This window comes from Capsicum annuum, chromosome 4, assembly GCF_002878395.1.
Source record: "Capsicum annuum cultivar UCD-10X-F1 chromosome 4, UCD10Xv1.1, whole genome shotgun sequence".
In the NCBI taxonomy this organism is placed as follows: Eukaryota; Viridiplantae; Streptophyta; class Magnoliopsida; order Solanales; family Solanaceae; genus Capsicum; species Capsicum annuum.
The window spans coordinates 143,713,644-143,785,732 of record NC_061114.1 but is presented as its reverse complement, the minus strand read 5'-3'; positions in this window follow the sequence as shown (position 1 = coordinate 143,785,732).

Here is a 72,089-nt window from a genome sequence, read left to right as displayed (position 1 = left end):
TAGACATGTAATTCAACATTCAATCACTTGAAATCTCACAATCTTCAAATAATAAAAATTGGTTATGAGCCCTAATTACAAATCATGTGAATTTAACTTAAAAAGATAGTTTTAGGAAGAAGGACGAAAGGATTGTCCTTGTTCATAACCCCACATACCTTAATTGATGACCTTAGATGAGAAATCTTGAATCTTGGATTCCTATTCTGCTTTTGAAGATGAGTTCTTGACTTGGAAATTCTTAATCTTGAACTATCTTGGAGAATTGATAAGGAAAATTGGATTTCTTAGAGAGTAAGTTTGAGCTTTAGAATTTTCTTTTCAAAGAGAATTGATGAATAAGTTTGACTTGAATTCCTATTTGTGTTCTTGAATATTGTTTCTTGAAGAAGATAACTCAAATTGATGTTCTTGGGAATGTTCTTGAATGATTTTATTGAACTTCTTGGAATAGAAAGCTTAATTATTGATTGTTTTCTTCCATAGAAGGTGATGGAATGGGTGAATCTTGAAGAGAATTGACTAGGGTTTATTCTTGGGAGTAAAGTAGGATAATGGGGGCAAAATAATGCCCCAATGACGGCTATACATTGCTATATTACGACCTAGGTTGAGGTGGGAAAATACCCCATTGCCCCTCATTCATTTAGATCAAAAATTTGTAACCTGTATCCTGATTTTTCTCTTCGCCGCGATGCGGTACCATCGCGGCAGCTTACAGCCTCACAGGAAAATGGCTATAATATTTCGCTCGGGTACCGAATTAAGGCAAGATTGGTATCGTTAGAAACTAATTAAATTATCCACAATTTTATGGGTATTGAGCTGGAAGATTCTACATACATCAAAAGTTATACACTTTCAAAGTTGACCCTTGTAGAATTGGACACCATACTTTGAATAAATATAATGTTCTTAGCTCTACTTGGCTCTAAGTGACTTCTATGAATATTATTCACCTAATTAGAACTTTACATACTTAGGATTAAATTAATGACATAAGCATTTGAATTATGGATCAAGAGTACAGCAATTACATCTTCACCGCGACATGGTGAAATCACGTTAAGCTACTGGAAAAAGGTCAAGTGCAAATTTGCACACTAGCACGATCCGTTGCTGTCATGTTGCATCACTAGAAATTGACAATTGGGAATTTGGACCTCTCCAAGATGCACCAACATTATGGAGGTCCACAGGAATATGACAATTGCCATTTTGGCATCCACTGCAACGCGGTGATTGCCCTGGTGGGACATTGCATTACTAAAAATGCTCTAACTTCTTCACTAAGTGTCGAATTTTGTCAAATTTGGCATTGATGGGAAGAATTTCCCACATAATGGAAGGTCTAAATCTGAAAAATTTTGTATGAAATAAAGGTTATTCATTTTTGAAGCCCACTTTTAACATTCTAGTAACGAATTTTAAGCTAGGAAAAGCACAGGGTATTACATAAGGGAAATAATTCTACGGCTACATAGATTTTACCATAACAATTGGCTACTCAGACTTCACAATAATTATGATTTTAACCCCAATTCACAATGTTATGGGTAATCAGACCTCTCCTACAGAAACGACACTAATACACAAAAATGATAATTTTCACTTAAGAGTATCGACACTCAATCTATCATAGGGAAAGGATCATAAAAAATAACTTCCAAAAGAAAGACTAATCTAGAATTGAAAATAAAATAAAAATGACTAATCCAACAAAATCCAAATAAAATCAATCCCAACAAGGGCACACAATGTACATCACAATAATACCAAGCCCAATAAGGGCATAACAACATTTGAAAATATAATACAATAGCTCAAAATGGAACACAAATAACAAAATAAAACATTAAAATATCCAACAAAAACATAAAGTAAATCTGAAACAAGGCACCACTATCTTAATGAAATTTAGTGTACTCAGTACATAACATCAAAGCATAAAAAGTAGAGGGGCTCATTGAATCTGCATCAGTAGTTCTCATCATTGTTGTACTCCTTATCATCCATACCTTCAACATCAACATCATGATCCCTAGACCACTATGCCAAACATCATCATCCTTTACTTGCCTTTAAAAGGAGAGTGGGTCTTTAGGCTTTAGCACCTTGCAAAAACCCATCACACCCTTCTACTTCTAGGTGGAGAATTTTTTCCTCCTTTTCTCTCTCCTCTAAATCTTCTCTTTATACTCGCTCAACTTTTGATGCGACCTGTCTAAGTAAGCGTATGCCTTTTCCAACCTCAAAATATGAGCCCCTATCACTTTCTTATCTTCTAAGAACCAATCATAGTCTCTTAGGGGGACATAAGAGGTAGGCCACTTAGATGTCTCACATAGCCCTGTGGGCATTTTATACACTAACTCTTGAACCATAGTCAACTGATCAGTTAATACCTCAAATGGTCCTTTAGATGATGGCCAATATATATTAGACTTTAGCTGAGATGACTTTCGAAAATCAATCTTTCTTTTCTTACTTTTGGTGGCAGTCCCTTCCCCTCACTTCTTTAGGGGAAAGATTGGAGATGTTGGTTCAACACAATTTTCTCCCTTGAACTCTTCTATTCTAGCCCGTCTACAAAATTTAGTAATCAATAAAAAAAACATAAGAAATAGGCCATCAAGTACCTTAAATTCCCACAACTCCCCGATGAAAAAGTCACTAACATTTAACAGAATGTTAAAGACAAGAGACCATCTGTGCCCAATCATACCAAATGGATAGTAAATGTGTTGTTGTATAATGACACTCAACTACAGATAATAGATATCTAGTTCCTGGCCTTAGTTGTGAAGTCCTTAGATATGTTCCCTACCTAATTCACCTACTAAGGCATAGTTTTTCTCAGTCAAAGATTTAAAACCAATCAACTCCTTAGGGTTTAATCTATTAATGTTAATTAAGAAGGACCAGGGTTTGGCAATCGATATATTCAATTGACCACCTCAGCCCAATGTTGATTTTCTTGCCTCAAATTTGGGTCATCAGATTATTCAAATCAATGTCCTTAAGGTTTGTATAAAACTCTCTCACATAATTTTCATTTGCTTTGCATGGGTCATGGGAGAAAAATATCCACCTGATGGTCTCCAACCAAAGGTAAAATTGGGGGAGGATTTCGGGACATGATCAAGTAAAATCACTTTCTTGGGGAATATCTTATTTCTAGCTAGTTGAGACTAGAATGTATCTTGGCACTCAAAAGAGAGGAAATAATTCTAATCATACTCTCCTCCAATTTAAATTCACCATTAATTCGGTGCTCCATTCTAAGACTTTTGTTAGAAAACCTATAATCAATACACACACATGAAATTTCAAGATTAACATGTAAAAATAAAGTTATGTTATTGAGGAAATCTAAAGAATTGAATTAAGAATCAAATTTGGGCTTAAAAAATAGCTTCCAAATTTTTGCTCATACCTATAAAAAGGCCTTAGATACTGCTAGAGCAGTCTTGTTCCACTTTATTAGAATACTTTTGCAGTACTGGGATGCTTTAGCAGTCTTAGGATACTTTATCGAGTCTCGCTTTAGTGCCTAGGGTTCTCTTTTGCAGCCGTTTCATCCCTAATAATCTCAGACTCAGATTTTGAAACTTTTTCACACAAACATGTTAACACATAATTTACAACCCAAGAAACATAAACTATAACACATAATCACTTAAGAATTCATGAGTAACCAAAGAACAATTCTCAAAATTTCATTTAAGCAAATCTTCAAACACTTGGTGTGCATAGAAATTCTCCATCATTTTGAATAATTTTGCGTACTCAAGACTTCCACAATGATTTAAACACAAGATATATACTACTTGAATATTTTATAAACAAAAATTACTAGAATTAAAGCACAAGAGGTTAAAAATTTACACCCAAAGTTTCCCCTAATCTAGAAACAAAGGAGGAATTTTACCAATCAAAGGAGATAGTAAGAGGTATACCTGTAGTTTTGTGCAAGGAATCCAGATATAGATTAATTTGAAAGATTTTTAGAGTGGTTAGAATAAATTAAATTTGGAGATTTAAATATAGAAGGAGAAATAAATCCTATGCAACTTTTCACATTGCCTGGGCCCTTTTAAACTATCAGGTAGTGCTTTAGTAGTTCAAACGCTACTTTAGCATCCACTACTTTAGTAGTAGAAGGTCCGTTTTAGAGCCCTTGGCCCATTAAACAACAATCCACTTTAGCGGGTAAATGGGCCGCTTTAGCGCCCTTTTGGTTTAGCAGTATCTAAGGCTTAGTCAATTTCCTAAGCAGTTCTTATTTTGCATTTCCAGGACCTCTTTTTGAATCACACTCTATTTCAATCACCAAGTTGTATCCTACCTATTCAAATCCCTTCCAAAACTCAAAGATTTTATAAATTATCAAAAAATAAAATCCTAAAGCATACCATACATTAGAATTCAAAGAATAAATGTAAAATTTTGGAAATGATGAATTGCCTCCCATGTAGAACTTGATTTAACATCACGACATGATGTAAGCAACCTTACCATTTATGTATCAACTTAGAGGATTTGAATCATCTTAGGTTAACATCTCTTTGAGGTACTTGGGAAAAGGTTAGGAAGTGACGTGGCAAACTCTATCTCGCTAAACTTTTATCTCATAAACTTAGCATAATGTCGAAAAGTAATTGGAATGAGGTTACCTTTCTATTTTTGGATTGCATTCTTTTTGACATTCTCACCTTGAGGTAATCTAGATTCTTCACAAAGGATTTTCTTTACTTTCTCTTGCAACTCTTGTATTAGTTCTTTAGTTTCGGCATCCATCATTATTTGGTTGACAAATCACCATGAATTCTTCAATATCGAGCTTTCCATCATCTTTATTGGAGACCACTTTAACACAATCATGCACAATTATTTGTCTTTGAGAACCACATGCTTTAATTTTTGCATACAATTTAGATTTAATATTTGGGTAGCCATTCTTAATTGAACACAAACTTGAGATCACTCAACATGCAATTTGAGAGATTCATCCACCATTAGCAAAATACTATCAAGTTGACCCTCATGGACTTCAAGTTGTTTAGTTTGATGTATTAGCCATTATTGGCTCACAGTATCTCCCTTTCTAAGTTTTTTTTCATATTCAAATTCAATTACCTCATTTAAGACTCTTTCTATGGAAAAATCAATATTTTCAAAGACATCGTCATCACCATGTTAGACTTGTTCCTAGAATTTAGCCTAGACTTTTTCATATTTTTCATTCCTCTCCATTGTGTCTTTCAACATCTTCTCTATTTATTTCTTAGAGATTTAAGATTTCTCTTTGCTCTAGTTGAGCCATTTCTGTATTTTGGTAACTTTTGTTTGAGTCTTCACATATTTTTCTCTCAACTACATGTCTTGGAACCTCATCTTCAACAACTTCATTTTAAGGATTTGACATATTCATGGCATTTGAAAAATTGGTACCCTCACCCACTTCTTTTTTATTTTCACATTTCTTTCAAAATGTCACCATGGATTGATGAAAGAGGTGCGTATCCTCTTATAGTGTAATCACCCTATCTAGAATAGGTTGAACTATAGTTTCAATGCTTTTGTGTTTGGTGTGTTATTCCTACTTTGTCCTATCATGAGACCTATCAAACTCACAAGAAGAACTAGTATTTTCATTAGCATAACTAGGAGAGGAGGCATAATAATTTGGATGATTACTCTAATGTCCATCTCGAACACAACATAATGAATAATATTACTCATAATAAGATTGAGATGGTGAACATACCTCTCTACCAGGAGTATATTCACAATCTTTCCAAAAGTTAGGTCCACAACAATAAGGACATGGATTATCAAGATAGATGTGCAACCACTAAAATCTTTTTCATTCCGTTACACCATAATGAAAAGTAGACAAAAAAAAAATCTACCTGACATGAGAAATAATAAAAAAATCACAAAGACATATTCACAAGTTTGAAATCAAATCAAGTAACCTAAAATTCCAATATAACTCAATATGCCAAAATGCTACCCAAAAATTATGCTATTTTTTATAACGCTCAGATTATACTCTTGAATAGGTTATAGAAAGTCGGAAATATATTTATCCAACAACGAGTCAAGGTCTAATCCAAAGTAAACAATGTGAGTTACGATCGAGTAAGTTCGATAAAAAAAGTGAATTGCAAAATTCAAACCTAAGATACCTTTATTTTAGGGTTTTTTTCATAATAAAAGTGAAACAACTGACCAATGGGTTCCACAACATTGGACACCGAGGTATTGGACATGTGAATCAAGTCTATTAATGAGACATCATATTCAATTAACTACTTTCAACTCAATCATAGATCCAATAAATTATTCTTGGATTTAATATCATGAACTAATATTTGTGTACCATTAAGCACTTAGTCCTCACTTATTCATTCAAAAAAAATATTAGAAGAATGAAGCACAAAACCAATTTTATGCTACACTAGAATTTTGCTATGTCTAGCATCAAACTCCATAAGATGGGTCAGATGAACTAAATTGCACTAAATTAATCTTTCCCAACCTCTATTAGCTCTGTCAAGCATTATTTGATATAGATTAGCATCAACCACTCCAATATCCTCTTTTGAGATAAACTAGAGTAGGAATAATAGAACACGAGATTAATTTAGATAAATTAATTTAGATAAACAAAACATTCTCAAATCAAGAGTAATCAATTAATACGAAAGAATAAGATAAAATTAAAACCCAAACTCAATATTCAGCTGTTGAATTATGTCCAATAATAAATAATCAAATACCAAAGTTAAATTACACCCAAATAGTATAAACAAAACAAGAAAAATAAGAAAGGTTTCAGAAATTGACATTACTAAACTCAAATCTTTAATTCCAAGGGTATTTTGTCAAGAAACCTAGCCTCCAACAATGTCGATTGTGCCAAAATGTATTAGAATGACTTGGGATTGAGTATTTGATGAATTGGGATCCAAAGACATGAAATTCCATCACTACCCCTGAAAGTCTGCCTAATGACTGCAAAAATGGACCAATAGGCCGCTAAACTAATGTTGACTTTACTGATTACTAGCTAAAACGGTCAAGTTAGAGGGAAAAACATCCATTTTAATTTGATTTTCTAAATGCTAAAGAAGTAGTTTAGGTGCAAAAGTGCCTATTGGCCAACCATTATTGACTGGTAAAGCAAATAGATAGGCGCTAAAGCACCATTGACCCTGAGTTTGACCTATTGCTAAAACACCCCTCAAGCTAGTTTAGTGATACCTAAGGCCTATTTTCTGCATATTTTTTTTATCTTTTCTTTTCTAACTTATTTTTATTCCTTTTTATTAGATTCTCTTGTAAAGCTAAAAGTATATGAAATTAAGGTAATTCAAATGATGATTAGCCTCATATTATTAATTAACAATAATAAATCAAAAGATAAGATATCAATGAGTAGAAATATTGCCACTTATTAATAATGAATACCTTAGGCTATTACCTTAGTTAGAGTTGACTTAGAGTTAATTACTTACCTATTGAGTTTCTTTTCCTTGGGTAGGATAGTAACTAACCCTTCATCAATCCTCATTGACTTGGAAATGGAACCCATAAACCTTGGATAAATTTAACATCTAAATATGAAACTTAATAAACAAATGGACTGGTGATAGTTTGAAACCCTAAACTTTTGCTAGCTATTTATTGCTTATATGTATATACTTTAATTTTCATTTAAGCAGATGTATGCTCTACTACTATTATTATGAATTTTGGTATGAGTCTAGCCTTGGTTTATGGTTATGGTTGCTCTTTACAAAATCATCTATTACGATTATGGTTTACCACTTAAAAGTTTTGATTTGAATTCTACATCAGTCAATGCTTATGTTTTGGGTGCTCTGGCGTTGATTATGGTTATTACTAGGAGTTGTGGTAGTTGTTATTATTTCTAGCTTTGGATTTTTAATGGTTCTATATTGCTCATTTTTCCTCTTGTTGCTACCCACTATTATTTGTTCGAGTTTAGTGTTTCACCTCTAGTTATTATCCACTAATTATAGTTCAAAACCATTATTTATGATTCTTACCCTAGATTTTCTTTTGTTTTCACCTACTAGACCTGCATTTTGATGAAATATGTGAAATATTTCTTTTTATATAATTTGAATATTTTACCCCTCTCCACGGTTGTATTATTATATTTTTTGGGTTGGTGATGAATGGCATGGTTCCCAGTGTATTTCAATAAGAGTTATATGATATTGTAGTTTTTTGCGGCTTCGAGAGACTTATAGTTGACTTCAATCAACAATTTTTTATCCGTGCGATAAATGGCAAAATAGGTTGTGCCAGCAGATCCTAAATGTTGAGTTTAGGGTAGTAACATGGTTTGTACAATTTTATGGCTTTTAAATCTAATTTTAACCCTCGATTTAGAAAGTTGTGATTTTGGGTTTCTAGGGCTAACTTTATAAAAATGATATTTTTTCAAAAACTTGATGTCGCCATTGAGTCTAGAGTATCGATTTTGAAAGGGTAGCATAGTTCGTTTGCATTTATGAGATTTTAGAAGAATCCTAAGAGGCCCGTAGAGACTTGAAATGCACCAAGTCCCCAGCTAGAGCACCCGTAATCATGATGATCCTGCTGCAACTGCGATTGGGGCCTATATAAATATGTCATGATTGTGACACTTATTTGTAATTGTGATACCCTTGAAATGTTAGGTACTGTAATCACGACACTTGATCCGCGATCGCGAATCCTAGATATATAAATACCTGATTTTTGTGCTTTTTCATTATTTTGAGACTTAGAGTCTAGGGTTTCATGATTTTGAGCTATTTCCTCCATTTATAAGCTTGGGTAAGCTCCATAACACCCATTCAGTTCTTGTTTTAAACTTTAATCAAGTATAGAATTTGGAGATTCTATAAGACCAAAAAATTATAATTCTCAAATTATTAGTTTTCCCTAAATTTCATCCTCAAAACAACTTTGATTCTTGATTTTAAAATAGATATCAGGGATTTTTACTAGGTAAAGCTTGAAAATGGTTTTTCCTTAATTTGGACCTTATTTTTAACTTGTATTTTCTTGTGTTTTATGTTGTTGACTCCTAAAAATATGCGAAATACATTTTTGAAATTTTCTCAAACTCATTTCGGAGGTCTGTTTTGATCCTAACATGAAACTAGGGAATAAGGGTATCATTAGCTTTCTTTTGATATGTAGTTTCTACATTTCCATATTTTAGTTGATTCTGGGTATATTCATGAGGAGTAAGATTGTGGATTAAAGGCTTTAGTTCTATTTTTTTGCATTTGAGGTAGATTATGATTTAACTTATTTCAAACTGGGTTAGGTAGTTAATGTTCACACAAAATCATGTTAAGGGTGTGGGAACTAATCATGAAAAATGCTTATCTTATTGTGATGTGCTCGTGTGGGGACTATATGTGATGTATTTGGTGATTTTAGGAGATTATGTTCTATATATGACCGTGTGGGGTTGTATGTGATGTTGATATATACATGAAAATAATGGTATCTTGTAAGATAAAACTCCTATTATGGTTTCAATTGTGTATGTTGATATGTTTAAACTTTATTGGCCTATGAATCATTTTAGTTTCCATGGATGGATGGATATATTGAGCAGATATTTGGGCTCACATATTGGTATATTGATGTGTTATTGGGTATTCTCAGGGCCGGCTGGTTGTATGCGTCAATATTCTCATAGCATCATATGCATTAATTTAGTTATTTATTATATGCTTTATATACTTCTTGTTGTTGTATGTTGTACTTGATTTGTGTCTTATGTTATGTATGTATTTTGGAAATACTGAAAATACTGGAAACATTAGAATTATTTGAAACTCAAGAAATATTGGAAAATTCTGGCAACACCGGGAACATTGGATTTTATAGACCTTGTCTAAGGAATATACAGACATGAGTTATGGATATTGAGTTGTATATAGATTGACAAATACCCCATTTGTCCTATATTTTTAAACTTTAACTTAGTAGGTACATACAGAGACTGAGTGATAGTCTTGGATGCTGTACGACAACCTCGTGCAATAAATCAACATCATCATCATTCTTATTGTATTTACTTTATTATGCTTGTAATGTGATTGTATGTTCTGTTATACTCTATTTGACTTATTGCTTGTACATTATTCTTTCTTTTCTTATTTGAACTTGATGCTCTCGTATATATTGTTTTCTTTGCTTTGCTTATATGTGGTATAAATGTATAATTGTATTCCTTTTTGGTGTTTTACAGTGTTATATGTGGATATTATAGAACTATTAGTGTAAGCATTGTGGACTACCATTATAGTACATTTTTTTATTGTAGGTGTCGTGCCCTTAGTGTATATTATTTATGCTTTATTTTCTTCTTTGTTTGGTCGGTCTATGATAACTACTGAGTACAAGTTGACCGTACTCACTCCCATTGTTCCCTTTTAATATAGGCCCTAGTTTAGTACATCACACGGTAGTTGATTCATACGCCTTTTGAGTTACCAAAGGTAGCAGTTGGATTTTTATGCATCTGGAGTCCACTTCTATCTTATCGTATAGATTATGTCTTTACTAGTATTCGAAGCTAGAGTTGTTCCGATAGTATATTCATAAATATTTTATTCATGGTTTTTAGTAGTAGTTCTTACACTATGACACCAGATTTTGGGATTTGGTGTTATTGATAATGTTTTTGCCACATGTGTTATTATTGAATGGTTTATATTCATTCTAGAAGCCTTGTCTTTGGGTTATTATTATTTTTCCCCATTGTGTATCAGTTTGGATATAGTATTACTTATCAAGGTTCACCACAACAAGTGTCATCATGACCTTTAGATTTTGGGTCATGACAAATTGGTATCAAAGCGGTTGGGTTCATTGGTCTCTATAATGTAAGAATAGGATGTCTAATAGATCTCATAGATTGGTTAATAGAAATTTGTACCTATATTTAGGAGTCTATAGGATTTCTTTAGGAGATTTTCTTCATTTTGTTCCTTATTATGCAAAGTTATTTCATACCTTATGTTTAGAGTCATATTTCACTTTTTTATGCATAGGTGGTGTCGACTAGGTCTCTGGAGATTAGAGATGCAGATCCTTCATCTAAAAGCCAATTCTCAAGTCGCGGATGAGCTAGAGAAATTTTACGGGCACATAGATCTGCCTTATCTAGGAGTAGTGCTAGGGGACTTTCCCCTGAGCCTCATGTTGAGCATTTTTGTGATATAAGTCCTACTTTAGTTCCACAGAGTTCTTCTACCTCAGTCTTAGAGTAATTGTTGGTTTATTTGTTGATCCATTTGGAGGGTGCTTATTTGATTTTGTTTGGTATCCCCCAGCTCTAAATATTATGCCTCTGCATGTGCCAGAGTCTATTAATGGTGTTCCTCTTTATGTGAGTATGGATAATTTGGTCATACTTATTTCTTCTTTTGGTACTTCTTTAACTCTGAGTGTTATTCCTTTAGCACCTACATATGATTATAGTATTCAAAGTTTAGCGGTTCAACCTTTGTTTATGTTACCTCCCCAGGTGGGTTTTAGCTAGCTAGACTTGCTATGTCTCTTACTCTTCTATGAGCCATGACATATATAATAGTGTTTGAGGCATCATTTTAGAGTATAAGGCACTAGGCAAGGATGCACGGGTCTATTCCTTCAGCATCTTAGAAAGATGTCAAGTTAGTCCCTTCCCAAGACTAGTTTAGGGTTTGTTATGTATGTAATTAGAATGCCCATCTAGGCAAGGACTATCCCCCATCGTGTTTTTAGAGTTACTCTTATTCGGATATGAGAGGTAGGGATTCTTCTAGAGGTGTAATGGGCAGAGATAGTAAAGCCTATAGTGGTGGTCGTAGGGACACTTAGCCAGTTGGTGGTCATGGGCAGTGCTATGATATACCCGACTGACAAAAAATAGAGGTTTCTGATACTGTGATCATTAGTAAAATCCCTATTTATTTTAGATCTACTATTGTGCTATTTGTTCAAAGATTATTTTTCTCCTATGTGTCTGCATATTTTGCTCTAGGTTTTGATTTTATTAGTGAGCCTCTTCCCATGTCTATTCGTGTATCTACACCTATAGAAGATTCTTTGGATATAAGTGTTTGTGGCCTCTTAAGACATATTTTTAGTGGATCAAAGATCTTAAATAATCTCTCAAGCATATTTTGGAAAATTGAAGGCTAGGGTTTCAAGGGTGTTCATCTTGGGGCAAGAGGAATCAAGTCTTCTTTGGTGAATCATTAAATAACTCAAAAACCATGTATTTCACACTTGGATTAGTAAGTGTACTTGGTAGTTTTGTAATCAAATGAAAAGGGTCTTTGTTGTCAATGATGAATAATGTTTGTTCTTGCTTGACCTTGTGATTATGCATGTTATTGGTGATGACTTGCATGTGTGGATACTTTTTGTATGTTATGGGCCTTGAATAACCCTAATAATGACGAATTCCACCATGAATTTGGTCTTGATAAAGGTATGCACATAAGGTGTTTGTGAAAATATTTAAAAGAATTATCTTGTCACATGTGAATGGTGAGTTGAACTATGGTATTCGTCTAGTGAATATGAATGAGATAAGATAGTGATGTAATGTATGTGAGTACTTATTAATGGTTGTTTAAGGCATTATTGACCATGTATTTTGTCATGATGAAATTTAATGCTTGGTAAATGGTTGGTAAGAACCTTGTTAATCAGGTAATGGATTAGTTTTATGACTTTAGATGGTGTGATGGCCCAATAAGTATGAATGGTTGATAAATGGTATTGTAATGATATTGCTATCTATATAATTAGCTAAATTATGACCATGATGGTTTGATGGCAAAGAAAGGGGTTCAATTTCAAAAACATGAACTTGAAATTGTGTGTGGAACTTAAGAGTGCTATCGAAATGTTAGTGAAGAATGAATGGGTTAGTAAGGGTCTTGATGACCACCGATTGAATTGTATGATGATTTGAATTAAGACATTGGCCTAATAAGGTGGTTAATTGATAAATAATTCCATGAAGACCTTATGATCCCATATGGTGTTGATGTGTGTAAATGGTTCAAGTCCTTAAATGTTGAAATGAATTATATGGATGTTAATGCATGAACTAAAGGGAGGTTAAGAGTTCAAATGTCAACCATTGAAATGACTAGTGGTTCGAGTCCCTAGTCCAATGGCTTGTGGTTCGATTCCCTTGGCTAATAAGATGATTAGTGGTTCGAGTCTCTAGTCTAATGAATGGATTATGGTTTGAGTCCCTCGCCTAATAAAATAACTGGCGGATTGAATCCCTATTCCAATGAATGGATTGTTGTTTTAGTCCCTCGCCTAATAAAATGACTAGTGCTTTGAGTCTCTAGTACAATGAATGGCTTGTGGTTTGAGTCCCTTGCCTAATGAATTGGTTAAATTGGTTGAGTTGGTTTGAGGTTCGGATCCCCTTGACTAATGTAATGAAGAAGCTTAAGGTTCTAAAATTGGTAAGGTGGAAGGTTAAATGTTCTTCACCCCATGTCTCATCAATGAATGCTTTAGCAATAATTGTTATGACTTCTTCCATTATTTGACATGCTATCTAAATATGAGTATATGTATCTTCATATCAGCCTATACTAATGAAAATATGATTGCATATGATGGTTCACATGGATTGACCAAATACACTATTTTATACTTCTCCTTGAATTGCAGGGTAGCACCCCAACCACTAACCATCTTCGGAAGCTATGTCCCCATGCGACATAGGGACCAGAGCTTCTTCTTCTTCTACGTAGTGACCAAGTGTTCGGCGGATCGTGCATCAAAATTAAAGTTGTGAGATTTCGTTCTCTGGAAGGCATACATTTCATAGTCTTTTACTTTATATCTTAGACTTGATTTATTTTAACTTAGTGTTGGCTATTGTCTGGGGCATATCTCGACATGTTTAGGCATCGAATTCGTAGAAGGTTTTGTGGATAACTGTGGACTTGGGTATTTTGGCTAGATTGTTGACATTAATGAAATGTTTGATATTGTTAAGTATTGGCATTATCTTTAATTTCTGCTACTTGGATATTTTGTCAGAGTTCATTTGACATTTATAAATAGAATAAGTGGTTAGGGTGGGTTGATAGAGCGATCTCCAGTCCAAATTAGTCTTGAGATGCACACACGATAAGGACCAGTTTCAGGGTGTGTCAGACTGTATTTGACTTGTTAAAATAATGAGAAAGGGACCCTTAGGGTGCTTTGTGGTCATGGATTATAATTGGGGATGAAAGGAAATGATCAAAGTGCCATTAATTAAATTGCAAGAAAAATTATCTCCAATGACTACGGGTCACATCATGACTCATGGTCATAGATCACATGTCATCACCAAGAATCGTAGCCCAGGAAGAAACTCGAGGCCTCCTAACTAATTTTGTCATGATTTTGACCCTGTATTTTGTGACATTTCCCTTCAACTCATGGAGTTTAGTCATTACAAAGACAACAATCTTGGACCATCTCACTATTAATGTCATGAGTCCCTCACTATGAATCATGACATCAATTTATGACTCATATGACTCCAGTCGTGACCATGATGGAATCTTAGGAAAATCTCACTGGTTATACCATGATTAACTTTGTACGACGCGTGATTTGTCTTCATGAATCAGTGCCTGGGTCACAATCTGAGCAGTAAGCATAAGTTTTATGAAAAATTCAAATTACAAAACCGGGGTATTACAAATTGTTATTATTACAACATACGATTACAAAACCCTTTATTTTATTTACAAAATTCCCAATTACATTCGCAAACTCTTAATAGACTTTTGGCCTATTCCTCATGGGATTGATCCCAACCTAATTGTATTCTATATTTCATTTTGTGGTTGTTGTATAATTTTGAGATGTGTAATTTAAGCGACATCAAATTTTAAGGTCATTACGTGGGATAAGATCTATAATTTTAGACAGTTACATTTAGGGGCACCATATAAGGATTGGTTTAGATTCAAAAAGAAGCTGTAGGATGTTCCAAATCATAGAATCATTGAGAGAAACTTACTGGAGATATTCTACAAGGGCTTGAGTGCTAATACCAAGATTGTAGTTTATACTTTCACAGGTGGAGCTTTCTTGAGTCTTCATTGGGAGCATGTAGATGATATCTTTGACTATATCAGTAAAACCAATCGAAGATGGCATGCTCATGTGGCAGACATATCAGCCGACACTTATGCAATTGGTGTCTTCTATGAGCAGAGAGAAGTAGATGAGATGGTAGCTTAATAGGTAGTACATCTGAGAACTCAGATTGTCCTGTCGATGAAGCAAGTGGTAGTGATTGGAGCAGAAAAGGTAAATATAGTAGATTCATGAGGTAAGGCTTCTTGAAATAGGGAGTCAGATTCTAAAGAAGAATTAGGATAAAAAGATAGCGGGTTTCTAAGCTAAGGGTCAAGGGTCTAATCAAGACAATTGAAATTCAAGGAAAGGGAATCAATGTCAAAACTACTTGGAGATAAGTATAGAAACAAAAGTAGAGAGCGTGAAGGTTACTGGAGGAGTAAAGATGACTACAAGGAAAAAAGTGGCCTTTGTGTTCCACATGGGAACTGTGATGCTGAGTCTATGTGTTTGAGAATAGAAGTGTTGCTTGCAAAGCTTGTGAAGGGTTTAGAGATCCAAGAGAGTTGACTTAAGAAAATTAAGGTTGATATTTTGAGTTTGAGCCAGAAGGTAATGACACATGCAACCACTATTAAGAAGCTTGAGCAATAATTTCGGTAGATATCTACCATATTAAAACAATGTCAACTAGGCCCTCTTCCTAGCAACACAATTTAGAATTCAAAGAACAATAGTTCAATATCTAACTATTACTACTAGAAGCTGAGTCCACTATTGATCCACCCATGCCTACGTTGATGATGTAAGAAATGACCCTGTGGACATTGATGATGCAGACGAAGATGAAACAAAAGAGTTATTGATGAATAATGATGTATCTCAGAAGCTTATAGTTGCTGAAAATAGAGGTGACACTGACAAAATATAGGGCAAGGAGGTCACACTAGTATTGAAGCCCATTTTTCGACCTTCACCTTTCCCCAAAGATTAAAGAAGGGAAGTATTGAAAGTTTATCCCTATGCTTAAAGAGTTGTTTGTAAACATCCCTCTTGTAGAAGCAGTTGATAAAATGTTTGGATATGCAAAGTTCTTGAAAGAGTTGGTTGAAATGAGGAGAACTATTAGTTTTGAGTCTGTTGATGATTTGCACATTTAGTGCAATTGCATCTCATTCTTAAGTGCAAAATAAAGATGACCCTAGCGCTTTTTCAATTCCTTGCACAATTAGGACATCTAAATTTTCCAAGGCTTTAGGTGACCTAGGTGCAAGCATTAACTCGATGTCACTGGTCGTGTTCAAATAATTGGGTCTAAGACGCCCCAAACCAACAAAGATGTAGTTATTGATGGTGGATCATACGGTTAAGAAGCCTATGGGCATATCATTTGATATTTTGGTCAAGGTAGAAAACTTTTATATTTTCATCCTACTTTGTTGTGTTTGACTGCAAGGTCAATTTTGAGATGTCCATAATTTTTGGAAGACCTTTCTTAGCCACCGATAGAAAATTAGTGGAAATGAAGAAGGGTTAGCTAAAGTTCAAGATGAATAATGAGGAAGTCATGTTTAATGTTTGAAGAACTATGAAAAGGCCAATAGACATGAGGTTGGTTATGGTAATAAATAGCTTAGTGGACTCTATCCATCCACCACCACATCCTGGCACTAAGCTTGATGTGCCTCCCATTGCCCTGGCTGGGGGCAAGTCTATATTGGGTGCCTAGATTGTCTCATGCATGTCTCCACTCCCATGTTTTATTTGTTTTCTTAGTTATCAAATAAGTACAGTGCATCAACTTTTAATTTTGGGTGAGTGTGTACCATAACTCAAGGTTTTTGTTGCCATGTCTCTTTTCCTCAGAGTGTGCTATCACAGTAAAGCGGCATGTCTAGGATATTGTGTGGTTTGTTATATATGTTATGTTTGTTATATTTGACTAGGAGAAAAATAAGTAACCTTAGTGTGAAGTCAATTTTTTAGTTTTGTTTTGAATAAAATGATACCCTTCCTATTTTTGTTTTGAGTTGTATATTGGGAAGATATACGGTTATGTCCATTATTGGATCTTGCTATGGCATTAGTATCAGGGAAAGAATAACCATAGCTTTGTATTGCATAAACTAGATAGGTAGTAGTTGATGAGGGGTGAATTTACTACTCATTTGCACTAAATATTCGTGCACACTACTATTATTTGAATGTAAAAGTGAGACATATTTTGGGTTAAATATACTGATTCCCATATTTTGCAGGTGTACAAGTTCTGAGAAGAAAAGAAGCAAACTTGACCAGAAAAGGATCAAAAAGGGAATTGAAGTGCAAGAGCTGGACAAGCTGAAGCAGGATCAAGATCTAGCCCTCAATTATTGTGACGCTCGCGATCGCGCCAAGTCAAGGTAGTCAACCAACTGTGATCGATATGGACTAACTACAATCGTAGTAAGTGCAATCGCGATCAATCTCTTGCGATCGCATGAGGCCGAAAAACGGCCCAAGGACAGAAATGTCCTTTTGACCAGCCGACCCCAAATCCAATTTAAGGCTTAAAATCCCTTCATTCTAGGGCATCTTTTTATCCATTATTCTACAACCCTACCGCCGATCCTTAATTTAGGATTTTTGTAATTTCTTGGAGCTTGGAGCTTAAATTTGTACTAATTTGAGGCAAGAAGTAATTAGAGGAACTCTGATGTGTAGATTTAGCTTTGTCTATTGAAGATTCCTTTGAATCTAAGGTGTGGTTTGTACAAGTGTGGTTTGTACACTCTTTATTTTTCTTATGCATAACTTTGATAGACATCTTGATATATTTGATTTCTTTATCCTTATGATGTGGTAGATCTATCTCTTGGGATTATACTAGAATAGGGTGTAATTGCATGTCGATTGTGATGTATCTGTGTAGATTCTAGTTTGTTGATGATGGGTTCTACTATTGCTTGGGTTGACTAGTTGGGATTTGTGGGTGAAAGCCCCAAACACCCAAATGTGTTGGATGGGTGAAAATCCCAAACTCTTGTAAGCTCAAACCATCCTTGAAAGAGGGATTTAGGTGAACTTTTGGAACACATATTATCCTTGAAAGAGGGATATGGGAACTAAGGAAATGGAAGATAATTATGGACATAGTTTCCTAATTTTCACTATCTTAGACATAAGGGTGATTATGAGATTAACTATACCATGGGTATCATCCTAGAAATAGGGATACTCAATTGATTATTTGGTGGCTTTAATTGATACACTTGTTAGGTACTCGAAAGAGTCAATGAGTGATATTTTTGAGGTTTTTTAGAAAAACTAACCTCAAGGACTTTCAAACTAGCCTACCATATCATCAACAATTGAAATTTGCACTGAATCTTCACGAATCCATGCATAAATTGCCCCTAGGAAAGCACAACCCAAAGATCCATTCCTAATTGAATATCCTCTAATTGATTTTAGCCATAAAAATTGGTCCCTTAGAAGCCCAAGAATTTCTTTCACACTCGACAAGATTGATAAACCCCAAAATATCTTGTACCATAGTTTTGAACTACTCAATCGCCACTCACATTGTTCCTCGTGAATTTGACCCCGACTCTTGTTGGGTAATTATATAGACAACGAGCGCCTTGCACTCAAATTGATGTGTAAGTTAAGCGTTATCAGTAGTTGAAATGTAACCCTATACTATATGAGTATGAGATGTTTATTGAATTCACTTTGGATGTGCAATACAGAACTTTCCCAGTTAGTGTTCTCTAGGTAGTAGGATTGCTAGGACAGGAACACATGCCATTCTTGAATAAGTGCACTTTTAGCCTAAACTGCTGACTAAATAAAAATAAGTATTCCTTGATCCCGAACTTGGGCCTAAGTGACCTATTTTCATGTATTAACCCATTTACTTTCCCATTTTTAATTACAATAAACCTGTTTTGGCCAGGTTCCTTCCTTGGATAATGTGGACATCATCTCAAGCAAATCGCCTAAGGTAAGGGTGTCTATCATAGGGGTGAATAGATGGATGCAGGTATGAAGATGATGTTGAGAAAAGAAAAGAATGTAGGGTTATGGTAGAGAAAAAAACAGAGACAAAAAGAGATAATAAATGGAAAGAATGAAGAAAAGTGACACCCAATATGAAAATAAATAATGAGAAAAGGGAGATTAAAAAGAGTATGGTTGAATTGTGGAGCCACTATTACCCATATGTAACATACCTACCACCAAACCTATATTACAAGCCAAGAAAAGTCTTATAGTGATTGATAACGATCAAACTACGAACACTAGAAACTATCAACAAAAATAATAGAAATGATAAAATTTAAATATGAAAAGAAAAATGATAAAAGGATGGATAATAAAGATAGATAGATAGACACAAAGAAGATAAGAGAATTAAGAACTAAAGAGTATATTAAACTCTAAAACCTCTAATTCATCTATCAACAAGTACTAATCTCTTACATTGACTACAGGGGGATCGAAATTCCCTTACAACCACCGTTTCTAAACAAGATTCAACACAAGCTTGGTTGCAGGGTAATCAAAATGCCCTTACAACTATCATTTCTACATAAGATTAAAAAAAAAGATTTTCCATGCTCTCAATTACTCTCTCAAGAGTTTTCATACATTCACCATAAAAAACAAAACTAAGGAAATAAGCTAGATCCCAAGTACTTATAATTTAGGTTAATTATTACACATTTAGGTCCCAAAAGTGACCCAATGGCAAGAAAAGTCCCACTAGTGGTAGTTTTGACCCTCTATTGAAATGCTAGAGAGGACTAAGGCATATCCAAAGTGTCTTGGCCTCATGGCCCTTCCAAGGGGCCTTTTATCCCCGTCTTGTGCTACTTCGACCTCTTAAAAGTCTTTTGACCCTCTTTAATGGCAATATTAATCCATGTGGCATCTGTTAATAGCACTATGGAGTCATCAAGCACCTTGAGCATCATAAGTATGTCATCCAAAGGTTTGGAGACAATTTGGCTTGTATCATCCTCCCTTTCTTGAGAAGGATTCGACCTAGAATCCAAACTTTTCAAAACAAAAAAAAAAAAACAAATACAATATCCTTATAGCATAAGGTTTAGGGTTAGTGGAAATAAACATTGAATTATGCCAAGGGTGCAGACACTTAAGATATAATGAAGTATCCTTTGTGTTAATCATGACAAACTATTGAAAAGGTTACAAAGGAATTGTCTATGACAATTATCAAGAGATAATGAAACCATAAAGGTTATAAGGGCATCAAGAAGTCAAGAAGGTAAGACTATATTTATCTTAAGAGCCATAAGACATAATTGCTTTATTATATCTTCAAGAGACCACATAAAAATAGTACCTCCAATGGTTCAACAATCCACAAAGGTTTTTCGGGGTCAAAGATATGAATGACCCATAAAGCATTATTATTCAACCAAGTGGACCAACCAACTAGTTTCCTACCTCCCAATAAGATAATTCCAAGACTAGTATAGATATCATCATAAGCAAAGAGGTAGTATATATAGGAATCAACCACAAATTCATCATCCAAGTTGCTATTATATATAAGAATACCATTTGGCTAATAAAAAGATTTATCACATAATACACGTAATGCAGGAATCAAAACGTTTAAGCACAAAGAACCTTTCCCTTTCAAACAACTTCCTTTGAGAACGGGTTCATCAATTTTACACAAATAATAAAGAAGGATGTCACATAAATGGAATTCAACAAGAGTTCTTTCAAGATAAGAGTCACTCTTTGGCCTACAAGTAATGAAACCTTAGTCAAGAAAGGAAAAATACAATGGTGAACTCTCTTGGATCTTTTCATTGGCCCATTTCTTTAAAAAGGTCTCATCTTTGTTAGAGATTTTCCTGTTACATAATATGGATTTATTAAATGGATTATGAATCCCCAAGAAAGACTTTCTATCATAAGGAAGGATACCGAAATCCTCATTCAAACATTGCTTATCATCTTGACCAAGCACCAAGTCGAGTATATAATAATCACTACATACAAATTTGTCAATTGGGTCAAATGGATAAAGTGGCTATAGACAAGGGTCTAGACTACACTTTTTTTACCTAAAGGTATCACCAAAACAAAAGGGCATACTCTCTACACTAAGATAGGTATCTTTAAAAGCAAATAAAGAGTTAAGAAAGGTATCATGCAAATTGATTTCATCGAAGCTGTCCTTAAAAAATGCTTACTATAATTACCAAGTACATTATCAAGGGTATGTTAAAAATTCGAACGCTCAAAGAAGAGTAGGCAATTGGTACACAAAGATCACCTTTCAATCCTCCATATTCCTTTCCCTTAAGAGTACTTAAATCTTCCCAGAAGAGATATCCACCTTTAGGAGGAATGTTATCGTACCATAGTGGGTTGTTAGATACAATATAGCCCTAAAGATGAGCTACATCATCAACATTATCCACACCAGTAGGTAATTCACTAGGAGTGATTTCATCATCTTCAAACAAGATACTGCACTTAGAAATAGAAGGATAAAGACTTGAAAAAGAATTAGAACATGTAAGTTGACTATTAAAAATAAAAGTATCAAGTCTCAAAGAAGTTTCAAACACATAATCATCCTTATAAGAAAAACAAACAATAGGATTTTCATTAAGAGACAAGCTTAAAGGATCACTCCTATTTAATTTACCAATATTTTTAACATCATCACTCACTTGAGGCTTGTTAACCACATCACAAACATCTTCAAGTAACGAACTAGTTTCACACTCATGTTGATCAACATGATTTTTACTAAACAATGTACCATCACTTATCATGTAGGCTTCAACATGAATGGACACAAATTAATCTTACAAGAAGATTCAATTTGGTCATCATTAGGATCAACTAGTTTATCCTCACTCTCAACATGTACATTATCAATAAGAGGCAAAGAATCATGAGACTCACATGTAGTCAAGCTACTACTCAGACTCAATTGGCTACTAGCCATAGAATCATCATTCATATTTACCAAAGTACACGAGCTAGATATGTTACCTTGAAGTCCTTGAGAAGATTCTTATTTGCCTTGGATGAAGGTACTTTACTAGCTTTGGATGCGTCGAATATTGCCCTCATCAAATATTCAAATGGAATCTTCTTTTATAGTGCTTGTTCACCTCCGCTTGCCTTGCTTTTACAAATACACATGTCCTTACCAAGAGAAAGACAGAAAAAAGTTAGATTGAGTTGGTAGAAACCCTCTTACTTCGCTACTTCCAACCTCTCTAGGATTGACACTTTGCACTTCCTTAATCTTATTAATATTTTGTCTCTCATTTTCATTAGACTTGGAGTCATATTTCTTTGAGATTTGGGAAGGGTAGGTGGAAAAACATGATTTCCCTATTGGTCTATCATAATTTTAGGCCAATTTTGATCATTTAGAAATCTATATCGTGCAAACCAATTGGCACCCAATCATAAGTATCCAAATTCCAAGGGAAAGATGTCACACCAAACCTCCTAATAGTACCCACCTTGGGTAAAGGAAACTTGCACTCTCTAAAAAATCCTATAGTCTTCGAAGATGTATGGGAAGAACAAGGGCTCTCGAGGTATCCCTAAATAGTCAACAATAAAAGAATTGATGTGATTCAAATAATACCAATCATCAAAGATAATAATGCATCCAGGAACCCCACAAATATCCACCCTTCTTGAGCATACTTGTCTTCTTCGATGAAAGTAGAAAAGCTTTGTATACTCTTTTGGTAAAAAGATAGACCTCATGAACTCTTTCAAGGTACTCCATGTTTGATCGGGCTTTCTTAAAAGTTCCCACCATCTTGATGCCGCACCTTAAATATATTTATTGGGATATGTATCTTGTTTTACTTCACTCATATCATAATCCTTAAAAATCCTTTCACATTTCCATTCCCAATCAAGATAAGCTTCGTGATCCTATTCTTCTTTGAAGTTAGGAAGGGCAGGAAGATCAAAACTCTAATTATACCTTCCATATCCACCTTGGTTCCCATTTCCATATGTCTGGTACTAGAATAATAAGGTGTACTATCCCTAGAATTTGGAGATGTACACTACTGTCTTCCCGTTGGATGGCCTCTACTATAGCTGGTATAACTACTTACACCAATGCTACTTTTATAAGAAGTACCACAAGCCGAGGAGTATGAATCTTGACAATCTTCACGTACATTCTCACCATGATTCATGTAAGATGTATAAGAAAGAGATATACCTTATATCACCTCCACGCTTGGAGTGAGAAGTGTAATACTCCTCACCTGCCCCATATTCTTCTTATGAACCATCACAAGGCTCTTTATAATCTCTATATTCTCTATAAGAACTAGGGTCATCATTCATCTCACATTCTCCTTTATAATAGTAGCCCTCATTTTCATGCAACTCGTGATCATTGCTATATTCATAGCCTCCATAATTTCCATTGCCATAACTTTCTTCATGACAATCATAGTCTCCTATGCTATAGTCACAATTATCCGAGGCTACAGAAGATATACTTCCTTATAACTACTTGTACCTACAAAATGAACAAATAAGATTAATTGTAAAATCTCCTTACCAACACTCATAAGAATCTCACCTTTGTACTCCTCAAAATTAGAGTGGCAAATGTTGAAAGTTGCTTATACTCCGGTGGTACATAAGGTGTCAATCTCTACATGAGGCTGGAGTGGTCTCTTGTTTGAATGACTCAAAGAAATAAGAACTAATTATAGACTTGAATCAAAAAGCAATGATGAAACAATAACTATAAAGGCTCAAAAGAAATAGGATGATAAAAGAATTCGAACTCAAGAACTTATCAACAAACTTACTAGGTGAATTACTAGTTGTTGATAGTTTAAGAATCAACAGATGAATTTAGGAATCAAGAAGTGAAACCAAGGAATATAACCTGAGCAAATCAGAGTTTAGGAGTGTTATTTGGAATTTGAATTTGACATTAGGGAGGCTTGAGCTGTGTTGGAGATATGTTACATACCTTGGGCACACATCAAAGGAATGTCCAGCGCATGAGAGGATGCCTTGACTTACTGGGGCACCTTGGCCACATGTCAAACACATGTTGGGCATAGGTGAGTAGCATAGTGTCATGACCGCTGATGGGTATCTCAAATCCACCGAGGACTGGAGACCACCCTCGTTGCCTAGTCAAATAGAACACAATGTTTTAATAGTAGCTAAATTCAAAATATATAACCAGATAGATAAGATAACCTCAAGGAGTCTAAGATACATCGATAACCAATACCCAACCCACAGTAATCCACAGAGTCTCTAATCAAAATCAAAATAATCTAAGTCAATACATGCCCCTAATTATAGCCAAAAATAAGTCCAAAGAAAAATCTATGATAATAGATAAACCAAGAAGAACCAACCTTCCAGAAGAAAGAGGCACACCATTTCATGCTAACTCTCAAGCAACACTAGAATCACCTATCACTACACAGGTAAAGTAGAAGAGAATGTGGACCCTGCATCGCCTGGGGATACAATGTCCGGAGATAGTTAGCGGGTTGAGTGCTAACATGTAACTCAGGGATAAAGGGAAAAATAATACCATGATCAACAGTTCAAAACCATTCAAAAATAATGCATACCATCATATACAAATGCATATACACATGTTGGGGTAGGGAATAAGGCTTAGCATGAACTTTAAGACCTTAGCCTAGATTGTGTAGTTTAACCATCCTAAAACCAACCCACAGGCTATATGGGTCCAGTTTTCACCCCTTGGTCTAGCCCTAGTTCGTGTTAGCCGTACGAATAAAAGATATCATATAAGGCCAAGGAATCCTCATAGCCTATGCCATCCATGATACAAATATATATAGTGTGACATAAGCACACGGTCATTAAGACCAACCCTAACATCGGCAAACATAAGTTTCTAGTATCAGTAGTTCAGGACTCACACCTTTATGGCTAGCTACACAATCGTCTTTAAGTCCAAATTAAAATATTTATTACATAACCGATTCATTATTCAAGGAGTCAATCATTTAGGCATCATCAAGTGGCATTATCATACCGACTATAGCTTACAAGCATTGTCATTAAGTAATCACTTGGGGAATTTTTGTACCCCAGACTCCATTATTAAATCAGCTTGGGGGAATCTTTGTATCCCATAGGGATTTAAAGACAATCATTCAGTTGGGTAATCCTTATACCCCAAAAGGTTTTCAAGATCATTCTTATCCGGTAGCCATTTGTTCCATGCATTAGTTTAAAGAAAAGTAGGCCAAGCCAAATGATTTGTCACATCCCTAAACCATTTATGTAAGTGGGTTGAGGTTATCATTAATTTTAATACCCAAAACCAATTATTTTTGGGAATCTTTATACCCCTATTTCTATTGTTTACAATTTGGGAAATCCTTGTACCCATACTTTATTCACCATTTCCATTCACCAATGAGTTCACAAATTATCAATTTATGTATAATAAATCCATAATAATCATAGAAAGCATTTGAATAATTTACATCAAAAACTCTCAACCCATCATTCAAAACCCAAAATCAAAACCATGTGAAAATTAAACCAATTCATGCAATAATGAAAACAAAAGTTTAAGGAGGAGATACATGCCTTAATCACCGAGAAATTTGAAGAAGAAATCACCCTTAAATCCCTATATGACAAATTTATTTAAACCCTAACCTTTTCTTTGAATGGGGAATTTGAGAGAGTTTGAGAGAGTGTTTTCAATTGATAAGTGTTAAAAATAATGGCCCCAAGATGTTTTATATTCGTGGGGTCCAAGTGTGGAAGGAGGGAAATGTCCAATGTGACCTTAATAAGAGACTAAAAAACTGTTGCCCAATCATTACAGGTGACTCATGACATTTACTCATAGGCTGGACAATATTCATGGGAACCAACACTGTTCTGACTACCAGTTATTCCCTATGACTCCTATTCAAACCTTATGACTCATTAGGTCAAATCATAGGCAAGATTGTGTCCTTTGACACCTTTACTAGTTCAGCTAAAAAAACCACTAGACGACTCGTAATTATTCTTGACAACTCGTTGAGTGCCAATTGTGACCAACACAGAAACTTAGACAAACACAATGGTCAGGCAACAATTAGGGCCCTACGACTCATATGATAAGTCATAGTTCAGGCAGTAAGCTTAAATCTCAGGGATTTTTCAAGGACTAAAATTCGGGATATTTCAATATCCCCCCTTAAGATCATTCATTCTCGAATGATGATCCAAGGCATCCATTAATACTATTTACACAAAAGCAACCACAATTTCCTTTAACAAAGAAAAAAAACAAAGATATTAAGGAATGCACATACCTTAAGCATGATTATCCAAGGTGGAAAACAAGAATGGATACTTAGACTTCAGGTCATCTTCGGCTTCCTAAGTAGCTTCTTTAAACTTATGGTTCCTCCATAGAACCTTCACCGAAGCCATATCCTTAGTTCTGAAATGGCGAACTTGCTTATCTAAAATTTTAATTGGGACTTTCTCATAAGACAAGGAATCTAAAATACCTACACTCTCCAAAGGAATAATTAAGGACGGATGACGTACACATATTTTCAACATCAAAACATGGAAGACCGGATGAATGGAACCAAAACTAAAAGGCAAATCCAATTTATAAGCCATATTACCCACTCTTTTCAAAACTAATTATGGACCAATATAATAGGGACTGAGCTTCCCTTTTTTTCCAAACCATTTCACTCCCTTTACGGGAGACACCGTTAATGATACCCAACAGGAGATCTACACCTCCTACCATAAAAGGCCTTGAAAGGAGACATCCTAATACAAAAGTGATATCTATTTATACGCAAACTCTATGAGAGGCAAATGATCAACCCAACTACCACCAAAGTCGATCACACAGGACCTTAGCATATCCTTCAATGTATAAATGGTTCTCTTCACTTGTCTATCCGCTGAGGGTGGAAATCGGTGCTAAGGTTCACCTTACTCCCTAAACCTCTCTGGAAAGAGTTCCAAAAGTAAGATGAGAACTACACATCATGATCAGATATAATAGAGATAGACACACCATGCAACTTGACGGTCTTTGGGATGAAGAACTTAGCATACAAATGCTGATCCTTAAGGGACTGCAATACTAAATGGAGGTGATTGGCATGATCCTCTTCACTCTTTAAATAATCCAAAATATCATCAATGAACACAATGATGAACAAGTCCAAAAACTAAAGAAATACCTAATTCATAAGATCCATAGATGTCGCCCGGGCATTAGTCAACCCAAAAGACAAGACCAGTAACTCATAATGGCCATAATGGGTATGGAAAGTAGTCTTATGGATATCCACCTCCCTAATCTTCAATTGACGATAACTATATCAATGACTAATCTTAGAAAAGTACTTAGCACCCTAAAGCTGGTTAAATCGGTCATCAATCCTAAGAAGAGGATACTTATTATTTACTTTCACCTTATTCAATTGGAGGTAATCTATACACATTTAAAGGGACCCATACTACTTACACTAGTTCCTTCCCTTACCACAGAAACCATAATTCAACTAACTACAAAACCAACTAAGAGGATAGGATATGGCTAAGAGTTCCCCATAATCTTGAGATTGGGCACCTTGTTCCTTATGGCTATCACTACTCTGGAAGTGACTATCACCCAATTGTTTTAAGTAAGGAGCACTAACCATAAAGTAGGAGCCAAAATTTCCCCACTTCTTCGAATACTGCTTACCATCTCTACCACTCTACTGCTGACCTCTACCCTGATCTAAATATCTAAAATTCTTACTTTGCCTCTCTCATATATCTGCTTACTTTTTCTTTTCCTTTTTGAGCTGTTACATATACATCACAAGCCTAGAGTTATCCATGTTATTTTTTAGCAATCCTACCTTGCACTCTAGGACAAAGTCCCAAGACAACCTAGAAGAAAACTTCCTCATCCCACCCCTCATAGAAGATACCAAATCCAAAGCATACTGGTACAACTGATGAAATTTCAAGGCAATACTTTTTCACACTCATCCTCACCTGTTTCAAATTTACAAACTCCACAGCTTTAGCCTTCCTCAACTCCCAAGAAAAGAAATGATCAAGAAAAGCACCAAAAAAATCATCCCATGATGCCAACTCTACATCATCACCCTTAGAATAATCCCACTCCTAGTACCGCTGATATGCCACATCCTTCAAGTAAAATGTACAAAATTCCAAACCCTCAGAGTCAAAAAGATGCATAACTCTAAAGATCTTCTCCATCTCATCTATGAACCCTTGAGGATCCTCCTAAACCTTAGAGCCAATAAAGGTCAGAGTTTTGATCCTCATAAACTTCCAAACTCGAGTAATCTCAAAAGAACTTATAGTAGTACCAACCAAACCCGATTGACATGAATGAGATATCACCAACTTGGTCAATAGATGAATAGACCAACAAAACTCAGCATTGGAAATGTCTCTTTGGGCGGTGGGGAAAAATCATCAACAGCCTAAAAATCTCAATGAGGTTTAGTATGGAAAAATAGAAGTCCACGAGGGTCAGTGCAATTAGGGGATGGGAGCATAGATCGGGTTTATACTCCATAAAAGGGACGAGTTCCATCCATATTATCCTTAAGTGGGATAGAAGAGGTTCCACAAGCATCAAAAAATATGATCTAAAATGTGAACAAACAAAATTAGAGGAGTTTTCAAGACCTGAGTCTCTATGACCAGAAATAAAACAACAAGATAGGAAAAAATTACTAAATGCTTTGTAGCCTCTCCCTTATAGGTATGGTGCACTACCTACCCATCAAAGAGACACTACTTGACACGGCTTTGTGGACAACCAATTGACGATGAACCTAGGCTCTAATATCAATCATGACCTGAAATAGGGCCTAGCCATGACGGGTATCTTAAGTCCAACGAGGACCGAAAACCACCTCCATTGCCTAGTCAAACAAAATACAATGCACTAATATTGGCTAACTTCCAAACATATACTAAGATAGATAAAGATAAGCTCAAGGAGTCTAAGTTACATAAACAACCAACACCCATCCTAGAGTAATACACAAAGCCTATAATCTAAACTAAAATAGTCTAATTCGGTACATGTCCATAAGGATATCCAAAAACAAGTACCAAGAAAAATCTATGATGATAGATAAACCAAGAAACAAATGACCTTTCGAAATAAGGAGGCTTACCATTTCAAGATAACTCTCAAGAAACTTTAGAATCACCTATCACTGTACAAGTAAAGTAAAAGTGCCTACCTGTGGAACTTGCATCACGTGGGGATACAGCATCTGAAGATGGTTAACGGGTTGAGCGCTACCATGTAACTCAGGGATAAGGGGAAAAATAATGCCATGATCAATAGTTGAAATCCATTCAATATCAATGCACACCATCATATAAAAATATATATATATACATCACATATCGAGGTAGGGAACAAGGCTTAACCTGAACTTTAAAACCTTAGCCTAGATTATGTAGCTTTACCATCCTAAAACCAACCTATGGGCTATATGGGTACAATTGTCAAACCCTAGTCAGGCCCTAGTATGTGTTAGGTGCATAAACCAAAGATATCGTAGAAGGTTAGGGAGTCCTCATACCCTATCCTATCCATGATACAAATATACATAGTGTGTCATAACCACACGATCATTAAGACCAACCTTCACATCAGCAAAAATGAGTTTCCAATATCAGTCTTTTGGGACTCACACCTTTAGGTCTAGCTACACAACCCCCTTTAAGTCTAAATTAGAACATTTAGAACATTACCCATTCCTTAATTCTAGGAGTCAATAATTAAGGCATCGAAAAGTGGTATCGTCATACTGACTATAGCTTGCAAGCGAATGTCATTGAGCCATAACTTGGGGAAACCTTTGATGCCAGACTCTATTATTAAATCACCTTAGGGCAATCCTTGCACACCAGAAGGTTTTCAAGAAATCATTGAGTTGAGGAAATCCTTGTACCCCACAAGGTTTTCAAGATCATTCTTATCTGTTAGCCATTTATGCAATGTTTTAGTTTTAAGAAAAGTAGGCCAAACCAAATGTCATGACCCAACTTCTCAGGTCATGATAGAGCCTACAATAACCCACTAGTAGGCAAGTCAACCCATAAGCCAGAATAGCTAGTGATGGACTACTCAATAATATAAGAAAAAGAATAAGGAATATATGAAATAAAGATCAATATATATAAGAATTGAAAAACCTGGTGGTATCAGTACAAGAGTTTCTAATATAAAAAGAGTACAAAAGTGAAATATCAAAAGTAATACAATGATATTACTTATCTCCAAATAAAACTTAAAGACTAGTCTGATACATAAAAGAGAGAGATAACTAATGCTCCAAACATCAGGAGCTCACTCTAAGTCTTTGAACCAGGTTGCTTCGTACGATGCTCACATTATTGGCTATAACTTGTACTATGATCTGCAGGCTGCAGAAGAATAGTACGAGTACCAAATAAATAGTACTCAGTAGGCTACTACTAACTGAGCTCCAAAGATAAAGCAGATATATACAACATATAAACAAAATGGAAACAACACCCAAGAGTCTAGAAATTATATAACAAGTCAATGAGATAATAAGGAACAACTATCATATTTATGTCTAAGAGTCTAACATAATAAAACAAAGAAAGTATCCAGGTAAACTACACTATTCTAGCTATATTCAATATACATCAATGCTATACCATATATCCCAGGTCAATATACGAAAAAAGAGTGAACAAAAAATATATATAGAAATATACAAGGCGAAGAAATGACTATATAACATGAACAATGACGTAAGGGATATACAGTAGGTATTTATACATATAAACATGAGGTCATGTCATAGCATAACCTATATCATTATATTCTCATTTTAAGACCTTATTATAATAGAATCAGGATTTAAATTCTATCATATAAGGGGTTTTTAATCCACAAGGCTAGACATAAAATAATCGTGCATAATAATGTAATCATAAGATAGGAGCATTCAAAGACATACCTCAAATCCTGATACCGATCAAACACCAATCTTTAATAAGATAGCCATAATAATGATCAGAATAAAGATAACAATAATATCAATAATAATGTGAATAACCGGCTACTCTAACAACCAAATACCTAGTTGAACCTATGCGTACCCCCACTGCCCAGGATCGGTAGGTCAAATTAACATACAATAACACAAAGTATAATCTTCACATATATCTATACAGCTATCCAATACCAGCTGATAGACATAGGTGCATACTGGTGATAGGCAATGAGCATGCAGGAATGAATGCAAAGTACACAATCAATATCACAAATCATCATAACTGGCCATATTAGTACCATCATCATCATAATCAACCTCCTACCTTATCGGGTATCAACATAACATTGATATATCCTCTGGCCTTGTCGGGTATCAATATTATCACAATAGTATCTTCTGGTCTTGCCAAGTATTAATATCATTATAATTGTATCCTTCGGCCTTATCGGCTATCAATATCATCACAATAGTATCCTACGGTCTCTTCGAGTATCAATATCATCATAATAGTGTCCTTCAGCTTTTCCGGGTATCAATATCATCATAATAGTATCCTCCGACCTTGATGGGTATCAATATCATCATAATAGTATCATCTGGCCTTGCTGGGTATTAATATCCTTGCAATAGTATACTCTGGTATTAATGGGTATCAATATCATCATAATTACCATTACCAAATAAGATACACTAAAATACTCATAAACATACACATATCACCAGAGAATATTTATCTAGCCAATACTTCCCAATTACTCATTATTAGTTAACCAAAACTTATCATAATAGAATCATAAGTTCATTAGTCGTCACATAACCTCTAGTTATTAGCCTAAACACATTAACCTTCACATAATCCTTACTCACTAGATAGCAACTAACCATTATTTATTAATTTGCCAACAACTATCATCTAGTCAAGGTTCATCACCAAACCAAAATTACCATTTATCCACTATTCTTTATTATCAACTAATAATCCTATATCTATTAATAATCACTAGATAACACCTTACTACATGTCACCAAACCATCTTTTATTAATTGACACCATTCATTAACTAACCATCATTAGCTACGATATTTCAACAATGTAAGATTCATTAGGTAATACATTAGATTCCTAGCTATCAAGTGCTATAGTTCTGTAATGCCCCGAGTCCGTACCCCTAACACTACACAATGCTCATAATACCAAAGGATTACAAGCTAACTAATGACTAGTACCTGCTGTAATAACTGAATAATAAAAATATGTAGAAATTAGGTAAAAAACATACCATAATCTGATTGCAGTATAGTAATACCAAAACTGATACATCTGTCTGAAAATCCTTTAAACTGTCTGAAATGTGAAGTTGATGGGACAAGTACCCAACTAACTCTGACTACTGAAATAAACTAAAGTGCTGAAATAATAATCTTGTCCTTGAACTATGAGGACTCACCACTAACTCTGACGGCTAAAGACCTGAAGTGCTAAGGGTGCTCGAGATCCCGTGCATTGGAACCTATGATTTAAGATATCATAGTACGAGAGAAGAGTATGCTCCAGTACATTGAATATACTGGTATTCTAAGTAGGGTAGGCTAAACTTCATAGGTTCATATGCATAAACAATACAGGCTGAATGACATGAGTATAATTGGATGAGAGTACATGCATGAGTACATAACAGTAACTGAGATCGTAATAACATTGAATACTGAGTCTGAATATTGATTAACTGATATTTGAGTATACTGATACTGAATTACTGATAACTGAATGACTGTATCTAACTATCCTAATTCTGTGGAACTATACCGAGTTCAGTACTGAGTTGACTATTTGTATTTGATAGCCCTAAATTTATAGAACTAAACTGAGTTTTATACTGAGATTGAATCTGAAACTGAGACTATGGGAGGTAATCATCCAACCGACATACCCCTTTCTACATAGATTGGAGTCCAACTTATAACCCCATCTGGAAGGGTGTCAATATCTTACCACAGGTAAAGAAAAGTTGTGAGTTAAACCTCTCTGACAGAAAGCTCTTTTGTCAACCCTCACTGGCAGGAAAACTCGAATGAGATGTACCAATAATCATAATATCTGATAAGAAGATATCTCAACCTACGCTGGCTACGTATTCCTAAAATGTAGGGATTACTATTAAGGGTCAAAATATCTGCTGGCAAGAATGCCTCCATCCTTGGGTTAAGTTGATGTTGAATCCTACTCTCATTTGAATAGACACTAAACTAATTTTCTATTTCATACTAGGCTTGACTAGACTATTACTAATTATATTGTCTAACTGAACTGAGTTTACTTAGTTCTGTTGACTAAAAAAATACTATTGAATTTTGTTAACTAATTGTAATGCCCCACATTTTGGGCTAGAATAAAAACCATGATTTTGATGTGTTGCTAATCCCGAAGCCATAAAATCCTATGCCAATATGGCATGTTAATTATTGAGTAGTATGTGAATCTGTTCAATCTTGAATTTAGACCATAAAGGTCCTTCAACTCAAGGACGAGTTGAAACTATTCCGGTCGATTAAGTTTTAGTGGACATTGTAAAATGTGTCAGCTTCTACCAACCATAATTGTCTGTATATATTGAATTAGGAAGCCTACTATGTGTCAAATGATAGGTATTCGAGTTAGCTTTCCAACGATACCAATTTAGCTAAAATCCAACACTCAAACAAGAAGTTATGGCCCTTTAAATTGATAAGCGACGCCTAACCAATCGCCCATGACCACTGGAAAGCATAGGAGATAGCCTAGACAGACCCTATATGAACATAGACAATAGCCTAGGCGGAGCCTATGTAAACATAGGTGATAGCCTAGGCGGCGCCTATGTGAAAATAGGCGATGCGATAGGCGGCGCGTATGTGAAGATAGGCGATGGGATGGGCGGCGCCTATGTAAGGAATTCTGGTGAATTAAACACTCCGTGTTAAGGACAAAGTGGTCCTTTTCCACCCTTAGTTAGCCCTAAAACATGAGATTCAGTTCCAAGGAACCCAAAATACTTATTCTATCAAAAGTGCTCAAGAACACTCCTTAGGGTTTCAAAATAAAAACCCAAATAGTTCAAGATTTGACCGTAGGTTTTCAAAGATAATTACATATTTGGAATCACAAATCCACAAGATTCAAGAAACATCTATTATCCTTGTTAATAGAGGTACGTGGGGTTATCCAAAAATCTCATGGGTGTAGTTTTTATGAACATGCATGCTTTTAAAAGAGGGTTTTTAATCAAATGGTAATATCTTGCTTTCAATATAATTTCTAAGTCGTTTTCTTTATGTTATGGGAATTGTTTACTTATATACTTCATTGGTTGAAACCATGCATATGTGATTTGAGATTTTCCATGGAAGTTTGATAAATATGTATGATAAATTATTTTCAAATTCCCATGATAATGTTTTGATACTCTATATTATATTGTGATCAACAAAAGAGAGCATGAATTTGAAATAAATACTATTCATTACTTGTAAATGATGAAGCACCTTTATTTTTACATAATTATGTATATATGGATGTGATATTGATGACTTGCAAGTTGGGTATGGAGATACCCTTCAAAATACGATATGCAATTGAATAAGATGAAATTTGAATACATTGATTTTACATGAGAAAGGTGGATGCTCGAAGAAGGCATTTGAGACACAAGTAGCTCATCGCTGGAAGAACGTTTTTGCTAACACAAAATATCGGTACCATGCTTTGTGGTCTTACGTACCTGATATTATATTATCCCAAATTGGGATTATGGTTAGGAGCCATTCTTTGTGGTCTTGTGCACTACCATATTTGATTTGGGGTGAGACACCATGCTTTGTGGTCTTGTGTGTCTCTCCCTCACTTATACTTTAATCTCGACGGCAACTGAGGTTTGACAGTTGGTGTAAATTATGTAGGGTATTCCACCTAACTCAGTTGCATTTCATTATTGTTGAGAAAAACTATTGCATTGGACCCATGTGTTTTCAAATGATTTGATACAAAATTGCTTTATAATGGATATCAACTATATATTGTAAAAAATATTATGTTTTGTTTTGATATTTCTACGTGCCAGTACTTTTGTGCTGACCCCCTCCTCTCTCCAACCTCTCAGGTTCAGAGGCCTAGTCTAGGGGTCAAGAGAATCAGTAAAACTTTCAGACAGAGTTGTAGAGATAAGTGGTGAGCCTTCTATATTTTGGAAGGTCTTATATCCTGTAGTCCGTTTATCTTATATTCAGTTTTTGGGTCTACTGGGGCCTTGTCCCAGTTTTCAGATAGACATTGTTTTAGTCAATTAATAGAGATTTTTACAGACAGTTGTTTAGAGGATAATTGATATTGAGGGAACCTTACCTCCCCTTTATTGTCTTTTTTCATATTTATGACCATGTTTCTGAATTATTGTGTTTTTCCATATTTCTTTTATTATATAAATTACGTGCATACTTACCAGAAAGATAGGGGTGTTTTGAACCTCAATGGTTCGAAATGCTCATCACGGCCAAGCCCTAGATTGGTTCATAACAAACTTGATATGAAAGCACGGTTCATGGTCCCAGGGTATCTGTGAAATCATGTTAGGTAGATTCTTGTTTATGGGTGTGTAGCGCACCACACTTATAAGCAGAAAGCTTCTAGGCATTTAGGAAATATTTCCCTTCTTTGTGATTTAGTTCGTGCTTTTGAGTTTGAACTATCCCCTAATCAATGATCACTTGTGTTTCAGAAACACAGTTATGCCTCCATGTCGTATCGTCGATTAGAATGCTCAGGCCGATGAGGTCCGTCCCACCCATGGGATGCGAACCCATAATAGGGCTCATACTTCAGAATTTGTCCCTACTCCAGGAGTCCCTCCAGTCCCGACCAGTCCACCTCGGGCTCTACGGACTAATGCCAACCGTCCCTTAATTGCTCAGGGAGATATTTCAAATGCAAAATTCAGATGATCTATTCATATGCTGACACAGTAGGTAGCTAACCAGGCTTAATGATTAAAAGATGTTAGGTCTGCATCTGTTACATCTGAGGCTACTAGATTCAAACATTTCATGAAGATGAACCCACCTAAGTTCACTGGCACCAAGGTGGAGAAAGATCCATAGGAGTTCGTGGATGAGATAGAAAAGATCTTTAAGGTGATGCATGTGGATGAGGTTGAAGGGGTGGAGCTAGCAACTTATCAGCTCAAGTACGTTGTGAATCAGTGGTATGCCGACTGGGAATATGAAAAAGGTGAAAGTGCTGAGCCCACAATTTGGGGAGAATTTGTGGAAACTTTCTTTGATCGATTCTTTCCTCTGGAGTTGAGGGAGGCCAAAGCGGAAGAATTTATGAATATGAAGTAGGGCAGTATGAGTGTCCAAGAGTACACTTTGAAGTTTAATAAACTATCCCGCTATGCACCAGAGTTGACTAGTTTATGAGGGCTCAGATGAGGAAATTTGCATTCGACCTTACTGATGACCTGGTACTTGAGTGCTAGGGGGCTATGTTGAATAAGGAGTTAGACTTTGCTCGATTGACCGTTCATATGCATCAAGTGGAAGAGAAGAAGAAAAAGATTGTTGAATCTAAAGAGAAAGACAGACAGGCTAAAAGAGCTAGATCAGCGGATCAACACTAGAGTCAGCCACAGAGTGGTAACTGGGGTAATAAGTGGTCGAAGAAGAAGAAGTTTTTAAATAATGCACAGTCAGCAGCCAGTGCCCCAGCACCCAGACCATTGACAGATAGACAAACTCAGAGTTTTCAGACTCCTCATGGATCCAAAGCTCTAGGTACACAGTCTCAAGGCAGTGTAGCCCAATAGTGGCGTACTCATCTGCAGCGTGAAGTTTGTAGAAGGAATCATCTAGAGAAGTGCTGGTTTGAGGGGAGAAACTGCTATACTTATGGCAAAGTGGGTCACCTTCAGAGAGATTGTCCATCTACTGGAGTAACTATGGGGAGGACTAAGTCCCAAGCCGCATCTACAGCTTCTTTTCCTAAGGGTGCCCTTTCAACTACCGAAAGCGGTAGCAACCGGTTGTATTCTTTGACTAACCGCCAGGAGGTGAAAGCTTTACCCGATGTTGTCACTGGTATGTTATGAATCTTTTCTCATGATGTTTATGTATTGCTTGATCCTGGGTCTACTTTATCCTATGTGACCCCTTGTGTGGCTGTTCGTTTCGGGTTGGAGCCCGAAGTTATTGTAGAACCCTTCTCTGTTTCTACTCCTGTAGGTGATTCTGTTGTTGCTAGAAGGGTATATAGGAATTGTGTCGTGTCTATTCATAGTAGGAAAACTATGGCAGACCTTATAGAACTGGATATGATAGATTTTGATTCCATCCCTGGGATGGACTGGCTCCATTCATATTATGCCACCCTTGATTGCAGAACCTGAAAGGTCACTTTTTTCTTTCCCGAATGAGACACCAGTTCTATGGGCAGGGAGTTCTGTGGAACCTAGAATTCACTTTATCTCTTATCTTAGAACCAGAAAGCTTATTTTAAAAGGTTGTATGTATCATCTAATCTGAGTGAAAGATTCAAAAGTTAGAAACCTTCTTCTGCAGTCTATCCCTGTAGTGAATGAATTCTCAGAAGTCTTTCCCAAAGATCTCCCAGGGATACCCTCTAATAGGGAGATAGATTTTGGCATTGATGTGTTGCCAGACACCCATCCTATTTCTATTCCGCCATATAGAATGGGTCCCGCAGAACTAAAGGAGTTAAAGGAATAGCTTACAGACCTCCTAGACAAAGGTTTTATTCGTCCTAGTATTTCCCCATGGGGTGCACCTGTGCTCTTAAGGATGGGACCCTTCGGATGTGTATAGACCGTCAGTTGAATAAGGTCATGGTTAAAAATAAATATCCTCTTCCTAGGATTGACGACCTTTTTGACCATCTTCAGGGTGCCAAGTGCTTTTCAAAAATAGACCTTCATTCGGGTTATCATTAGTTGAAAGTTATGGAGTCAGACATACCCAAGACAGCCTTCCAAACCCGATATGGTCACTACGAATTTTTAGTCATGTCCTTCGGGTTGACTAATGCCCCTGCAGCCTTCATGGATCTTATGAATAAAGTGTTCCGTTAGTTTCTTGACTTGTTCATCATTGTATTTATTGATGATATTCTGATCTATTCTAAGATTAAAAAGGATCACGCCAAACACCTCCGAATTATCCTTCAGACCCTTAAGGATCATCAGCTGTATGCTAAATTTTCTAAGTATGAATTCTGGTTAGACGCTATTGCCTTCCTTGGGCATCTTGTGTCTAGTGACGGGATAAGAGTGGATCCCCAGAAAGTTGAAGCAGTGAGAAAATGGCCCAGACCTACGACTCCAACCGATATTCAGAGCTTTTTGGGTTTGGCAGGGTATTATAGAAGGTTCGTAGAGATTTTTCTTCCATAGCTGCTCCGCTTACTAAACTGACTCAGAAAAAGATAAAGCTTGTGTGTTCTGACTTGTGTGAAAACAGTTTTGAGAAATTGAAGGACAAGCTAACTACTGCTCCTGTTTTGACCCTTCCCGAGGGTGTAGATGATTTTGTGGTTTATTGTGATGTGTCCCGTGTGGGACTTGGTTGTGTATTAATGCAGCGTGGTAAGGTGATAGCTTATGCATCTAGGCAGTTAAAGGTGCATAAGTGCAATTACCCTACTCATGACTTGGAGTTAGCAGCCGTGGTGTTAGCACTTAGAATCTGGAGGCACTATCTCTATGGAGTGCATGTTGATATTTTTACTGACCATAAGAGTTTACAGTATGTTTTCTCACAGAAATAATTGAACCTCAGGCAGAGGCGTTGGATGGAGTTTTTGAAAGACTATGATATGAGTCTGCATTACCATCCAGAAAAGGCAAATACTGTAGCTGGCGCCCTCAGCAGGTTGTCTATGGGCAGCCTTTCTCATATAGAAGAAGGAAAGAAAGAGTGGTGAAGGATATTCACCACCTTGCAAATCTGGGAGTACGGCTCTTAGATTCCAAAGATGGAGGGGTGATTGTTCATGAGTTAGCTAAGTCATCTCTTTGTGCTGAAGTTAAGGAGAAGTAGGTTGAAGATCCTATCTTGATGCAAATCAAGAAAGATGTGGGTCAACAAAAGGTTATGTCGTTTGAAATTGGTGGCGATGGTATTCTGAGATTTTAGGGTAGGTTGTGCGTTTTGAATGTCGATGGGCTACGGGAAAGAATCCTTAATGAGGCGCACACTTTGAGGTATGTCATTTACCCAAGCTCTACTAAGATGTACCATGATTTGAAAACCTTGTATTGGTGGAATAACATGAAATGTGATATGGCTGATTTTGTGTCCAAGTGTTTGAACTGTCAACAAGTGAAGGTAGAACACATGAGGCCGGGTAGTACTTCCCAAGAGACAGCCCTGCCTTTATGGAAGTAGGAGATGATAAACATGGACTTGATTACAGGACTTCCAAGATCTCGAAACCAGTATGATTCTATATGGGTGATTGTAGATCGGTTGACCAAGTCAGCCCACTTTTTGCCTGCAAGGACTAATTATTCAAGAGAAGTTTATGCTAAGATTTACATTGAGGAGATAGTTCGATTTCAAGGGGCACCAGTGTCCATTATATCCGATAGAGGTACACAGTTTTCATCTTAGTTTTGGAGATCCTTTCAAAAGGATTTAGGTACACAAGTGAATTTAAGCACAGCTTTCCACCCTCAGACGGATGGGCAAGCTGAGTGTACCATTCTGACCCTCAAAGATATATTGAGGGCATGCATCATTCATTTCAAAGGTAGTTGGGTAGATCACCTGCCAGTAGGTGAGACTCAGTTGTATGGGCCTAATCTTGTTTATCAGGCGATGGAGAAAGTGAAAATCATTAGAGAATAAATCAAGACTGCTCAGAGTCGTCATAAGTCCTATTCCAATGTTTGGGGAAGAGAACTAGAGTTTGAAATTGGTGATTGGGTGTTTCTCAAGGTTTCTATGAAAGGAGTTATGCGATTTGGAAAAAGGGGTAAATTGAGCCATCGTTATGTAGGGCCATATAAGATTTTGAAGAAGATTAGTACAGTTGCATATGAGTTAGAATTGCCTGAAAGTTTGGGTTTCGTTCATCCGGTATTCCATGTATCCATGTTGAAAAAATGCATTGGAGATCATTCTATGGTATTGCCAGTAGAGGGTATCAAAGTGATAGACTCCTTGTCTTACGAAGAAGAGCCCATTAAAATTTTAGATCGCTAAGTTCGAAAGCTGAGGAGCAAAGAAATAGCCTCAGTAAAGGTACTGTGGAGGAATCAGAAGGTCAGAGAAAAAACTTGGGAGTCAGACGATGACATCAGAATTAGATATCCCAATTTGTTTGCGTTGATGGAGGAGGAGACAGAAGGTACTATTCCTATTTTATCTTTCCTAGTCCATTACTATGCTTGAAATCGTGTCTGTCTGTGTCCCACATCATTATTTGGGGATGAATGATCCTAAGGGGGGATAATGTAATGCCTCGCATTTTGGGCTAGAATAAAAACCATGATTTTGATGCATTGCTAATCTCGAAGCCATAAAATCCTATGCCAATACAGCATGCTAATTATTGAGTAGCATGTGAATCTGCTAAAGCTTGAATTTAGACCATAGAGGTCCTTCAACTTAAGGACGAGTTGAAACTATTTCGGTCGATTAAGTTTTAGTGGATATTGTAAAATGTGTCTACTTCCACCGACCATAATTCTTTGTATATGTTGAATTAGGAAGCCTAGTATGTGTCAAATGATAGGTATTTGAGTTAGCTTTCAAACGATACCAATTTGGCTAAAATCCAACACTGGAGCAAGAAGTTATGGCCCTTCAAATTGATAAGTGACGCCTAACCAATCGCCCATGGCCACTGGAAAGCATAGGCGATAGCCTAGGCGGCGCCTATGTGAACATAGGCGATAGCCTAGGCGGCGCCTAAGTAAACATAAGCGAGAACCTAGGCGGTGCCTATGTGAAAATAGGCAATGGGATAGGCGGCGCCTATGTGAAGATAGGCGATGGGATGGGCGGCGCCTATGTAAGGAATTCTGGTGAATTAAACACTCCGTGTTAAGGACAAAGTGGTCCTTTTCCACCGTTACTTAGCCCTAAAACACGAGATTTAGTTCCAAGGAACCCAAAATACTTATTCTTTCATCAAAAGTGCTCAATAACTCTCCATATGGTTTCAAAATAAAAACCCAAATAGTTCAAGATTTGACCGTAGGTTTTAAAAGATAATTACATATTTGGAATCATCAATTCGCAAGCTTCAAGAAACATCTATTATCCTTGGAAATAGAGGTACGTGGGGTTATCCAAAAATCTCATGGGTATAGTTTTTATCAACATGCATGCTTTTAAATGGGGGTTTTCAATCAAATGGTAATATCTTGCTTTCAATATGATTTCTAAGTCATTTTCTTTATGTCATAGGAATTGTTTGCATATATACTTCATTGGTTGAAACCATGCATATGTGATTTGAGATTTTCCATGGAAGTTTGATAAATATGTATGATAAATTATTTTCAAATTCCCATGATAATATTTCAATACTCTATATTATATTGTGATCAACAAAAGAGATCATGAATTTGAAATAAATATTGTTCATCACTTGTAAATGATAAAGCACCTTGGTTTTTACATGATTATGCATATATGGATGTGATATTGATGACTTGCAAGTCGGGTATGACGATACCCTTCAAAATACGATATGTGATTGAATAAGATGAAATTTGAATGCATTGATTTTTTATGAGAAAGGTGGATACCCGAAGAATGCATTTGAGACACAAACGGCTCATCACTGCAAGAACGTGTTTGCTGACACGGAATATCAGTACCAAGCTTCGTGGTCTTGTGTACCTAATATTATATTATCCCAAATTGGGATTATGGTTAGGAGCCATGTTTTTTGGTCTTGTGCACTACCATATTTGATTTGGGACAAGAAACCATGCTTTGTGGTCTTGTGTGTCTCTCCCTCACTTATACTCTAATCTCGGCGACAACTGAGGTTTGACAGTTGGTGTAAATTATGTAGGGTATTCCACCTAGCTCAGTTGCATTTCATTATTGTTGAGAAAAATTATTGCATTGCATCTATGTGTTTTCAAATGATTTGATATGAAATTTCTTTATAATGGCTCTCAACTATATATTGTAAAAAATATTATGTTTTGTTTTGATATTTCTGCATGCCATTACTTTTGTGCTAACCCCCTCCCATCTCTAACCTCTTAGGTTCAGAGGCCCAGTGTAGGGGTCAAGAGAATTAGTAGAACTTTCAGACAGAGCTGTAGAGATAAGTGTTTAGCCTTCTATGTCTCGGAAGGTCTTATGTCCTGCAGTTCTTTTATCTTATATTCAGTTTTTGGGTCTACTGGGGGCCTTGTCCCAGTTTTCGGATAGACTTGTTTCAGTTAATTGATAGAGATTTTTGCAGACAGTTGTTCAGAGGATAATTGATGTTGAGGGAACATTATCTCCCCGTTATTGTCTCTTTTCATATTTATGACCATGTTTTGAAATTATTGTGTTTTTCTGTATTTCTTCGATCATATAAATTAGGTCCATGATTACCAGACAGATAGGGGTGTTTTGGGCCGCAATGGTTCAAAATACTCGTCACGGCTAGGCCCTGGTTCGAGTCGTGACACTGATTGAATTTACTAAGGTGTGAACTGAATACTGAACTGGACTGGACTGATATAGAGTCTACTGAGTTTTCCTGAGTCCTATAACTGACTGAGAGTACTACTAATCATGACATGACTGAGATTATTCTTTATCTGACACTGGCTCTAGGTAAAAATATAAATTATCGGGTATTAAATAGCCCTAGGACTCGATAGCCTAAAAAATAAAGCATCACATGATCTTGCATAGTATAAAATGCACACTTGTTCATAATATATCTATAGAAACATTTTAGCAAATACTTGCATGGTATAACTTGGACATAAGCTAGCATGACATTATTTCTTTCCCTTATTAGTTTACATGAACAATTCATCAAGCATTTGGTGGGCATAATATAAACACATAATAAGAGGGCATCATGATTCACTTCCAATTTCACAATTTCAAGGGGTTTAACATGGATACATATGAATCTACACTCATAATAACCAATTCCACATGAAACATATAATAAATCATGTTATAGAAATCTAATTCAAATAATAATCATGAATACACTTTAAGTCCAATCATAGAAATCATAAATTTCAAGTACTTGAAGTTTAAAAGAATTTCTTGGACTCCAAGGGTGGAAGGAACCCTTGGATGAACACTTCACATACCTTAGTTGGCGAATTCTTAAAGAATAATAGTGGAAACCTTGAGTCTTAGATCTTGAATGTGATGAACTCGGGTTTGTTCTTGATAAATTTAAGAGAGAATGAGTATATTTTGCCTCTTGGGTGGCTTAATAATATGTTTTGGGGGCTGATATAAGGTGGGAAAAAATCTATTTACCCCTCTAGATGCGGGTTTAAAAGATTGAAAGTTGAACCATCCACGCACAGGCCAACGCGCTGCATCATTGGTATCGACGTGATGACCAATGTGCCGCATCAAGTCCACATCAGTTCTCTGGAAATTGTCATTGAAAGCCAAGGAAAATATTGATCAATGCAATGATTGATGTAATGATCAATGCGCCACACCGATATCGATTCGAGAACCTATTTTGGATTTCTAAACATGGTTCAAACGAGGTATGAAAGATTCAAAAGTCATTCAAGAACACCTACTGACATTCCTGATCATGAATCAACGTAAAGATTGACATTTTAAGTTCATAGATGTCATGAAATAGCATTGCCAACTTACAAAGGCCAAACTAATACTAAGACTGAATACTTTGCTAGAATTTTCTATGTCCTGGACCCCTTAGCAAACTTTTAGAAACTTAATTAATCTTAGGATTTTGTGAGGTCTTACAATATCTCCCCTTTAGGAATATTCATCCTCGAATAAGACTGACTAAGCTGACAATACTGATAGACTAGATTTAGACACTGGACATGCACAACTGAGGCATGATTTTATGACTGAGATTACTAATATACTAAATTATCATACAGAACATGCATATCTGATGCATGCATACATAGCTGAACATGATTCATATATACATGAATGGGATTACTGATAAGCTGAGTTTATATACTGAACATGCATATCTGATGCATGAGTAGATGACTGAACTGATTTTTGAATGCATGACTGAGTATGAAACTTTAATTGATACCAAATTGGTAGCTATATCTGAACATGATACTAAGTAATTCAAAGAAAAACTACTACCTTGGGCTGAGTCTGATTTTATGGAGAAGGGGTGAGGATACTTGTCCCGCTTATCTACTTTTTCTTCCCAAGTAGCTCCCTTACCGGACTGATTCCGCCAAAGAAATTTGACTAGAGGAACTTCTTTGTTCCTCTGTCTATGAATTTGATAATCAAGGATTTCGACTGGGATCTCTTCAAAAAAGAGGTTGTTCTAAATACCTATGGCCTCTATAGGGACTACGACTGCTGGGTCACCTATGTATTTCTTAAGTAAGGAGACATGAAACACTGGATGCACTGAATCTAAATTTAAAGGCAACTCAAGATCATAAGCTACCTTTCTGAAATGGCTGAGAATTCGGTAAGGACTAACATGTTGGGGACTAAGCTTCCCCTTCTTGCCAAACCTCTTCACTCCTTTCATAGGAGAGATTTTCAAAAATAAAAAATCACCAATCTCCAACTCGAGATCATTTACTGAATATGCATGAACAGGAACATGAGAACATAACTGAGCCTGAAATGTGACATAGGAACTTAATATCATGAACAGATTGAACCTTTGAATACATGGCTTACGGCTGATATTGGAACTTGTGGGTCCACCTATGAGTACCCGGTACTCCAAATAAGATTTGTTATGTAAAGAGAAAATGGAAGGTTTAGGTCATGAATGCTTAGGAATTATAGTGCATCTCCCCCTTAGGATATTATATCCCCTAAAAAATATTGACTTGGCTAAGATACTGAGGAAAAACTGAATGATACGTAGGGTACATACGAACTAAATCGTGACTACATATTGGGGATCTTAAACTGAGGCATGGCACCAGAACTGAGCTGAACTCGCAACCACATGGTTGCTCAATCTTTGAATAGTTACATTTATGAGACTTCAGATAGTGCGACTAGATAGAAAGATGGGAAACCCAACCATACGAACATTATCCACCTAACTGCTACACTTAATTGCTAGTTTTGCGAACAAACTTATGCTGACAACTTATATTTGACTGAAGGATTTCTTTGACTCTTTTTCTATAGAGTTTTAGTGGCTTTAGGGAGCAAAAAAATCTTGGTGTGGTCTAAATAATACATCTGAATAAGAAACCACCACGTGGCTATAATTCTGTAATATGGAGCAAAGCCTACGAAATGTTATGTAAGATAGATTTACTAAGCCTTATGCACTGTAACTACTAGATTGCAATCTTAGCCATATTTCTCGACTATTCCCTCAACTGGTATTTCTACTTCAACACTGCATGAATTTCACTTAAGGCTCCTAAAAATATTCACATGGGCACTGAGCACAAATGAATAAACGTACTACCTTATCTGATTAACTTAGTCATTGATAGCTAAATACTGGTCATGTAAGATTGAACTGTACTTAGCCTGGATTGAAATTGCATAGTATTATGCATATGAGGTAGGGACTAACTAACATGAGATAACTGAGCATGAATTCTCGAAACTATACTATTTGAGAAGGCAACATCAAGAGTATAACATGAATCTGAAATAGTCTATAAATTGAGGTACTGAAATACTGATAACTGAATAAATGATAATTATATGCTATGGTCGAGTAAATCTAAAACTTAACTGAGTTACTGATCTGATTACTGGACTAGGACTGTGACTAAGACTGTGATGAAGAATGCAACTAAGACTATATTGGAACTGAATACTGGGTTCTAATAACTCTACCTAATGAGGTCAGATCTGGACTGAATTCTCCCACTATGTTCAAGCCTACTCAAATCTTTGAAATGCATTTAGCCACTTTCACATCCACATGATATTCAAGCCTATCTTCATAACTACAGCCTCGTGTAAAACTAGAATACAGTAATTTTTTCTTAACATGATACATTTACTCTCTCCCTTCTAAGCAGTTGCTCATCACTACATCATTTGTAAGAAGAGTCCACTGAAGGGTTAAAACATGAGGACCTAAGGTATGCATGAATACTATACCAAAATTGACACTTAACTGAGGTCTGAGGAACAGAAAGTCAACACCATGAATTTATTAAAAGATCTAAACTGAGGATATACATGACAAAATCTGAATTTAGCCGATCACTAGGAGTGTAGCATAGGTCATGGGAATTGAGCATACTGTATAGGATGACATGTATACCTGAGTCATGAGCTGCATAACCTAAGTTTTGAGTTTCTGTATTCATGGAACATGATTTGTAACACTGGGTGAACTGGACTCCTTATACTAGGAGCTGTAACCATGCATTATTGCTAATGTGCATGAGTATGGGCTATTATCATAGAGCTAACATGTAAGACATAAATGGATATCATGATAACTGATGGTTTTTGAGAGTCTAAATTACAAGTCTGAGATGATCAGCGGGTTTATCCTTATTACGAGAATAGACAAGAGTGTCATCCATGTAGACTATAATGAACATATCCAAGTACTGCTTGAACACATGGTTCATCAAGTCCATGAAAGCTGTTGTGGCATTAGTAAGACCAAATGACATGACTAAGAATTCAAAGTGACCATACCGAGTTCTGAAATCTTTTTTTAGGATGTTAAATCCTCTGACTTTGAGCTGATGATAGCCTGATCTGTGGTCTATCTTGGAGAAGTAACTGGCACCCTAAAGTTGGTCAAATAAGTCATCGATTCTGGGAAGTGGATACTTATTTTTTACTGTGACTTTATTTAGCTGGCGGTAATCAATACAAATTTTGAGAAAACCGTCTTTCTTATGCACGACTGGGGCACCCCATGGGGATACACTAGGTCTGATGAATCTCGTATCTAAGAGATCTTTCAACTGTTCTTTTAACTCCCTGAGTTCTGTTGGGGCCATTCTGTATGGCAGAATAGATATAGGCTAAGTATCTGGGAGAATATCGATTCCGAAATCAATTTCCCTTTTTGGAGAAACTCCGGGAAGATCTTTAGAAAACACATCAAGGAATTTACATACTACTAAAATTGATTCAAGAGTAGAGGTTTCTAAGCTCGAGTCCTAGACTAAAACAAGATGGTAAATACATCCCTTAGATATCATCTTTCTTGCCCAAAAGTTAGAAATAAGTTGACTCCTAAGTGCTGAAGTACTACCCCTCCACTTAAGGACGGGTTTATTCGGAAACCTAAACTGGAGAATTCTATTTTCTGCAGTTGACTTAGGTATAGCAGGAATGAAGCCAATCCATGTCGAGAATGACATCAAAATTGGTCATCTCTAATTCAACCAACTCTGTTCAAGTGACTTTCTGAGATACCATAACCAGATAGTTCCTGTATACCCATCGGGATATGATAGATTTACCCACTAGGGTAGAAACTGAGACTGGCTCTGCTAGGATTTTAGGACTGTCTCCGAAATCAACAGCTACATATGGAGTTACAAAGGACAAAAAATCTCCTGGATCTAGCAAAGCAAGAACATGTAAATGGTAAAGTTGTAACATACCAGTGGCCATATTAAGAGAACTTTCCTGATCCTGTCGAGACTGAAGTGCATAAAGCCTGATTGGGCATTTCCCACTGGTGGCACTAGAAGAGGCACCTTACTGATTTGGGTGACCAAACTGAGATGGGGGACGGTTATGCTGGCTCTGTGAACCTACCTGAGGACAATCTCTAACTCTGTGACCTAGCTTGCCATATCCAAAACACAGATCACTGCCATCTCTGTAGATACTCTGGTATTTTCTTCCGTACTTCTGGAAAAGAGGATTTGTTTGGACATTTTTTAGCCTAGTCATGTTGGCCCTCTTGTTCTTTCTCCCCTCTTTTCTACTCCTCTTATCCTCACTATGCGGAGCATGAGCCATAAGACTTGATAGGATAATAGTCAAATAATTGTTCTGAGTAGCTACTGAATAAGCTAAGACGGTGAAAGCATCTCTAAATTCAGAGTGGGAGACATGCTCATTTAGGAGATCTGCCTGAACAGGCGGAGGGGCTAGCTGATTTTCATTACTTCTCTTGTTAGCTTCTCTGGAGGGCATGTTCTGGAAGCATAACGAAGTGATGAATTAGACTGAGAGTTTAACCTGATCTTATGCTCACTCGTACGATATAAATACTAAAGGAAGGGAAACCTTTCCTAAAACATCTCGTAGCCTCTTCTCCATAAGTGTGGTACGCTACACACCCATGCATAAGACTCTAGTAACACAAGCCAACCCATGACTGGTACCTGCTGTAATAACTGAATAATAAAAATGCTAAAATATGTGGAAATTAGGCAAAAAATATGCTATAAGGTTCAATACTAAAATAAATCTGATTGCAGTATAGTAATACCAAAATTGATACATCTAACTGAAAATACTCTAGTTTGAAAAGCCCCTAAACTGTCTGAAATGTAGAGTTGATAGGAAAAGTCCCCAACTATGATAATTAAAATAAACTGAAATACTGAAATAATAATCTTGTCCTCAAACTATGAGGACTCACCACTAACTCTGACTGTTGAAGATCTAAACTGCTAAGGGTGCGCGGGAGCCCATGCGTCTGAACCTATAATATAAGACATCATAGCACAAGAGAAAAGTAAGCACCAGTACTTTGAATGTAAATGCTAAGTGAGGTAGGCTGAAATGCATGGGTTCATGCATGAATATGTAACAATAACTAAGAACGTGATAACACTGAATAGTGAGTCTGAATACTGATTAACTGAGATCTAAGTATACTAAAATTGAATTACTGATAATTGAATGGTTGTATCTAACAGTCCTAATTCTGTTGAACTATACTGAGTTTCGTACTGAGCTAAATGACTATGTCTGACAGTCCTGAATCTGTAGAACTGAACTAAGTTGTATACTAAGAGTGAATCTAAAACTGAGACTGCGGAAGGTAATGATCTAATCGGCATACCCTTTCTACATAGATTGATGGCCAACTTGTAACCCCAGTTGGAAAGGTGTCAATATCGTTCCATAGGTAAAGTCAAGATGTGAGTTAACCCTCTCTGACAGAAAGCTCTTTCGTCAACCTTCGCTGGCAGGAAAACTCGAATGAGATGTATCAACCCTAATAATATCTGGCAGAAAGATATCTCAACCTATGCTGGCTATGTTGTTTTATAATGCAGGGATTTCTACTAAGGGTCAAACCCTCTACTGGTCGGAATGCCCCCATCCCTAGGTTAACTCGGTGATGAATCCTACTCCCATCTGAATAGATACTGAACTGATTTCCTAGTTCATACAAGGCTTGACTGGACTGTTACTTATTATACTGTCTAACTAAACTGAACTGAGTTAACTGAGTTCCATTGACTGACGGAATAAAACTGAATTCTGTAACTGACTAAATTTACAGAGCCCTAAACTGAATACTGAACTAGACTGACCAATATAGAGTCTATTGAGTTTCCCTGAGTCCGGTAACTAATTGGGAGTACTACTGCTTGTGACATGATTGAGATTATTCTATATCTGACACTGGCTCTAGGTAAACAGCTAAATTGTTGGGTATTAAATACCCCCAGGACTCGATAGCATGAAAAGTAAAGCATCACATGATCTTACATAGCATAAAATGCACACTTGTTCATAATGTATCTATAGAGATATTTTATAAAACACTTGCATGGTATAACTTGCACATAAGCTAGCATGACATGATTTCTTTCCCTTATTAGTTTACATGAATAATTTATCAAGCCCTTGATGAGTATAATATATGCACATAATAAGAGGGCATCATGATTCACTTCCAATTTCACAATTTCAAGGGGTTTAACATGGATTCATATGAATCTACACACGTGATAACCAATTCCACATGAAATATATAATAATTCATGAAATAGAAATCTAATTCAAATAATAATCATGAATACACTTTAATTCCAATCATGGAAGTCATAAATTCCAACTACTTGAATTTTAAAAGAGTTTCTTGAACTCCAAGGGTGGAAGGGACCCTTGGAAGAACACTTCACATACCTTAGTTGGCAAATTCTTGAAGAATAATGGTGGAAACCTTGTGTCTTGGATCTTGAATGTGATGAACTAGGGTTTGTTCTTGATAAATTCTAGAGAGAATGAGTATATTTTAGCTCTTAGACGTCTTAATGATATGTTTTAAGGGCTGAAATAAGGTGGGAAAAGACCCAGTTACCCCTCTAGATGCGGGTTTAAAAGACTGAAAGTTGAATTATCGATGCGCAGGCCGACATGTCGCGTCATTGGTATTGATGCGATGACCAACGTGCCGCATCAAGTCCACATCAGTTCTCTAGAAATTATCATTGAAAGCCAAGAAAAATATTGATCGATATGATGGCTGATGTGCCGCGCTGAGATCATGTTGATAAACTATTTTGGATTCCCAAACGTGGTTAAAACGAGGTCCGAAAAATCCGAAACTCGTTCAGGAACACCTACTAACATTCTTGATCATGAATCAACCTAAAGATTTACATTTTAAGGTCATAGAGGTCGTGAAATAGCATTGCCAACTTATGAAGTCCAAAATAATACAAAGTCTAAATACTTAGCTAGAATTTTCTAAGTTTGGGACCCCTTAGCAAGCTTTTAGGGTCTGAATTAAGCTTAGGATTTTGCGAGGTCTTACAAGTCCCCTAATAAACAGCTAGTTACCATATAACTTAACCGTCTAACAAGAAGAGCAGTCATAAGATCACATTTATGCTATAAGAACATTATTTATAATGGTAAATAATCATGAACATACCTAATCTATACATTCCATCACCAATATTCAATCAGTGGAATAATAAGCATCATACGGTATCTTCCTTCATCCCATATCGGAGAGATATGTATACAAATATATACGTATTCATATCATAAACTGTAATTACATCATTTATAATGATAACATTTCTCGTCTATTCATTCAATATCATAACATAGCCCTTGCCCATTAATTTATCCAAAATAATCACAACATTATAATCATGGCCTTAGGCCCATTCACATATCCGGGACTCATATCAATAATCATATTAATAAGCCGTGGCATACCTCTAATGATATCACATATAGGAGGTATCTCACATATAGGAGGAATAATATCAATAAGCATGTAATCATCTCTCACAATAGAGGCATCTCACATCTAGGAGGCATAATATAGATAGACATATAATTATCTCTCACACAAGAGGCATCTCACATATAAGAGGCATAATATCAATAGACATGTAATCGTCTATAGAATATCTTATATCAATAGGTCATACACCAAGACTATGAGGAATATCACCTCTCTAGGCCAATTATATATCTAAGAAGAACATTGTCTCTATAGGTCCAACAATCATGACTAAAGAAAACAACAACTCTATAGGTCAATCATCAAGTCTAAAAGGAAATAGCATCTTTTTAGGTCAATCATCAAGTCTAAGAGGAAATAGCATATCTATAGGTCAATCATCAAGTCTAAGAAGAAATAGAATCTCTATAGGCCACATAACTTATCTAGGAGGAATATCATCTCTAATTGCCCAGTATCACTTCCACAAGGAGTATCATAACCATAACTCAAAAGCGATAATCCGGGAACATCAATACAATTTACCAAGTTATGAAGTAACCTTATTCTAAGGTATGCTAGCCTCATCTATGTCTAACATCTGTACTAAGTCCATAAGACTTAACACAAGCTTAATTATAAGTGGGCCGAACGATCCCACTTCTAATCCACAATTTCCATAATTAGGCATACTAGGCCCCAAACTAGGATAATGTATCTAATTCATCTTTTAGATGTCAAGTAAACCACATTCAAGCCTAAGATAGCAACTTTGACTAGAAACAAGGGTACTCAAGTCAACTTTACCCCACTTCAGATTTCAAGACTACAACACTATCCCAATAAGGCTAAATATACAAATCATGATTCAAAGGCTAAAACCATATTCCAAATATAGCATTATATAATATCCATGCTATACCTAATCTAAACTAAAGAAGGAAGGCCATAGGATACAAAAGGGTTACAAACATGCCATCTTGCGGGTCCAAAACCCTCATCTAATCCCCAAACATCAATATATCAAGGCCAACTTATCCTACTCATAATCAAGCCTAACATCCATATTAACACGCAACATATATCACACATCATCTATGAAGAAAAGTAGACAGAAGCCTACCTTAAGGTCAAACTATAAAACCTCACGTCATGCACCGCATGATCATCTTCACTTTAGAATCCTCAAAATCCCATCACACTATAAAAATGATAATTTACTCATCAATACAAGTCTAATGATACCCATATTGCTCTGTTGTACTTTGGGTCCAGAAAAACACCAAAAACCCAAGCGGGTCCTACATACAAAAAATGAGTTTCCAAGACCAACCTAATGTTCACCTATGAATAAGGAATCATAACCCAAAAAGTATGGGTGAAACTAAGCATACTTTTGGCTAAAATCAAAGCCCTAAGCTAAGTTGGGGTTTTGGGTCAAAACTAAGAAATTCAAGCATGAATTCAAGAAATTACCTTAATCTTGAAAATAATGGTGATACAATATGATAATTAAGCTCCCAAATCACCCCCTATGACCAATTTTGAGTTATTACACTCATTTTGGGATCTCTAGGTCTAAATAGTGAGAGGGAAATGCCCTAAACGCATCTTGGAGCCTTTATATAGCCCCTACAGGTACCTAGATGTCACAATCATAGTCCTATAAGCCGCGATCGTGGTTGCACTAGATGAAAACAAACTCAAAAATAAATTTTTAACACTCAGAACTCATCTAGAATCAAAAGAACATGACCCAATAGTTAATTTCGAGTGTAAACCATATTTCAAATCCATTGGAATCATCAAACTTTCATCAGAGATCATTTAGGAAAAAAGTATGGCCCACACCTATAATTTTATCACTCTTCAAAAAATTCGTTCAATAGCCCAAAATAAGTGCAGGTGCCTAAGACCTGAACTAAGGGTCTCCTTAGCCTAAAATCGATGTTTTGGATGCGATGACAAAGTCGGCTTTTCAATCCGATGTTGTTTTGACCAAATGTCAGTCCACATTCTTTCTTTCTAATTTCTAACTTTCCAACCAATAGGTCAAAAAGAACTTGGGTGCATTGGGACCCAAACCAAAGGTCTACCTAAACTAAAATAGATATTTAGGATCTGTCGGCGCAGTTAAAATTTTCTTTAGAGATTGGTTCACTAAAGTTTTCATCCAGTGGCTATTTGGAACCAGCAAAGACTTCAAAATAAGGAATTGGCTCTAAAAAACAAGTGAATTGCCCGATAACCAAACCATCAGTCCCAGCAAGTCATAAATGACTTGGGGCAGCTATGGAGAAGCTCAAAAGGCTAAGGTAAGCATAATTACAAAAAATTACCTAAAGGTTCATTACAATATCCACTACTAAAAGGTCTTTCATGCCCGAAAGTGAATGGACATATAAAATATCAAAAGCTTGAAAGGATGAGGTAATAAGCCTACGTGCTCCAAGCATGACTTCCTAGATACACTCAGCGAAGAGAAAACACTTGTAAGGGATTTCATCCCAGGTATCCCTTTTTCAACCAGCACTATCATTCTACTTCTAAAATAGCCAACTCAACTTAACTGCTGACTGGCCTCCAACTAAAATGAAAAGGCTGGTGCATGCACATCTAAATCACATCAGACTGATACTATCCCTATGTCCACATAAAGCAACAAGGACTCATCCAAGCCAAAAGTAAACCAAGACATGAGTCATAAAAATGACTCTAAATCCAAAAATAACCTTCCTTTACATTTTTGCACCTGTTATCTACTCCCAGCCAGGAGAAAAATCACCTGAGTCTAGTCCACACAGTCTCATCATGGAGAACTCAAAGGACTGAAGCTGATCTGCTGAAAGTCCATAAGGCAAACATAAGAATAAGATCCTAAGTCTCTATATGGGCATACAAATGGAGATAATCATGGAATGCAATCCACGCCAATGCTCCAACCAGACCGGATGAAAATCAAACTAAAATTCAAAATCCATGATATAACTACTCATCACTGAATATTCTACTCTAAGATATCTCATCCACCGACAATGAAGCATACTGACTCCAACACGAGAATATTACTCCCACTGAGTAAATTATCCAAAATTCCTAAAGAAAGATAAAACTTGAGGTCAAAACTAAAATAACCAATACGAGGCCCATAGTCTATCATCTAAATACTAATCAACTATAATCTAGTCGAAGTGTAAAAGACCGATTAGGGAACCACGAAGTTGGCTCAAAAAACCTATAAATAAAATCCAAACTGAAATAAGTCCAAAATAAAGGCTGCACGACAGCTCTACAACACCAAGCAGAAATCTCAATACCAAGGTTGAACCGCTCAATCTCAAATATCTAAATCAAAACTAAAAATGGGTAGGCGTTAATGCTCTAAATTTATCATACTTCCAAATTGCCATTCCAAGGAGTCAAACTTCAAAAATGGGCCAATAAGGCTACATCAATGTCAATTATCTCAAATTGACTCTAGTATCTAGATCTAACATATCTGAGATAAATCATACCAAGCCACAATCTAAACATATCTAGAGAGCAAAATCACCACAGGAATAACCACTGAATGATAATAGAAGCAACCAACTCTATATCAGCTGGAGGGAACAAAACCTAGATGCAAGATAGGAATTATGCCAAAGAAAAAATCACTGGCCAAAAATATATATAACCCACTCCATATCCGCTGGAGGGCATGACCTATCCAAACACACTAACAAATTCTCAAGGCTAAAAACCACACCAGTGAAGGCAAAAAATTTAGCAACTCAGAGAAATGCAACTTAAACTATGAACTAACCAATGCAATATTCCATCTAGTCAAAGAAATAGGCACAAGGTGATATCATTGAGGAGAATCACTCCACCAAGCCTCGCTAGGCTGAATAAATACTGAAATGGGGATTTCCTGAATCCACCCAAGAATAACATCATCGAATAAGAAATACTAATCTCGAAACTACGGTCAGAGTCGAGACCACCACTAGAGTACCAACAACTTGAGAAAAAAAATCCTAATTTGCTAACTTAAAACTCAATTATAGAAAAGGCTACCTACCTCTAACTCTCTAACACCACTTAAGAAAAAACCACATCATAACAACAAAGAAGTTTCTAAACTCCACACTAATAATAAGGCAAACTATCCCAAGAGTGTAGACCCAACATACCTATGAGATGAATCCACAACATCTCAACATTAATATCAAAATTCCTATTGAATGATGAAATAGCCACAAACAAAGAACAAACATCAAACTGGTCCATATCACAAAGGGGTTATACTGAAAAGGATAGCTAAAACAAAATCCTTCATAACCTAGGAGGCAACTCTAAGGATCTCAAACTCAAAAATAAGCAGCATAACTAAATTGTTGACTCACGATACACAAAAACCATGGTAGGTCACTTACCTTCGATACCATAAGACATCCCTAAAATTAACCTAATATAGCTAACCAAAAGGGAACACAGTCAACCTTGTCGTGCTAGGGGAAAGAAATCAACAAATTTGGCTATATCTACTCATGCCACCAAATAGTATCATAAGAAAATAAAATTCTAACTAGATAACACTAGTCTATACAGCTATCAGCACAAATCAAATTCATGATATAACAATATCTAATAATAACATCAAGTAATATCAATAACCTGTCACAATGGTAGTAATAGAAATATCTATATCAACATACTGAACAAGCGGTAATAAAATAAATATCAATATCATGTACCACTCAATGGACACAATAGGGCTAATGTACCAAGATAAATGGGACTCAAATAAGAAAAAAACCCATTGGGTAAAAACATCAATAGATGTTCTTCATCCACTACTAAAAGACATAAACCACGGAGTAGTAACATAATTATGAATTCAATAATAAGGCACATAATGATCGATATAAATTCATCAAGGCATATAATCATCAGTGGGTATGAAAACCCTTATACACATAATAAGAGATAAATGCGGGAAATAAAAGAACATCAATCATGGTGATATTCACAGTCACATGCCTGATAGGCATAGGAAAATAAATCGAAATAGCTCCAACTCGGACCAATCGACAGAATCATCAACTTATGTGCCAAGAGCACCATCTCTAATAAAAGATTCCATAACATCATGAGCAGGTCTAAAGAAGTTGAATGACTAGAATCTCATGTCAGGGACACTCTCTTGACTAGTAGTCGGTCTATCTATAGTCGTTGCAATTCTTGAAGCATCAGTGTGAAGAGAACACAATATGAGCCCAAATGGCTAGCCAACTGACGGTGAGAGAAATTCACAAAATTATATCCAAACTTCCAAAATCACATCCTGTCTTAGGAACTCTAGGTTAGTGGGGAATACAGGCTAACTCTATCTTATCATTTATCTCAACAAGGGGCAATCTCTGAACCGGTCTCTTACTATAACACAACCAAACTAAGATCCTAGAATACTTTGAGATACTACCACTCATAATCTAGAATGGTCTCAATGGCCCAAATAACCATACCACACTCCACAAGTCTGATGGAGACTCTTCCTAAATCTTTTTTGGTTGTTGTTGAGGATCTTTTATATCCATCTTTGACCCTCTAGTCTGATATTATGCTATAAATCTAGAAACGTGTGTTGAAGTCTCATCTGCATTTATCGATAATATTGCATCATTCTTCAGGGATAGAATATAGTTAAAGAATGTGTTTAGGGTTTATAAAAATGCAGACATGTGATAAGAAGTCATGAAATGAATCTCCTAAAATGTCACTGTAGCCTCCTAAAGAAAGGTTATGAATGTCTCTGAACTGATCCACAAGACTCTACTAACAATTAGCTCTTGTACTAATACACTAATGAAACCTAGGCTCTGATACCAATTTGTCATGACCCAACTTCTTAGGTCATGATGGTGCCTACCTGTAAGACCCCTCAAAAATTTTTAGCTTAATTCAATCCTTTAAGTTTGTTAAAGGGTCCCAGACTTAGAAAGTTTTAGCTAAGTATTCAGACTTAGTGTTATTTTAGCCTTTGAAAGTTGGAAATCTTATTTTGAAACCTTTACGTCCATTAAATATTGATATTTGAGTTAATTCATGATCAAGAATATCAATAGGTGTTTCCGAACAAGTTTTAGATTTTTTAGACCTTATTTAGACTATGTTTGAATGACCAAAATAGTAAGTCGATGCGATCTTGATGCATCGCATCATCTATCGCGTCGATGGATAATTTTTCCCTTAGCTCAGTGCAATTTCCAGTGAATCAATTTGGACTCAACGTGGTGCATTGGCTATCATGTCAATGCCAACGATGCAGCACGTAGGCCTGTGCATCGATGATTCAGTTTATAGTCATTAAAAAGGCCGTGTTCTCAGGGTTAATTAAGTCTTTTTCCTCCTCACTTCATCCCCCATAACACAAAATTTCGCCCTCTTTTAGCAAGTTATATTCATTTTTTTCACAAATTGCTCAAGAAACAAAAACCCTAGGCGAATTAAATTCAAGTTCAAGGCTCAAGATTCCACCATTAATTTTCCAAAATTCACCAACTAAGGTATGTTAAGTGTTCATCCAAGGGTCCCTTCCACCCTTGAAGTCCAAGAAATTATTTTTAAACTTTAAGTTTATGGATTTCATAAATTCCATGTTGTGTTTGAATATGTTCATATTTATAATGATTAATTGGGATCCTAATCCATGTTTTATGATACGTTTCATGTAAGGTTAATGATATGTATATAGTATCATAAGGATCCATGTAAATCCCTTGAAATTTTCAATGAGGATTTGAATTATAATGTCTACTTATTGTTTAGTGTTATGTGCATATGTACGCTCACCAAGTGTTTGATGAATTACTTATGTGAACTAGTAAGGGCAAAAGAGATTATGTCATGTTAGCTTATGTGCAAGTTGTATTATGCAAGTGTTTGATAAAATATTTCCATGAATGAGTTGTGAACAAGTGCACATGATTATGCTTTTCAAGCTTATGCTATGATTTACTTTTCATGCTATCGAGTCCAGGGGGTATTTATACTCGACAATCTAGCTGTTTACCTAGAGCCAGTATCAGTTATAGAATACTCTAAGTCATGTTATGATCAGTAGTACTCTCAGTCAGTTATAGGACTCAAGAAAATTCAGTAGTAATCAGTTTCAATTCAGAACACAGTAGTATCAAATTCAGAACTCAGTAAACACAGTCAGTTCACAGAATTCAGTCAGTAATCAGTTCAGTACTCAAAGAACTCAAAATCAGTCCAGCTCAGTTCAATAAAAAAAATCATTTTAGTTTAGTTATATAGTACGATCAGTAACAGTTCAGTCTATCCTAATACAGTTTAGAATTCAGTCCAGTGTCTAATCAGTTGGGAGTAGGATTCAGCATCGAGTGAACCCAAGGATGGGGACTCACCTGCCAGTAGAGGGTGAAATCCTTAGGAGAAATCCTTGCATTCTAGAATTACGTAGCCAGCATAGGTTGAGACATCATCCTACAAAACTAGGATCGATATATCTTATTTGAGTTTTCCTACCAGTGAGGGTTGGCGGAAGAGCTTCCTATCATAGAGGGAAACTCATAGCTTGTCCTTACTCGTGGCACGGTATTGACACCATTCTAACTAGGGTTACAGGTTGGACCCCAAATTAGTTAGAGAAAGGGCATGTCGGTTAGATGATTACTTTCCACAGTCTCAGTTTTAGATTCAGTATCAGTATAGAACTCAGCTCAGTTCTACAGATTCAGGACTGTCAGATATAGTCACTCATCTCAGTTTGGAACTAAGTACAGTTCTATAGATTCAGGACTGTCTGATACACTCATTTAATTATAAGTAATTTAGTATCAGTATACCCAGATATCAGTTAATCTATATTCAGACTTAGTATCTAGTGTTAGCATGATTTCAGTTACCGTATACATATTCATACATATACTCTCATTTAGTGATATTCATGATATTCAGTTAGTGTTTTTCATGCATATGAACCCATACATTTCAGCCTACCTCACTGAGCATACCAATACATTCAAAGTACTGATGTATTCTTTTCTTTTGTGCTATGATGTCTTATATTATAGGTTCAAAGACACAGGCTCCCAAGCACCCTTAGCAGTGTCGATTCTCAGTATACAGAGTTAGTGGTGGGTCCTCATAGTTTGAGGATGTGATTATTTATTTCAGCATTTTAGTTCATTTTCAGTAGTCAGAGTTAGTTGGGGACTTGTCCCATCAATTCCATAGTTCAGACAGTTTAGAGGCTTTTCAAACTAGAGTATTTTCAGGTAGTTGTTCAATTTTCAGTATTGATGTTCAGTTTTGGTATTGTGATACCATATTAAGTATTACTTACAATATTGAATCTTAAGGCCAGTTTTCCACCTAATTTCCAGATATTTACCATATTATTATTCTATTATTACAGCAGGTACCAGTCATGGGTTAGCTTGTGGTCCTTCGGGATTATGAGCAGTGTGTAACGTTCGAGGTACAGACTCGGGGCATTACACAACCATAACTCACCAGTTGGTGAGCCAACTTGTAAGTCAGAATGCCTAGTAATGGACTACTCAATAATATAGGGAAAAAATGTAGAATATATTAAATAAAGATCTATAAATAGAAGAATCACAAAACCTAGTGGTATTAGTACAAGAGCTTCTAATATAAAAAGAGTACAAAAGTAAATATCAAGAGAAATAATGATACAACTTAGAGACTAGTCTAATACATAAGAGAGAGATAAGTAATGTTCTGAACGTCAGGAGCTCATTCTAAGTCTCTGAACCAGCGCTGCTCTGCATGATGCATATATCAACGGTGATAACCCATACTATGATCTGCAAGCTGTAGAAGTGTAGTATGAGTACCAAATGAATGGTACTCAATGGGCTACTACTAACTGAGCTCCAATGATAAAGCAAATATATGCAATATATAAACAGAATGGAAACTACACCCAAGAGTCCAGAAATCATATGACAAGTCAATGAGATAATAAGGAACAACTATCCTATTAATGTCCAAGAGTTTAACATAATTAAACTAATGAAGTATCAGGGTGAACTACTCTATTTTAGCTACATTCAATATATGTCATTGCTATACCATATATCCCAGGTCAATGTATGAATAAAGAGCTAAAGAAAAATATATATAGCAATACAAGGCAAAGAAATGACTATACAATATGAACAACTAAGAAAGTGATATACGGTAGTATCATAGCTTCATATAGCTAGATATATATAGGTATGTATATATATATAAACACGATGTTATATGAAAGAATAACCAATATAATCATATTCTCATTTTGAGACCTCATTATAATAGAATCGAGACTTAAGTACTGTCATACTCGAGGTTTTTAATCCACATAACTAGACATGATATAATCATGAATAATAATATAATCATAAGATAGGAGAGGTTGAAAACATACCTCAAATACCAATACCAGATCAAGACCAATCTATCATAAGCTAGCCATAATAATGATCACAACAATGATAACAACAATATCAATAACAGTGTGAATAATCGACTACTCCAGACAACCAAATACCTAGATAAGCCTATGCGTACCCTCATCGCCCCAGGATCGAAAGGTCAAATCAACATACAATAACACAAGGCATATTTTTCACCCATATCTATGCAACCTTTCCATACTGGCTAATAGACATAAGTACATACTAGTGAAAGAAAATGTGCATGCAGGAATGAATGCAAAGTACACGATCAATATCACAAATCATCATAACTATTCTCACCAGGACCATCATCATTGTAATTAATAGTTATGATGATAGGAAACTATTAATGATTCTATAGCCGTTATCCACCATTTATCCACCATTCATTATTATCAACTAATCATTTTATATCCGTTATATTACTAGAAAACACCTAACTACTTGTCACCTAACTATCTTTTATTAACTGACACCATTCATTAACTAACCATTGTTAGCTACCATGTTTCAACTAAGAAATATTCATTAACTAATACATTAGATTCCTAGCCATTAAGTGTTATAGTCCCCTAATAGGAAACTAGTAACCATATAGCTTAACCGTCTAACAAGAAGAGAAGTCATAAGATAAAATTTAAGCTATAATCACATTACTTATAGTGGTAAATAATCATGAACATACCAAATCTATGCTTGCCATCACCAGTATTCAATCAGTGGAATAATAAGAATCATACCGCATCTTCATCCATCCCATGTCGGAGAGATGTGTATACAAACATATACATATTCATATTCATAAACTGTAATCACATTATTTATAAGGATAAAAAGGTCTCGCCTATTAAATAAATATCATAACACAGACCTTGGCCCATAAATTATCCAAAATAATCACAGCATCATAATTATGGCCTTAGGTGCATACACATATCCGGGACTCTTAGCAATAATAATATTTATAAGTCATAGCATATCTCTAATCATCTCACATATAGGAGGCATCTCACATATAGGAGGCATAATTCAATAATCATGCAACCATCTCACACATAAGAGGCATCTCATAACTAGGAGGCATAATATAGATAGACGTGTAATCATCCCTCACACAAGAGGTATGTCATATCTAGGAGGCATAATATATATAGACATGTAATCATCTATGGATATCTTATATCAATAGGTCATACATCATGACCATGGGGAATATCACTTCCCTAGGCAAATTTACATATCCAAGATAAACATCATCTCTATAGATTCAACAATTATGACTAAAGAAAATAGCAACTCTATAGGCCGACCATCAAATCTATGAGGAAATAGCATCTCTATAGGCCAGTCATCAAGTCTAAGAGGAAATAACATATGTATAGGCCAATCATCAAGTCTAAGAGGAAATAGCATCTCTATAGGAATATCTAGACGAAATATCATCTCTAAATGCCCAATATCACTTCCAAAAGGAGAATCGAAACCAAAACTCAATAACTACATTCTGATATCATCAATACAAGTTACCAAGTTATGAAGTAACCTTATTCTAAGGTTTACTAGCCTCATCTATGTGTAACATCCGCATAAAGTCCACAAGACTTAACATAAGTTTAGGCCTAAGTGGGTCAAACGATCCCACTTCTAATGCACAATTTCCATAATTAGGCATACTATGCCCTAAACTACGCTAAGGTATCTAAGTCATCATCTAGATGTCAACTAAGCCATATTCAATCCTAAGTTACCAACTTCAACTAGAAACAAGGGTACTCAAGTCAACTCAACCCAACTTACGATTTCAAGACTACCATACTAGCCTAATAAGGATAAATATACAAATCATACTTTAAAAGCTAAAACCATATTTGAAACATAGATTATATCATATCCATGCTATAACTAATCTAAACTAAATAGGAAAGTCAATAGGATACAAAAGGTTTATAAATATGCCATGTTACGGGTTCAAAACCCTCATCGAATCCCCAAATATCAATATATCAAGGCCAAGTTATCCAACTCATAATCAATTTTAACACCCATAATCACACTCAACATATGTCATACATTATCTATGAATAAAAGTAGACAGAAGCCTACCTTGAGGCAAAAATGCAAAACTTCACTCTATGCACCACATGCTCATCTTCACTTTACAATCCTCAAAATGACAACACACTATTAAAACTATAATCTACTCATCTATACAATCATAATGATACCCATATTAAACTATTATTCTTCATATTCAAAAATGACACCAAAACCCCAAGTGGGTCCCACAAATGGAAAATGAGTATCTAAGACCAACCCAATGTTCACACATGAATAAGGAATCATAACCCTCAAAGAATGGGTAAAAACTAAACATATTTTGGGCTAAAATCAAGCCCTAAGATAAGTTTGGGTTTTGGGTCCAAACTATTAAATTTAAGCATGAATACACGAAATTCTTACCTTAATTTTGAAGAAAATCACTATACAAGATAACAATTAAGCTCCCAAGTCATCCCCATGATCAATTTTGAGTTATTACACTCTATTTGTAGTTTCTAGGTCTAAATGGTGAAGGAGAAATACCCCAAATATTTCTTAAGGACTTTATATATCCCCTAAATGTACTTAGTGCGGGAATTGTGGTCCTAAGGGCCGCGATCGCACACTCTTGGTTGCGATAACGGTTACACTAGATGATAGCAAACTTAAAAATAAGTTTTTGACCCTTGGAACTTATCTGGAATCCAAAGAACATGATCCAATAGTGAATTTTAAGTGTAAACCACATTTTAACTCCATTTGAATCATCAAAACTTTCATCGAAGATTTTTTAGGCAAAAAGTGGGGCATACACCTATAGTTTCATCACTTTTCATAAAATCCGCTCAATATCCTAAAATAAGTCCAGTAGCCTTGGGACTTGAACGAAAGACCTCCTTAACCTAAAATTGACATTGCAGACACAATGGCAAAGTTGAATTTTTTAATCCGAGGTTGTTTTGACCAAATGTGGGTCCAAACCCATTCTTTCCAATTTTTAACTTTCCGATCAATAGGTCAAAATGAGCTCGGGTGCATTGGGGCTCAAACCAAAGGTCTACCTAGACTAAAATCAATATTCTAAATTTGCTAGAACAAATAGAATTTGCATCCAAGATTGTTTCACTATAGTTTTTGCCCGGTGTCCATTTGGAACCAATGAAGACTTCAATAGAGGGAATTGACTCTAAAACCAAACGAATTGCCCGATAACCGAACATTAGTGCTAGCAAGTCATAATAATATATGGAAGATACGGAGAAGCTCAAATGGTGAAGTTAAGCATAAATATGGAAAATGACCTTGGGTTCATTAAACCAAATGATTTTACACATCCCAAAACCATTTATGCAAGTCGGTTGAGGTTCTCATCAATTTTATTACCAAAATCAAATTGTTTTGGGAAATCCTTATACCCCTATTTATATTGTTTACAAATTTGGGGAATCCTTGTACTGCTACTTCATTCACCATTTCCATGCACCCCACTGAGTTCACAAATCATTAATTAAATGCATAATAAATCCATAATAATCATACGAAAAGCATTTAAACAATTTACATCCAAAGCCATCAACCTATCATTCAAAACACAACATTAAAACCATATGAATATTAAAAAAATTCAAAAAATAATAAAAACACAATTTTAGAAAGGGAGATAGATGCCTTAATCACCAAGAAATTCAAAGAAGAAATCACCCTTAGAGCCCTAGATGATCAATTTATTGAAACCCTAACCTTGTCTTTGAATGGGGAATTTAAGAGAGTTTGAGAGAGTATTTAAAATTGATAAGTATTGAAAATAATGAACCCAGGGTGTTTGTTGTACGTGGGATCCAAGTGGGGAAAGAGAGAAATGTCCAAATTACCCTTAACAAAAGACAAAAATTATCGCCCAGTCATTATAGTTGACTTTATGACTCGTAAGGTCACCCTACGACTCGTGACATTTAGTCATCGGCTGGAAAGTATCCATGGTCACCAATACTAGTCTAACTATAAGTCATGCCCTATGACTTATATTCAGACCTTATGACTCATTAGGTCAAATCATAGGCAAGATAAAAACATTGGACACCTTTATTGGTTAGGCTTTGATAACCACTATATGAATTGTAATGGGTCGTACAACTTGTTCGGTGACAGTTATGACCAACATAGAGACATAGCCAAACACACTGGTCCGGCTATAATTAAGGTCCTATGACCCGTAATGACACCCTACAACTCGTATGATAAGTCATAGTCTGGGCAGTGAGCTTAATGCTCAGGGATTTTTCAAGGACCGAAATTTATGGTGCTTCAATTATCTATTGCCTTAACATGTTGTAGAAGCTCAAGTGCAGCTACAAAGTAGGTCCAAGGAAAGTTGGCCACCCCCTGCTTGCTAAATAGCTGAAAATGCCCTTCTTGTGGTCCTCTTTGCACTTTCTCTTAGAATATCCTTGGAATCCTTTTGAGATGATTTTATACAAAAACTTTACACTCTTTTTTATTTCTTCTTTTTCAATCAAACATCCACTTTTGGATGATCATTCAAGATGAAGATAACAATCTCTTCAAGAACATCTACTTTTCTAACTTTTTTCCCTTAGCTCGGAACGATTTAAAATTTTGAACCTAGGAACTTTTCAACATTCTAAACGCATTCCAAAAATTAGTTTGCTCAAATTCTTCTCCAAACATCAAATATTAGAACCCACATCAAACTTCTTCAAACCCAAGCTTCCAATGATAGTGTAATATTCAATATAACCCTAATTTAGCTGGAATTTGATATTTGGACTCTAATAGTGTTAGGAAATCCAAATATAACACTAGAAAGACAAGAAAACTCGCAAATCAAAAAATCAAAAAGTGACCTAAGACCTAAAATATGAATAGTAATATTTTTTATTTAAGATTTTTGATTTTTTGAGATGACTAAACCCAAGGTTGACTTTGTGGGAATGAGATCAAGCTCACCTTTAATATCTAATGATAATGATCAAACTATGAAAACTAGAAACTAATAACAAAAAATAAAGAAATACATAGATAGATAGATAGATAGATAGATAGATAGATAGATAGATGGATGGATGGATGGAGGAGCGAACGGGCGGATGGGCAAATCAGCAGACGGGCGGACGGGCGGACGGACGAATGGGAGGATGGGAAGACGAGCGGACGGGCGGACAGGCGGACAGGTGGACAGGCGAACAGGCGAATAGGCAGACAGGCAGGCAGACAGGATGACAGGTAGACAGGAAGACAGGCAGACAAATAGATAAGCAGACAGAGAGATAGGCAGGTCACTTCAAAGGGGCCTTTTAGCTTTGTCTTGCACTCCTTAGGCCTTTTAAAATTCCTTTGACCCTCTTTAATGGTAATCTTTATCCATGTGGAATCTTTTAATAGAACTAAGGAGTTATCAAGCACTTTGAGCATCATAAGTATCCCATCCTAAGGTCCGAAGGCAATTTGGCTTGTATCAATGATCTAATCTAGTTGTTCAAAAGGACTGAGGCATAGAGAATCAGGCCAATCCTATAAAATTTCATGCACATCATTGAACTTTTTTTTGAACATGACTTTATTGATAGAGTCCATGCATTGATATTTATTATGATACTGTGAGCGTATGGGACTTCTTTGTTGTGAGGGTACATAGGTTGCATTGTTAGCTGCTTATTTATTTAGGTAATGTCATTTGCACACATGCTTGGTTGGTTATTTCTAATCTAATGCCATCTTGTCCATTTTGTGTCATGATTATGCTACATATAGACATGCAATATTTTTGAAAGTTGTGCATAAGAGGGGGTTGAAAGGTTGTACTGAACTGAAGGATTTGACTATTGTAGATACCTTAGGTTTCTCTTAGTTAAGCATCATTGGTGTTTTTTATATATGCATACATTCTAAGTTGAGGGTTGATGTCACGAAAAATTACACCTCCAAGAAAGTATAACACGGTCGTTGTCAAATAAAGAACCCAACAAAGATTAGGGTCGAACCCACATTAAATAAGCAGAATCTCTATCACAAAATTATTGAAATAGCCAAAAAGTTCAGAAAGTAAATGGGGGATTTTGTGAGAACAGTAAGAGTAGTAACGAATTTTGATCACTTTAGATTGAAATTAGTATGAGATGAATACTAATATTATGTTCCCCTGACTTTCTAACTTTGTATACTTATCGAGCTTTGTTAGGCTATCTTAATGCCTTGCATGCAGAATCTGACAAGTTATGTATCACCAATCGTCTTTTGAACACCTTTGGTGAATTTTACTCATAGCCTTTTGAATGTCAAAGTGTCACACTACTAACCCTTGCTCTGGAACCCATATTAACTATCTTCTTTTAGGTTTCAAGTTAATTAGATGAAGGTTGATAACTTCAAATTATTATTGTGTTCTTCATTAAAAAAACACAATGTAGGAAAGAACATTAATCAAGATAGACATCGCTCTTTCTCTACTTTATTATTTCATTAAGGTTCCCACAACCCTAGTTTAGGAGTTTTTAGCTGCTCATGTTTGCAAGAACACCTATAAAATTCATGAAATAATATATATAAATAATCTCATAATAGATTAAGAATAAAAACTAGAATCTCAAATTAATATCCAATCGTAAAAACCCTGAACAAGGATTCTAAGATCAAATGTTGAATCTCAGAAATAATATATTATTGTAAGTATAATGAGTGTATAAAAAAAATCCAAGGGGTATTTATAGTTACACAACCAAACCTAAAATATACTATCCAAAATAAATAGGAAAATAAGGTCGACAGGGGTAACTCCTTAGATAATAAGTCGTCTAGACTGACGATGACTCGTTTTCAGCTCTGTATTTTATCTTCTTTGATCTTTGGTGATGACTCATCACGTCTCTCTAAAAATCATTGCTAATAATGATGGTGTCCAAGAGAACTCTAATCCTTATCAAGGAGCGCAATAAAATTTAAGTTGGTTCCATGTACTGCAGAACAAACAACATACTCGTTGCCTTTTCAGTGACTTTTTCAGCTTTTAAAACTCAACCCCATATACTCAGGATGACCTTTACTATGAGTTATAGTCAGATCCTACTACTCATCGCGGCATCATTTCTACTAGGCTCAGACTTTTATACTTTCAGGACTTTGCCATATTTTTGTTTAGAATGATTTTCCATACGACTCGTAGTTAGATCCTACGGGTGTAGCCTATGCCAACTTTATTCTTCTTGTCAAATTTCTTCACTGGTCACCCTATGACTTGGACGATAAGTCATAGCATCACCTAAGAACTCATTTTCCAAGTAGAGGCTTTACTTTCTACAAAACATACACAAAGCACATCAATCTAACTAAAAGGACCTAAGTACTGCCATAATATCATTATTTTAAGCATCGATAGTGCCCTAAAACCATGACACATCAACACCCTCATCTTAGAATATTTGAATGTCCTCAGAAAACTAACACATAACAATCACAACCCAATTCTTAACTAAGAGAAACCTTAGGTATCCACGGTAGTTGACTCAACTATTAGTTCAAAATTCTAACCCACTCCTATTTTAAACCTTCCCAAAACCACTGTGTGGATCTATGTAGCACAAAAGTATGAAACAATGGAATCAAACAATATCATTACATTGGCAATAAACAAATCAAGAAAGTATGCATGCTACACTACCCAAACAGATAAACAGTTAATAACACAACCCATGTACCCTCACAAAAAGAAGTCCCAACTTTCATAATATCATCATACATATCAATCCTATGGACATTTTTAAGACACTCACACTCACAAAAGATATTCCAATCAATGTGCATAGAATACCATATGTTTGCCCTTATTTTCTATACCTGAGTTTTTTAGACGGTTGGACTACTATTACTATAGGACTTTACTCGGCTTGTAATGTAGGCTTGTGGTAAGGTATGGTACGTTTAGGATCTAGTGAATCACCCTGCTTAACACTACACATATCTTTTATACTCTCTTTTCTCCTTTGTTAATCTTTTTGGTTAGGTGTGGTTTTCTTTTTGCTATTCATTTTTCCCTTTTTATTTTTCAACTTATTTTTTTTAATCACACCCAACCTTATTTTCTTTTTCTTTTTTATTACACACCTCTTCATACCCAACTTTAACTATGCAGCCCTATGATAGCTACCCTTAACTCAGGCAATTTGTCTGAGTTAAGGTACACAATGTCCAAGGAGGGACCAGGGTCAAAACAAGTTCATTATAATCAATTTGGGAAGATAAAAAAGATAAAAACCAAGAAAATGGGTCAATGTAAGCTCAAATAAGGTATCAAGGGAAAATTATTCATCTTGGATGGTTATTAGGCTAAGAGTTGACTAAGTCAAAAATGGCCTATGATCATGTCCTAACCAACTATTCTACAACCAAGCCAAGACCAAAAGAGCAAGTTTTGGATTAAATATACAAAGGGAACTAGGTAAGTACCTCTCACACACAAGGTACAGGGTTATATTACCAACTACTACCTATCTACTTCATGCAAATGCTAAGATAAGATTATTCTATCACTAATCCTAACGTTGTACCAAGATTCATAAGAGTCACACATTTTTTACATCAAATAATTAAGAAAACTTTTTGATGGATATCATTTTTCTCAAACAATAAGTGTCAACTACTCTTGGGTTCCTTATTTTTCTCCTAAAATAGAAACAACACAAAATACTCAACATAAAACACAATACAACCTAAATATGCCAGTTCCACTAGGATAACATATTCGATTGAAGAAAACATATCAAGAAAAACCCTTAATTATGGTATACCCCTACCCCAACTAAAGACTATGCACAATCTCTAATGCATAACTATAATATAAAAATCATGGATGAAGACATACCTGGGCATACTAGGTGTCGAATCATAGAGTCTTAGTAGGTGAGGCCTCAAACTGGGCCCCACTCTCATCAACAGTGCTCCTAGTGGTGATTGGGACACTCAGATCAACAGTGGTTGCCTCTCGCCACATAGAAATATGCTCCCACTAACATCTGATGCAATTGTAGCTATTATCTCACCCATACTGGAGCTTTCAGCTTCCTCTCTAGTCTCGTGGACCTGAGTCAAATAGTCTTGGAAGCTTGAAGGCTAGTTACTCGCATTGCCTGTACATTATCTTTCTCTCTTCACCTTTTTCTTCTCTTTTTTGATCTCCTTCTACCTTCTTTGTCAACAAGATTTTATTTACCTTTTGTGGCCTAAATATCTAATACATCCTCAATAGGATCCCCTACACAGTTAGGAAAGTAGGGAATAATCTCATAGCTATATCCTCAACACCAGCCTCAAATGCGGCTAACTTCTCATGTATGCCTGCTAGATTGAGGGCCTGAATGTCCGTTATCCACTGGCTAATCCTCTACTTAAAACTATAAAAATATGTCTACATAAGCCACACCTTGCTCGTAATCTCTTTTTTACCAAGATTGTACCCCTCTTTGATAATAGTCGCTCTTCTCACAAGGGTGCATAATCTCTTTAACACACTAGTAAGGAGCTCCTATAGGACTAAACCATAGCCACCTGGGGTAGACGGGATATGTACGGCCTTGAGGTCAAATGAGTCTGAAGATCTTGCAACATTTATGGAGTCCTATGGGAGCGTCTCTAAGGAAACACTTAGATGTCAATATCCATATGCCTGTTGGCCTAAAAAGCTAGCTAAATATGTTTAGGGCCAACCTTGTCCTTCGATATTAGTGTGATTGGGCCAAGGACATGTAGGCTTTCTCCATCCTAGATAAGGTTGCCTTCTGTGTTCTTAGATCCTCGAAGAGCTTCTCATATTCACTTTAGGTGACATAGAAGTGTGACCTGTGGAAGATCCACCCATTTCGATAGGTAATTTGGACACCAAGTTTTGAACTATCCATATTTGACTAGACAACTTTTTGAATGGCCCTGCTGAGGATAGCCTGTAAGAATCGAGATCATCATCCACCAACTAACAAAAATAAATCAATCTATTATTGATATTTGAAGTTGTACCTTCACCACACATCTTTAATAGGTAAATTGGTATCTTTAGGGATATCCAATTGTCCCCCAAATATTCCTTAATTTCGGCCTTCTTAAATAGTTCAGTGATTAGATATGGAAATATTAGAATGCAATCCCCTCACTTATTATAATTCCTGAACTCCATATTAACAAAGAGACCAAGATTCAAAGAAATATTGTTCAAGATACAAGTTACCCTCTAGGACCACATGACAAGGATGTTTGTTACGTTTGTATTCAGAGAAATACGACTATAGATAATTATCAGTAACATCCATGTTTTGTCCATGAAATCATTCAAGTTGATCCCCGTTATTGTAGATACCCATAGGACTTCTGATCTTGGGCATAACTGTAGGGATAACCAACTTCCTGGGGAATAATATTTTACCTCAAGCTCCTCAGGTCAATATTTAGAAACCCATATAACTCATTAATCACCTCGGATCTAAAGTTTACAACCTTGCCCTGAATCCTCATGACTGGGTTGGATAGACTTACAGCTTTGAGGTTTGTACAAAACTCCTGCACCCATTGTTCATTGGCTTTTCATAGCTCCAGGGTAAAATATCTCTAGCTCATTGCCTTCAATCTCTGATAGAAGGACAAGAGTTTCTCGGGCACTCGCTCTAAAAAAATTCCCCACTCCGAGGATAGCTTCTTCCTATCCAAATCCTCATATATACGGTCTGACAATCGACTTTGAGAAAGAGAGTTTGGTCAAATTTTGCTATACTTAGCTTTTTGGACACCTGAAAACAACACACAGCAATAACCATCAAGATAATCATGTAAAAATGATGCACTATAACTGATAGAAGCTAAATAAATTGCTTAAGGATCATAATAGGGCTTAAAAATAGAAGTGCAAGGTTTTGGCCGAACCTGTCAGACGTTCCTTAGGTGTTACAATCGCACTCTTGTTGAGTTGCAATCACAACACTTGAAGACTCTATCAGATAGGCC